The sequence below is a fragment of the Arachis hypogaea genome, chromosome 13 (genome assembly GCF_003086295.3).
Source record: "Arachis hypogaea cultivar Tifrunner chromosome 13, arahy.Tifrunner.gnm2.J5K5, whole genome shotgun sequence".
NCBI lineage: Eukaryota > Viridiplantae > Streptophyta > Magnoliopsida > Fabales > Fabaceae > Arachis > Arachis hypogaea.
This window is the reverse complement of record NC_092048.1, coordinates 35,193,387-35,265,475: the sequence shown is the minus strand read 5'-3', so window position 1 is coordinate 35,265,475 and position 72,089 is coordinate 35,193,387. Positions and strand designations below refer to the sequence as shown.

The 72,089-nt window shown below is 34.8% G+C and overlaps 6 protein-coding genes across 9 annotated transcripts; 2 read left to right on the top strand and 4 right to left on the bottom strand.

The window, feature by feature from the left end:
- Nucleotides 1-5,785: 5,785 nt before the first annotated feature.
- On the top strand, nt 5,786-12,674 carry LOC112738052 (probable protein phosphatase 2C 6). The gene is made up of 4 exons (XM_025788310.3): nt 5,786-7,185; nt 10,150-10,437; nt 10,767-10,872; nt 11,917-12,674. Exons 1-4 carry the CDS (start codon nt 6,724-6,726, stop codon nt 12,255-12,257), a joined length of 1,197 nt encoding a protein of 398 aa, XP_025644095.1. The 5' UTR covers nt 5,786-6,723; the 3' UTR covers nt 12,258-12,674.
- Nucleotides 12,675-26,783: 14,109 nt separating this feature from the next.
- LOC140177556 (secreted RxLR effector protein 161-like) lies at nt 26,784-27,518 on the top strand. Its single transcript, XM_072210678.1, has one exon. It carries the CDS (start codon nt 26,784-26,786, stop codon nt 27,516-27,518), a length of 735 nt encoding a protein of 244 aa, XP_072066779.1.
- A 690-nt stretch (nt 27,519-28,208) lies between these two features.
- LOC112738051 (uncharacterized protein C3F10.06c) lies at nt 28,209-30,991 on the bottom strand. Of its 3 annotated transcripts, none has more exons than XM_025788306.2 (6): nt 30,264-30,991; nt 29,395-30,184; nt 29,207-29,307; nt 29,014-29,122; nt 28,806-28,865; nt 28,209-28,729 (listed from the first exon to the last, which is right to left on the bottom strand). In XM_025788306.2, the coding sequence occupies exons 1-6, from the start codon at nt 30,552-30,554 to the stop codon at nt 28,548-28,550; spliced, it is 1,533 nt and encodes a 510-aa protein (XP_025644091.1). In that variant the 5' UTR covers nt 30,555-30,991; the 3' UTR covers nt 28,209-28,547. The 3 variants fall into 3 exon arrangements, with proteins under 3 accessions (XP_025644091.1, XP_025644092.1, XP_025644094.1); XM_025788307.3 differs by having other exon boundaries at nt 29,207-29,301; nt 30,264-30,636; XM_025788309.3 differs by having other exon boundaries at nt 29,395-30,189; nt 30,264-30,575.
- A 775-nt stretch (nt 30,992-31,766) lies between these two features.
- On the bottom strand, nt 31,767-33,870 carry LOC112738050 (senescence/dehydration-associated protein At4g35985, chloroplastic). 2 transcript variants are annotated; one of them, XM_072211611.1, is made up of 6 exons: nt 33,454-33,870; nt 33,203-33,276; nt 32,869-32,987; nt 32,437-32,603; nt 32,259-32,343; nt 31,767-32,116 (listed from the first exon to the last, which is right to left on the bottom strand). In XM_072211611.1, exons 1-6 carry the CDS (start codon nt 33,767-33,769, stop codon nt 31,954-31,956), a joined length of 924 nt encoding a protein of 307 aa, XP_072067712.1. In that variant the 5' UTR covers nt 33,770-33,870; the 3' UTR covers nt 31,767-31,953. The 2 variants fall into 2 exon arrangements, with proteins under 2 accessions (XP_072067712.1, XP_025644090.1); XM_025788305.3 differs by having other exon boundaries at nt 33,203-33,870.
- A 17,009-nt stretch (nt 33,871-50,879) lies between these two features.
- On the bottom strand, nt 50,880-52,339 carry LOC140173027 (vacuolar protein-sorting-associated protein 33 homolog; the record flags this gene model as incomplete). Its single annotated transcript, XM_072210677.1, has 3 exons — nt 50,880-51,435; nt 51,788-51,881; nt 52,272-52,339. Coding segments are annotated over 3 exons (252 nt in total), but the record flags the coding sequence as incomplete, so codon positions are not given.
- Nucleotides 52,340-53,461: 1,122 nt separating this feature from the next.
- Nucleotides 53,462-55,304, bottom strand: LOC112738049 (vacuolar protein-sorting-associated protein 33 homolog). The gene is made up of 6 exons (XM_072211609.1): nt 55,174-55,304; nt 54,790-54,852; nt 54,596-54,702; nt 54,299-54,421; nt 54,048-54,129; nt 53,462-53,925 (listed from the first exon to the last, which is right to left on the bottom strand). Exons 3-6 carry the CDS (start codon nt 54,631-54,633, stop codon nt 53,851-53,853), a joined length of 318 nt encoding a protein of 105 aa, XP_072067710.1. The 5' UTR covers nt 54,634-54,702; nt 54,790-54,852; nt 55,174-55,304; the 3' UTR covers nt 53,462-53,850.
- Nucleotides 55,305-72,089: the final 16,785 nt, after the last annotated feature.

Here is a 72,089-nt window from a genome sequence, read left to right as displayed (position 1 = left end):
TAAGGAACGGTCAGCCAACTGTCGTTGAAGCTCTAATTGGTAACGCTCCAATTCCTGCACCCTATGTCGCATTTCTTATATAGCATGGTGATAATCATCTCCAAGGCCAGCGAAATGATGGGTTTCTGGGTTGATGGGTTCATGATTTTCATAACCGGGAGGAACTTCTTCTTGACTTGATATGACATCAGTCTCGTGTCCGTCCTCTCGTTGTTGGCTTTTCAATGGAGTTTCTAGATTAACTGTAGAGTAAATTTACCGTTTGGCCATGATTCTTGCTAATCCAGGATTAACTCTAAGAGAGCAACTTGCAAAACACTCTGATGCTAGGGTAATAGGTAGTAAAATAAATTTCTCGTGTGTTTATCTATTGATAGCTTTTCTCTTTTAGCTTTTGCCTTGTAAGATTACCATTTTTTCGACATTTAATACTTACTGTAGTACATTATTGTTAAGATTCGGCAATTATAGGATTCGATGACATAACCGTTGTGGTATCGACAGTTGTCTCGTGAAGTTAGTTATGACCTTAATCGCTTCATCAGTTATCTCTTTTATCCGAACAGATATATATCCATCCCAATATATAACATATTAACATGTAATACTAGAGTTTTTGTATTGGATTCGTCCTTTTTAAAATGAAGGCTTCGTCCTTGTCATATACGTAGCAATGTTCTTACTTGAGCGACGAGCCGACGATAATATTTAATCGTGAAAGACTAAAAAAGGAGGTGCATGATACGTGTAGAAGAAGTCTAAAATTGAGGGATCTTAGAATCTTCACCGTCAATTGCTTAATGTGGCTTCTGATTAGATTAGCTTGTTGAATCGTCAATGGATGAATGCCCCATTAGAATTTTAAGAGTTGTCCTCGTATCCGAAAAGAAAAAGTTTGAGCTAGCTGTCCAAAGATGTGGCAAAAATCTGTGTTATAATAATAAGCAATATAATTGTACAAGGAACCTTTCGTCTTTTATGCTTAATGAATTGTTGATAACATTTATTTTTTGAATAATGTTTCTTTATTTAATTTTCATGAAATCATCGCATTCATCCCGATTCTATAGATTATAAAATTTGTTTACTAGCTTGGGCAATCCTAATAAGAAGTCATAAAAAAGAAATATGGAATTTCCACAAAAATGGTAATGCAATATTAATATAAAAAATATTTTCTTAATAAAGAAACTAATTTCTTTAAATTATAACGCACTCGAAAAGATACACAGACACTAATATGAACATGAGACACGATATGACACGACGTGGAAAAGTTCTAAAGAGAATATGACAAGAGGAAGAAAGTTCTCAAGAGTTAAGAGAAGATGAAGAAGAAGAAAAAGAGAATTCTACCAAGTGGGTTAGGGTGGAGTCTATATAAGTATATAACCATACAAATCGGTTGGGACGATTTGCAATTTAGCATTTAAATTTTTTTAATATTACAAATTTGACGGTCCAATTTGATCGTCGAAATAAAAAAATTTTAAACACTAAAATTAGACCTACTAATTTGAGTACTACAGAACTTGAAATTTTATTCTTCCAAATAAATCGGACGGTTCGATTTGTATCCATCTTCAATGACAAAAGAATCAGACGGTCCGATTTTTTTCTTTACAAATTAAAAAAAAAAAGAAGCTGCCACATTAATGTATAACACAACCGACATCCATATCACCGCATAACACACATATAATATTCTTATAAAAAAAATCAACCGAGCAATACTATGAAATCAATAAATGTTATTATTTTTTGCCAGTATTTCGCCATTAATAATTTGCACCCATATTTATTATAAACATTTTACATATAAGAAAAATATAATTTGCACCTATATTTATCAGAATTTTGTACATATAAATCAATATAGTTTGCACTCACATTTTTTAGAATTTACACATATAAATTAATAAAATTTAATTGTTAAAAATAATTTAGCATTTGTGCGGGTCAAACAATAATAAAAAATACTAAAAATTATTGACTCCCAAAATTTTTTTTATCATAAATTTTTTTTCATCTATAGCAATAAAATAATTAAATAAACAAAAGATTTTTGTAGACAAAAAAATAAAAAAATTTAAATACACAATAAAATTTCTTCTTCATATAATTAAAACAATAAAAGAATTAAAAAAACACAAAAGGAGTATTTATAAAGAACAAAATAATATTTTATTATAAGGTTGTTAAGGATTTTTGAATAAAAAACTTAAATTAAATAAAATAAAAAACATCACAATATTACAAAGTGTAACAAAATTTAGAAAAAAAAACGTATTTTCAAAGAAATTAAATATTTTACAATATTATTGATAGTGACTTTTTTTTACCACTATAATTGGAGAGTTATTCTTTACATTTATATTCAACAAAGCAATATTTTTAAATTATTAAAAAATTTATTATTATCTATTTTCTATTACAAATGTGAACAAATATTCCATATTTGTGTTCGAAATTTTTGAGAAGATGCAATAACACTTTAAATTTCACTACCTATTCTAAGAATATGTGACCACTGTAATACACGTCTATATCACCATGAAACATTCAAGATGTGCTGTAATAGGAGAACAGTTTCTTTTTCCCGAGTAAATGCTCCTAAGAATTACTTGAAATCTTCTTAGACTCCTCTGCAGAAAGAAACTATTTTCGAAAACATATTCGTGGTTACATTCATGTATTTTCTTTCACTTTATGTGGTGTGCACATAGACAAACAATTGGCTACAACAATTTGTGGTATATATACATTTTGTGCTCAATGATCAATATATCACAGTATACAAGAATTTTATCCAGACCAGGGCGCACGCGATCACGCATTTTATAATTGTACATATATGATACCAAGCACAAGTTACAGAATAAGGTGCTGGAGAACACGCAATTACATGAAATATTGGTTCTCAAGTTACAACAATTACTATACCGATATAATCCTTCTCTCTATGTGTTTTGCCAGCTTGCATAATGGCCAGATACACATGAGTGTAGTTTGGTCATTAGAGGGCAACCTGCTAATTAGCCACAATATAGTCTTTCAACTACTTTACAGGTAGCAGCTATAATTGTTGGTGATAACGTTGAAACAATGGTTTACAGACGATATATTAAGGTTGCAAACCCATGTTAGTAGCCTGAGAAGGATTTAGGAGTTTGTTGGCTATTATGATCCTCTTCAATATCCTCTTTTTTTTTTTATTTGGAATCCATGAGTGAAATATCAATACTCGATGTCAAAGTGAAAGCAAAATATCCTATCAAACATGTTATAACTATATGCTCCAAGTACAACCCCTTAGTTCCTATGTAGTATAGCTTTCTAGAAAATTTGCCAATGCATTAGTATTATATATCCAGCATTTTTCTAAAATTCTAAAAATTTGTAGATATGCCCAATGATCATTCTACTATATATTGCAAGTAGGGCGACTTTCACAACAATATGTATAGATAATTAATATTCCTAAAATACTTAACGATAATTATTTGTCTAGAATAATACTCACTGAATTCTTTTTCTTAAATCGAGAGGAAGCCAACAATCTAGGCATCTTTTGTGCAGAAAAAGCCTAGAATATTATACTTGGCACAACAAGAAAAAGGAATGGCATCGGCACAAGACACAGAAGAGATTCATTGGTCAAATTTATACTATATCACCTTTAGAAGGAGAAAAATTCTATTTGTATATTCTCTTATTTAATGCTAGAGGACTAACCAGTTGGGATGACTTGCTAACAGTGAATGGTGTTCAATATTCGTCCTTCAAGCAATTTGCTCAACATCAAGAATTGTTAGAGAGTGATAGTAGCATCCGTGCGCATTGGATTGATGCATCTATTTTACGATTGTCATGTGCTTTATGAAAGTTATTTGCAACCATGTTAGAATTTTGTGAGCCTACAAATGTAAGAAGTCTGTGGGATTAATTTTTTCAAAATATGGTGGATTATTATCCGTCAATCAACATTACAGTAGCCTTAGGGTTAACAAATCAGCTACTCAGGAATTTAAATGACATCCTCCTTTAATACGAAAAACAAATTGCACAATATGATTTGCCAGCTCTAACTTCTAAAAATGACAATGATAACTTGATACCAAAGTTATCCAAAAAAAAATTGTCCATTGGAGTACCTCGAGAAGTCCTGTATTTTATAAAAATATTGAACAATGACTAATCTAAAACTTCCAAGTGCATTACGAATACAATTGATCGAAGAAAAAATAGAGTGTTTTTTGTTGATGGACCGAGGAGAGCAAGCAAAACATTTATTTACAGAAACTATAATTATAGAATTGAAAAATAAAGGTCATATTTTCTTGGTACTGCATCATCAGGAATAGCTACAACATTATTGTCTAGAATTCAAACAGCTCATTCTAGGTTTAAGATCCTAATTAATGCAGAACCATCCTCCATTTGCAACATTAGCAAATAATTTGATCTTGCAAAGCTAATTAGACAAACAACAGTAATAATTTGGGATGAAGCACCAATAATAAATAAAGAATATTTAGAATCATTATACTGCATTTTGAGAGACATATTAACAAATGATATGCTATTTGAAAGTAAAGTGATGGTGATAGGAGGAGATTTATGCTAAGTACTGCCTGTCGTACCGAAAGGTAGTAAGTCACAGATGATTTCAGTTTCTATAGTTAAGTCTCATTTATGGACTTCCACTCAAATTCTCCGCTTGTGACGAAATATGCGATCTTCTAATGATCATGATTTTGCCAAGTATCTTATGCACATTGGTGATGGAATTGAGTCAACCATACATGAAGAATTGGTATGGATACAAGCAAATGGTAGAAACAACATTACACAAGTTAATAGAAGAAATGTTTTCAAACTTACAATCTTATAGGTGGAACACTTCTTACATGATAGAAAGGATAATATTAACACCTCAAAATCATGATGTGCAACAACTTAATGATATAATTATCAACTCATTTTTAAGAGAAGAACAAAATTTAGTATCATTTGATGAAGTAAAAGGAGATACTAATAATTTATATCAACGATAATATCTTAATTCAATTTTCATAGGCGGATTGCCATCTCATGTATTAAAAGTAAAAAAAAAAAGTACACCTTTGATGCTACCGAGAAATATAGACCCTAAAACGGGCTTATGCAATGGTAAAAAGTCACTATGTCATAAAACTTTTTAAAACATGTTGGATGTAAAAATTTTAACCAGTCTTCACTGTGAACAATGAGCTTTCTTGTCTCGAATAAAACACAAATCACAAAATCATCTTCGTCTTCCTCTTTGTCTTCTTCTTCTTCATCTTCTTCCTCCTTTGCATCCCCTTCCTCTTGTTATTCCTCCTCCTACTCTTTTTCTTTAGACCATTGTTATTAAAATCGGATCAGACCGATTAGTTTAACCGAAAAACCAATGCACTGGATCTTAAACCGGTCTGGTCTGATAATCTGACCGCATAAGGCAACGAACTAATGCAAATTGGTCAACTCTAGAGTGAATTGGTCAAATTCAATAAGATCGGTTCGACCGAACCACTTGAGTTTCAAAATGATACTCACAACCATTAGACAATTAAACTTGTTATTAATATATATGCAAATTAATATATATATATATATATATATATATATATATATATATTTCAGCAAATAATTTATTTTTATTTAATTTATTTTAATTTTAGTTATAAACTCATTCATTCTTAAATTAATTATATTTTATTTGACAATAATTATAAACTCACTTATTTTTTTATAATTATATAATATCTATTAATGTTATTTTTCAATAAATACTTGTAGCATATAATAGTATAATAGATATAAACTAATTAATAAATTATTGAAATTTAAAAATAATAATTATTTTAATATAAAACAAAATAAAAATATTTATAATAAAATAAAATTAACAAAATATTTATTATTTCTGTTTCATATTATTTTAGAATGATTAAATATTTTTAAAATGTTAATAAAAATATATTTTTTAAATTTTAATTTTAAATTTTTAATTATATTTTATTTTTTATTTACATAAAATCGAATTAATCAGTTGAATCAGTTGAATAAATGATCTAATAACCTTATCCGTTGAATTCTGACATCTTTGGTTTAGACTGACTTTTATTATATCTTAAATATCTTTTCGAAAAATAAATAAAAAGACGACGTACGGACGGCTGCTTACGTACATAGGTTCCTCAAACGTCACAGGCAGAGAGACCAAAATTCTCTACAAACCTTTACTACGTCACGGATTCTAGACGGTCCAATAAGAGGTAAAACAGTGAGCAGGGTGTGGGATCTGGCACACTATGGGTGGACGGTGCATACTTCAAAAGGTAGGAGTGCCCTAGAGAATAAAAACCGAGGGAATTATTATGGGAGGTACTAGCTAGAGCGTCGGAAAGTGAAACGTAAAGATGCGTGTCGAGTTGAGATCAGAATGGGGACAGGTGTAGGCGCAGCATAAGACAGGTGAGTACGACTACATAGAAGTCATTCCTCTCCATTTTTTTGGTTTAACCTCTCCTTTTCGTTTTCATTTTCCCACTCCAACCCCCGAAAGTCACAGCAGATGCGTGTGCCATCAACAAAACTTATATTTCTCTTACACGTGTCACTTTTTTACCTGTCCTTTCCTCTTCTTTTATCACCTCAATTATCTTCCGTTCCGCCCTCTCTCATTGTCGTTGCATCATGGACGAGGAAGAGCAGCTCCAGCGACACGACTCCGAGTTGTCCGCCACCAGTTCCAGCTCCGGCATTTCCTCAATCCTCAGCTTCGACGACTTCCGCGGCAGTAACACCAGCTCCGGCGACATTTCCTCCATCAGCAGTGGCTCCGGGGAGATTCCTCCCGCCGACGTCATACTCTTGCCTCCTCTGCTCAGGCGGACTGTGTCGAGTGACGTGGAGGTTGTGGTAGCGGCAGCGGTCAGGGATAAATGCGTGGGGAGGAAGAACAAGGGAGTGAGTTGGGGGCACACTTCGGTGATTGGGAGAAGGAAGGAGATGGAAGACACGATTGCCGTTATTCCTGGATTCATGTCCCGCGCGTGCCACCACGTCGGCGGTTGTACGGCCCCTGGCTCCCAATCCTCCGGCGAGATCTCTCCCCTTCATTTCTTCGGAGTGTACGACGGTCACGGTGGCTCTCAGGTATACCTTCTTCCGCATATATTTTAGTATTTCGCATTTAAATTTTGCAAGATTTTTTTTAAAGTTGGAAATATATATTTGAAAGTTTCATAATAAAAATAAACAAAGATCTGTCCTGGCTGTGGTGACCATGACCAGGCATGGAAATGTAGAGTGTGTGGCATTTTCCGTAATATAAAAATAGAAAAATGTTTATTTATTTATTTTGAAAAAATATAATACTATTCTATTCTATTATTAGTAATTTTGGATAAATAAATAGTGTGGTTGATCGTTTACTTAAAGGTCGGATGGGAATGTGGTTGGTGGCCGGGTTGCTCTCATGATGGGCACGTGTTATGGGGAGAGTGGTCCATAGAGAGAGAGAAAAAGAAAATTGGAGTGCGTCTCCTTGTCGTGTGACACGCGTAAGAGTGATTGGGGTATGCCTTTTTTGCCATTGAAGGGGAGGGCCAGATAAGCAGATACTACTACCAGTGATTTTATTTTATTTTCCATTTCAAGGTTATATGCCTAATCTCTCACACGTTATCAAATTTGCTTCATACACGTGGCTCTTAAAAATTAAATACGAATATTGATTGATGCTTAATAATAATAAGAGTAAATAATAATCACAGTAAAGTGTTGATGACGGCTCTTAATATTTTAATTTCGGATTAATTAATTTCTAAAAAAATATTAATTTGATTCTCTAAAATAGTAAAGAGTGAATATATTATATTCTTCTAATATTAATTTATCATATAAAACCTAACAACTGTATTTATATATACTGTTAATTATTATGACATTTATTTATAAAAAATTATTATGTAAATTATAATTTTTGGAGTAAAATTTTATCTGTTTTAATAAGATTTGTTATAAATAGAAAACAGTTAATAAAGATTATATAAAAATTCAAAAGATAATAAATATTTTATTGTCAAAAACTATATTATTTTTGTGTTTATGTATAACAACACGACACACATCAATAACAAAATATATGGATAATTTTGTATCGTTTTGACGTTTTGTAATATCTATTAATAAAATATATGGATAATTTTGTATTATTTTGACGTTTTGTAATATCTATTAATAGAAAGATATACATATCTATTATTTATTATCTTAAAAAATTTAATTGATATTTTTTTAAAGATTAATTCATTCTAAATCAAAATTTTTGAGTCTAATTGCCATTTCATTTTAATAATAATAATAATCGAAGCAACTACCATCATGCTAATTGTGCTAATTCTCGGGATTTGATACAAGCTAGTAATCATTGGATGTGCAAGTTTATTAGCGTTGCTGGTTCCTCGGGTCGTTTTGGTCACTCTCGCATTTGTGGATTGCCAAAAAGAGCACTTTGATTCTCTGCTTTTCGTATGGAGGGAGTAGAACCTGGAAAAGCAAGCAGATATGTATTCCTTTGTTAAAGCATATATTGACAAGTGTTAATAATTAGTGTATGACCGCGTGGATGGGAATTCGAACGGAAGGATGAGCCTTTTGTTGAAAGAGGAAAAAGGGATGAATGCTTCATTCCATTGATTTGTGAATGGGAAATTGGCTTTACCTTTGCCTTTGCATCCGTTTTGGAATATTATAAGGTGCTGCCGAGGGCTCACTGATGATGTGGCCCTGGCCCTTCTTAATCTGCTCCGTTTTGGAAAATAAGAAACACGTTTCACATGAGAGCACTACACCGGCATAACAATATAACATAATTACGCATGAGAAATTAAAAAAGAGAAAGTATAGGGAGCCAATGACCTAAGCATACAATGTGTACAATGAAGGTTTAGAAAGTATTAGAGATATTATTATTAGTGTTACATTGTCCTGGCAGGTTACGTTTTTGGGATGAGTGGTTTCAGGACATGGTATAAGAGTTCTAGATCCGGAAAGTCAAGAGTTCAAACCTTGGTGAACCCAAAATTAGATGTTTATTATTCCTGGTATCCAGATGGTTATCCCTGGTATCCGGATGGTTATTCTGCATAGTATAGGTGATGTTCATTTGATTCATAAACCAAAGATTTAGTCCATAGGTGATGTTCATTTGATTCATAAACCAAAGATTTAGTCCATTGTACACATTGTACACTTAGGCCATTGGCTCCCTAGCACTACTCATTAAAAAAATAAAAAATTTTATTAGTATTAGTCAAATAAAAATTTGGCCAAATATTGCATTTCATGATTAAATTAAATTTAAATATGATATTATTTTTTGAGACTTGTTTGAATGAGTTCCTTCCTTCTCCAGAAATATTTTCTGGCCAACTAAAAATTAATTTTATGTGTGAAATTAAATTTAAATTATGTTTAACCTAAATATAATATTAAAATAATATAGATAATTCGTACGAAAATTAATTGTGTGAATATTCTCGATGAAAAATATGAAAGATTGGCTCACAGATCAGACAGAAGCTTCTCAATATCAGATAAATTATCCTTCTAATAAGTTAGATGGACTGTGCTTAGTTGAATAATATAAATTAAAGTAATACTTTATATAAATAAAAGCATAGTATATGCAACAAAGTAAATAGTAATTTAAGTACGATCCAACTTAATGTTTCAGTATTCAATATGAATATGTGATAATTCCCGGCTAATATGATGATAGCTTTGGATTGAGCATTACTTTTACCCTTTATTTCAGAGTATTCATTTAACAGAACTATGTATGGATTAAGAAGGGCCACTGATACGTCCTCCTTAGCTTCCCCCAGTACAAGGGAAGAGTAATACAATAAACCTGTCCAAAATCCGAGGTGGTGGAGGTCAACCATATATAGATGGCTAACCTACATTATGCATGCTTTCTTGTGGTGGCCAATAACTTTTCTCTGAACTACTCTTTGATATATATATATATATAGTTTTACTCGAATGCATTTGTCCAGTACTACATGTCCTAAGAAAATTAAACCCTTCCTAACTGTTGTACTTCATTGGTAGGTGGCTAAATTTTGTGCAAATCGGATGCACGATGTGATAGCAGAGGAATGGGAGCGGCAAATAGAGAGTTATAGTGAATGGCAAAGAAGGTGGGAGGCCGTATTTTCTAACGGTTTTGAAAGGACTGACAATGAGATATCATCAGATGAAGTTGCACCTGAAATGGTAGGATCTACAGCCTCTGTGGTGGTTCTGTCTGGTTGCCAAATTATTACATCCAACTGCGGCGATTCAAGGGTCGTTCTTTGCCGCAGGGCTCAAACAATCCCACTCACTGTCGATCAGAAGGTCTTTATCACAACCCATTTTTACCACTTTTTTTGTTCATATGCGATTAATTCTTGTTATGTACTGTCATTTTATCAAATCAAAGCTATCTTTGTTTTTCATGCGGCATGGATACAAGGTAAATCTATTAACCTTTTAGGCCTGTCGAAAATGCTTGAGAAGGCGTGACTAAATGAAAAGGAAAAATATAAAATAAAAAATAAAATGAAGTCAATTTTGGTACCTAACTGGAGCCATATATATTCCAATCATTTTTATATTTCATAAGTTATATGAGTTATCTTTCGTTTCATTGACAAGTTAAGATACCATTGTCCTTGCTTGTACAGCCTGATAGACAAGATGAACTCTTGAGAATTGAAGGAGGAGGAGGAAAAGTCATAAACTGGAATGGAGCTAGGGTGTTTGGTGTTCTTGCCATGTCCAGGGCTATAGGTACCTTGATTTATCTACATATATATCGTCTTAGGCTAAGGATTCTTGAGATTTTCTTCTTTTGAACGATTAAGGCATTAAAGTTTCTTTCAATAAAACGTGACCCATTTTCTGTCATTGGCTAATAAACAAAAAGAAAAACAGCACAACCTTCAATTTCAATATTTTGTAGTTTCAAAATGGTTTTGATCCTATAAATTCTCTAGGATAAATCTACATACTTATATGTACTGGTAAACCCCATTTTGGTGTCAGCATAAAAAGTAATTGAAAGAAAAGAAATGTACGTATAGAAATTCCATTTTGAGAGCGGGACTATGACCATGGTCCATGGATTAATGGAAGTCACATAGGAGGATCAGATTATCAGAATAATGTATCGAATATTTTCTTAGTAGTACATTAACTTTAATGACTATGGTTCAGCGTGTTATGATTGATGAGAGAACAGGCCAACAGAACTAAGCACGTTATATATAGCAATTTGATTCGCAACTCAAGTTGTTTTTTATATTTGTCATTTTTTATTGTTAATTGATTTCCAGAAGTTCTTTTCATATGTTTGCAAGCTTCCTTCGTGCTGTAGTCGTTCAATAAATTTTTATACACACTGATTTTGATCATAACAGCCTGTCCACAATCACTCGGGAAATAATGAGCATAGGCAGTTATCAATAATCTATTGAGTTTTGCAAGGTTTTTGGTAAAGGTAGAAAGCTAATTTCTCCTCTGGTACTTAGCGTACTTTACTGTTGTACCTAATTATCTGATGCAAGAGAGTATTACTAGTTTGTTGTTGCTAGAACCATTTGCTGCCTAAAACTTAGATGGCATGCAAGTGACTTTTCCAGAGTTTTCATTTAACCATCATGTGTAGCATCTGCCATCTAGTTCAAACTAAGATGGCAAGTCGAATTATGGTTCAGAACAGGAAAAGAGATAGGAAAAAACGTAAGTTGAATTATTAGGAATTGGACTTCTTGGAACAAAAGGTCCATGGCTACTGGTCGTCTTGTATTTACCTAGTTAACAATTATGTTTCAGGTGATAGGTACTTGAGGCCATGGATCATTCCAGTGCCTGAGATAACCTTTACAGCAAGAAGTGAGGAGGATGAGTGCTTAATATTGGCAAGTGATGGACTCTGGGATGTCATGACGAATGAAGAGGTTGGTGAAGTTGCGCGGCATATTCTAAGAAGGCGACGAAGGTCCCTGTCTCTGGAGGAAATATCTCCGGCACAAGTTGTTGCCAATAGCCTGACTGAGATTGCTTATGCTAGAAATAGTAAGGATAACATTTCAATCATAGTAGTTGATCTGAAATCGAAGAGAAAACGTCAACCAAGGCCTCCTTTAGTTGCCCGAGAAGCCAACTACCTATAATCATTTTGAACCTTGAAGAGGGTCTAAGACATGAGGATCATGAAGTTCTTTACAGTTGATCTAAGAACAAAACAAATGATGACACCCATTGGTACTTATTGCTAGTTGGTAGCACTTGAGCTTTGTTTCTCCTAACCAAGCAGCACAGAATTAACTGGCAGAAAGAATCTGCTTTGTGACAGGTGATAACTATCTAAAGCAAGCTTGTTATAAGGAAAATATAGATCGATACTCAGTTTTTTTTTTTTTTCTATTTATTTATCGATTTGGTCCTTAAGAGAATATTGCAGTAGAAAATGTTCCATTTTACCCATGCCAAAAAATGTATTCGAGTTAATTTCGGTGCATAATGCTGTAAAAAGAGGAGAATGTATTATTTTAGGCGGATACACGAAAAAATATGTGCTTTACTTTAAATGTTGATATGTATTATGTTAAATAACTCAGTTAATCATATTGAATCATCTAATGATGCTTAACTATTATTTTCACATAAATAATCATCTTATTTTAAGATAAATTAACAACTTGCGTACTACACGCATTTGTATTGAAGGTTTATTCACTTAATCTCCATATGGTCTCTAAAATTTATAAAATTATCCAATTTGATATTTGATGTTCCAATTTTACCATGGTAGCTTTTTAGATTGAGCTCTAGACACTATAGGTTCTTAGGCATTTTTCCGATGATGATTCAAGTGTCGGTAATGACGTGGCTATCATATGTAACACTGGAGTATACCAAAATGACATCGTGTGGTATTAACTCATGCTCAAAAACTATGTGTTCAAACACAAACACTCGTCCATCTTCATCACTTTCACTCTTCGTCTTCTACTTTTCTTTATCAATTGAGCCGCTCTAAGGTTAGGATTTTGGAGTTTTTTACTTTGTGACCACCTCACTTACATCGACGGATTGTGTTAGATCATTTCATCCTCTCGTGGACGCTAGCAGTTTCGCCATTATCGTTCATAGTGAAGGTATGTATTTTTTTTTTTGAAAAAAAAATTGTACAATGAGGTGATGATTTTTCGTTATAATTATAGTGCGAATGTTGTTGGATATATTTATTTTTTTCGTTGCTGTAGTTGCTAGGGTTTTTTTTCTGAAATGTTGGGATATAGGCTCTATTTTTTAAATAGAACAGAAGTGAATTAATAGTGACATATAGTTGATAAAGATGGTATAAAAAAGGGATTAGAGTTCTCGTCTAGTAGCCACTAAATAGCAAGCAGTGAGGAAGAAGAATAAGGAGAACCAGAAGTTAATGTTCACATTGGGAGGAGATAAATATTGCTAGAGTTAAAAAGAGAAGGAAGAACCAAATCGAATACAAATTATAATTTTAAGCTAGCCGTTGCATGCTCTAGCATGGCAAACGATAGCCATGTCAGCACTAATATAGCCGAGTCATTATCGAAAAAGATGTTAAGAATTACTATAGTGATTGGAGTTCAATTTAAAAGACCATTAAAATAAAATTAAAATTTTGATGATTAAATTGGATAATCTCGTAAATCTTAAAGACCATGATAAAAATTTACTCTTTCTAAATTAGATAAACCGATTATATTATTAAAAAGTATTCAATTGTAATGCAAGCATCTTGAAAAAAACTATTTACCAAACTAGAATAAAATTGGAAACCACATTCAACTTTGTTTTACATATAGATTATTTAATACCAATTTAATTATTCCACATAAAACTTTTTATTTTTGTCCCACAAAATTGTAACTCTTAGTAATATAGTAATATGCATCACGATAACGTAATTTAGATTTGGTTTGGTAAAATTTTTACTTTTCGAAAATAGTTTATGAAAACTATCTTTTAAAAGTCAATTTTTTTAAAAATTACAATATCTACGTTTGCTAAAATCAAACTAAAAATAGTTTTTGATAAATACAAACACTATAATTGTGTTTAATAAAATAATTTTTAAAAATAAAAAAGATCATAATAGACATATATATAATAAAAAATAATTACTTTTTTTTATGCTAATAAATAATAAGGATAATTTTAAATATTTATTATTATAAAGAGTTATATTAAATTTTTTAATTTTAATAAGAACGAGACAACTTTAAAAAGTTTTTTCTTAAATATTTTCAAAAACATTTTTAACTTTTGAAAACTATAAGTATAAGCATATAAAATTTTAATTTACTAAATACAAAATAAGATATATTTATGCTTTTAAAAAGCACAAATTCTTTTCCAAACCATTTTACCAAACCTAACTTTAGTTACGCAAGTATGTAAACTCATCTATTGTTAGTTCACCTAGTGTTATTATATTGTTCACATTGTTAACCTTCTTATTTATCAAATAAACCCTAATATCTTCTAATATAAATTCTATTATTTTGCTTTAATTTTAAAATTATAATATTAAAATATTCACACATATTAAAAAAGAAAATTGCTTATTAATAACAATTTTATTATATACACATCAATAGTGCTAAGTATTTCACCCATATTTAATTATGGATAGCATAAAATTGAGTCTATTTAAAATGTTTTAGAATAAAAATATAAAATTTAAAAAATAAAAAACAAAATTTAAATTTGTCGTAAATATTAGATACTAAAATAATTCTTTATTCTCATATAAATTTCCATTTTTCTTGCGTGTATATATATATATATATATATAACTCCTCTAAAATAAAAAAAAATAATGTAACAAATGATATTAACTTTTTAAAGATGATTTTAATTTGACAAAATATACTAAATAGAGACATACTCAAAATAAAAAAATTCTTAGAAATTAAATTTTGACCAACCTACTTAAAAAATTAAGAACTTTCCATCTCCAAATTTGATCATTTTACATGTTTTTTATTGAATGACTTAAAATTCAAAAGAATTGAAAAAAAAAAGATATATTACAGATTGAATTTTTTACTTATTGTTTGATGTACCTACTAAATAATTTTCTAAATATTCTAATACAAAATTAGATCAAAGACATAAACTATTTTGTTAATTTAGAATTATCTTTAAAACATCATTTTTCTTTTGATGACAAATTTATTGGTGTCTTTGAATTTAGTATCAAATTTTCCAAACTTTCTTTTTAAAATAAATATTAAATATTTAAAATTTTATATTTTTTAAATATTAATTTTTTATTTTTTGTTTAATAAATTAGACAACTATATATACTATATATACACCATAATGAACCTTTTTTTTTTCTTAATGTTGAAAGAGTAGTGGTGTATCTCATCAAAATGATAGAAGGAATGTGTTTAACGCCATTATGGGACTCCTGAGTGAACCCACCAAATCTATCTTCCTTATTTCTTCTTCTTCCGATTCTGGTCCCCTATTCTCTCTTATTCTCTTCAAATCACTTTCAACTCTCAACCCACCAGCACAAACAAAATGGCAGCACTGCATCAGGGAGAAAAATTAGTGCACTACACTCAACCACTCCATTAAATACACAGGTGAGTATTTTAGTTATAGTTTATTGTTGTTATTTAATTTTTTTTAAGCTAAAAGTAGTATAAAAAAATAGTTTATAATTTTTTAAAATATTATAGTTGTGGATTAGTACTAATTAAATTAGTTGTTAGTTAAAACAGGCTAATTAAAAAATATGATTTTGTTGTTGTAGCTGTAATAGTCGTATTAGTGTTAGTGTAGTTAGTTTCTGTTAGTTAGTGTATATTATTAATTAGTTGTTTTAGTTTTATTTTAAATAATTTTTTTAAAAAACAGTATTGTTTAGTAATTTTAGTTTTATTTTAAATATTTTTTAGAAAAGAATTATTTAGCAATTTTAGTTTTATTTTAAATGACTTTTTTCAAAACAAGAATTTTTTGGTAATTTTAATTTTATTTTAAATATTTTTTTCAAAAATCAGAATTATTTAGTAATTTTAGTTTTATTTTAAATAATTTTTTTCAAAAACAGAATTATTTATTTAATAGTCATTAGTATATATTTTTTAGTGATTTAGGTTGTTGTGTTAAAATTTTACTAAAATATATTAGCATTGATTATTATTTAATGACTAGGGTTTATTTTTAGAATTTTTACATAAAATATTAGAAGTTTCAATTATTATTAGTTTATATTTTTAGTTAATTTATATTTGTAGTGAATTTATTTTTTAATAATAAAACTGAATTATTATTAATTATTTATATATACTGTTAGGTTTTTTATATCTTAATTATTTACTGAAAAAATAGAATTAATATGATTAATTTTTAGCATATATTTACTGATTTTAGGTTTTTTTTTTTGCAATATTTATTGGAAAAAAGGAAAACAAATTTAGAGTTGTTATTATTATTACTGTTTAGGATATGTTTTTAGTAAATTATCTTTTAGTTTAAATGCTTAATTAATTAAAAAAGTAACAGTATTAGTAATTAGTAACGTATGTTATTTACTAAGTTTAGTTTACTTTTACTTTAAGTATTTGTTAAAACATAGTGTTATCATTAATTGTTATTGTTTTTTTTTATAGAATTTAAAAAAAAACGAAGATAAAAAAATGTGGCATCACATGTATTTGAGGATCATATTATAATAGAATATTTTCGACATTCTCTATATATAAATAATTTTTGTGTTTATAGTAGTTAGTAATTAATAATTAATTTAGTAATTATCAGTTATTAGAATTTGTAGTAATTTATTAATTATTAATTATAATTTTTCCTAAACTAAATATTAATTTATTTTATTAGCAATAGTAGTTATCGACTGGTCATAGTTATTGACAGTTAATTATTATTTTTGTTTTCAGGGTTTAAGAAACTTGCACAACAGACACTTACACCAAATATATACTTATATGATGTCTGGGTGAAGAAACAACTGAAAGAGATGAAATTTTATCATATATCTCAAATTAGAAGAATCATGTCTCACAGTCTGACTATAGACACACTGGTTAAAAGGTGGTATCCTGAGATGCACAAATTTCATCTTCTGCACGACAAATGCACGATTACTTTGGAGGACGTTGCCATGATTTTCGAACTCAAAACTCTCGATTTTCCAGTGACTGGATCAACTGATCATAACACAAGTACATTAGAGAATGAGTGCATGAACCAATACAGTAGTGCTCTTGGGCCGAATGACCATAGAGGGAACGGAATTAAGCTGGCATGATTCTGCACTCTAAAGCAGTGCCAATATTTAACTGATCGACAAAGTAAGAAAATTTATGTGAAAAATCACATCATGTTACTATTTGGTACAACATTATTCGGTGACAAATCTGAAATCACTGTACACTAGAAGTATTTGCATGCCTTGTACACTAGAAGTATTTGCAAGAACATGGATGGTCTTTTGACATTTCTCCTTGTGTGGGTCTAAATACGAATGTTGTCAATAGAACCTTTATCGGTGGATACTAGTCTTCCACTCGCTTGCAGGTAAAATTTAAATAAGATTTGCATTTAATTATTTTTGTTGTAGTAAGTACTTTCTAATATGAACACAATATGTCAGATGGAATGATTATCAACCCACCACCGATCAATATAAAAATTAGATAACTGCTAACGTCAGGAGAAGGTTGGATGATCTTTCTCTTGACCGGGGGTACATGTTTTGTCATTTGTACTTTTACTTATATTGAATGATTTGATGATTGTGTATTTATACCAGTAAACTTTGATATATTTTTACAGTTTGTGTGGGACACATATAGTCTCAACCAGATTGTCCTTCATCTTACTCCATTTAAGATCAACGACGATTCAAATCTATGAAGTGCAACTGTGCTTCTAATATACTTTGAGACTGTGGAGTTGCATCCGAATGATAGGGTTAGAAGATAGTTTGGCTTTTATCAAGACCTCCAGTAAAAACTATGAACTTGGAGCGTCGCATAACATAGTTCTAACGGGTCTAAAAAACAAGAATTGGGAAGAATAACATGGCAAATAGATCTCACAATGGAATAACAGTTCTAGGTGTGTCTTGACAGCTCAACATATTGACAACTATCAACCATCCGACCGATACATGAACTGGTACATTAGTAAATTCAGTGATCACCTGTGACTTTTCGAGCTTGCTGAGCAAGAGCAACCATAACAGCAGAAGCAACTACCTCAGCAACAACAACCACCATATCCACAGCTATATGCATACCCACCATATCCATACACATACTCATCATCACAACAACAACCATACCTACCATTATATTCAGACCCACCACAATATCTATACCACTATACTCGTATGATTATGCACAACCTTCCAGTCAACCACACATATTATCATACTCACAACAATACCCACCATATACACAGGAATATGCAAAACATTTCACCTAACTTTTCATATAGTCATATGGTTAGTCCTCTACTATGTGCGAGGAATATATACCGACACAGGCATCACAGCATTTATTATTACAATTGCTAAGAACAGTGGCATAGGATGAGAAACAATATAGACACATTATTGATTGGGTTCAGGGTCTTGAGTCATCTTAGTAGGTGAATGATTTATTCTCTACCCAAGATTCTTACAAGTGCCTCTACAGGTGCCAATGCCTCAAGTTGTTCCCGGACAATTATCTTTGGATGTGAGACATCTACCACGGTCATATTCTGAGCATTCTAGGCCGAGAACTTCTGTTGATTTAATTAGAAGTGTCCATAGAGAAATTGGACGTCGCCAAAGCCCAATATGTATTCCTATGCATAAGGGTCACGAGGAGGAGAACGACAATGCGGTTGATGAGACTCATGTAAGTGAGGATGAGGTTGATTAACCTGGTTTAGGTAAGGATGTAGTTGATGAGTCTAGTACGGGTGATGATGTGGTTATGAGTCTGGTCCAGGTGATGAGGATGGTTCAGGTAATTTGATTGTTATTATTGTATTTATGATGAATTAAGATTGGTATTTATATTGATATGAATTAATCATGACTATATTATTTTTTGTTATCGCCTAGGTGCTCACGATAAGGGTTATGACCTTAAGGTTGACCCAACTCATAAGAATCGATCTAGATAGAGCCGTCATTGATCAAGAAGAGGGTCAAAAAAGGATGTTCTCAAGTGGCGCAAACCGTTAAGAAAAGTATCTTTAAATGAATTATTATAAAATTGAGTTAGTGAACATATGCAATGTAATTTTGTATGCATTGTTTTGTTTTATAGATTACGATGTACTAGTATAAACTTCATGCGCAATGTGAAAAACACAATTAATTTTAGCAAAGTAACCATAACATGCCTCAATCAAATCTAAAAGAGGCAAACTATAACTGAATATAACATTAAATAAAATGCTGGAAATAACTGGGGTCACAAACTCTCCTAATATGAGAACTACGAATTTGGAGCCGAGTCACTAGCACTAGCATCACCACAGTGTGGGAATCTGCTTTGGCTATGACCCTCACCTCCACAAAGTCTACAATGCCTAGGACCACATAGATCACGAATATCCATCTCATTCAAGAAGCGAGTTTTCTTAGAACGACCTTTGTCACTCGCTTGAAGTGCGGATTGGGTACTAGTCCTGGTCCTTGATAAAGATGCCATGTTGTTGGATTTCCTAGTGGCCTGAATCGAGTTCTGTATACCTTTCAGATCTCTCCCATTGTGTATACCTTGTGCACATACTGTTTTTAATATAGACACTGGTTTGCACAATAGGCAAAGTCATGGTGACAAGGAATTCGATCCACTTGAAACTCACCATAATCACAATGCCGAAGACGCAAGTTTACTGCAAACTGCAAATTTCAAATCATAAGGCATCTCGCGCACTTCAAAGATCTTGTTCTGTCTATCAAATAAGTTAACTTAGATGTTTTTCATTGCCTGCTGATTTAACATAATTTTTTCAGTTGCATATTCAGAGAATAATTGACCTGCACTTATATGAGCCTTAGCCTCAACTCTGTTCCTTGTGAACAACGCATTTAGCTTGTAGAAGATTGCTTTAACAAGGGCGGTGACAGAAAGATTACGTGCCCCTATCAATACTCTGTTAATTCACTCCACCAGGCTGGTGGTCATATGACTCCAGCAATGTCTACCATCATACGCCAAGCCATACTGTGATTGAGGGATATTGTCTAGCCACTGCTTGTATGCCTTTCCTTGCTCACATTATCTCTAGCAACGCATATTGAATTTACGCATTATTCTAGAATAGCCTATGTTAACAATCAGCTTCTGCATATGCGGCGCCTTGAGCCTCCTTAAGAAGTTGGATACTATGTGTCTGAAGCAAACATGTGAATAGCTCTCAAATATTACCATGTTGCATTACTATAACCTACAACTGAGATAATTGACTCATGTCTATTAGAGATAAAGGCAACACCATCTCGATTAACTACATGTGTTTGCAAATGGATAAGAAAAAAGTGTCAGACATCGACAATCTCACTCTCGACTAGGACAAATACAAGAGGCACAATATTCTCATTTCCATCTTGTGATACTGCAACTAAAAGAGCCGCTTTATACTTTCCATACAAATGTGTGTTGTCAACCTAGACCAGCGACTTGCAACTTTTAAATACTTTAATACAAAGGTAAAAATTTCAGAAGACTTGCGTCAGAATTCGAAGATCCTCAACTAATTCGAAGATCTTGCAGTTTCGTACTCAATAGCTACTAACAGTTCTTTTCCAATCATTACTTTAAACCATGTGGGCAAAGTTTCATAAGAAGCTTCCACCCACCTAATATTTTCTTAACTGCCTTTTGCTTGACTAACCACGCTTTGCGATAACGTATCGTGTAGTTGAGCTTTGACTGCACTTCAGCAATGGCAGATTTCACTTTTATAGATGGGTCGGCTTCAATCAATGGCTTTATCGCTTCTGTAATTGTATCAGAGTCCAGTTTAGCATGATCTTGAGAGATGATACTTTTGGTGGAGGTGTGACTACCATTGCATCTCTTTATCACCCAACAATACTCTCCTTTTATAAGACTAACTCCGATATGTCAATCACAGCTTGTTCCGTACTATATGCATTTAGCATAAAATATCGTTGGTTTTGATTCATAAACCTTGTAGTTGACTCTTCTCTGGATGGTATGCTCTTTAACTATTGCAATAACAACCTCTTTAGAGTTAAACTCCATTTCAATGATGAATTCACCGTGAACGACAACTACGGGGGGCTACAACAATAATAAAATAAAATAAATCTAAATACTATCCTATTAATAATAATAAATGACCTGTATTGATATATTTAGAAAACTCCGATATATGCATGGCATCAACATTCAAAGATGGCTCTCTAGAAGATGCTGGCTCACTAGTGCATTTACAACATCTATCACATCTCTCTTAACTATTATATCATCTTCTTCCACATTTTCAGCTGGACCAACAATATTATAGTTACCTTAAAACTCTTTATTGTTTTCAATATTATAACTCATCCAGTTTATGTTGGGTTCAGAAAAATCAACATGATCGATTTTTTCGAATTCAACATATAACTCAATAAGTGAGGCTTGTACTCTAGTTTGATAATAGGTCGAAAACATTCCTTGCATACTAATTTCATCATTCACATGCATTATTTGAAATTGATCGAAACCACCAAATACTAGTATAGGTTGTCTATACAAAATATTTGTCACTTTCTTCAACATTTGACGATCTACGCTTTGAGAAAAATCATTCTTAAATCCTTCATATGTTATTGAAAGAGAAACAATAATAATATATAAATTTTCACATAAAAAACTCAAATTCTCATATGTATGAGACAAAATCTAACAATATATTTTTAAACTAATATAATCTTCCATTTTATACCCTCATTAGTCATTACATATGGAGAACAAAGCTCTCCAAATAAAGAACAATCTCACTTTGCGTTTCAACACAACACTCTTTTTATAATTGATTTTATATTTTTTTTTATAAATGGCACAAAACTGTCACTGATGTTTTTAATTTTTTTTTAACACGTCAATGACATTTTGGCTAGATTAAATGTTGACATATCAAAATGTTAGTGAGGAGGCTTTCATTTTTTTAAAAAAAAAAAAAGCAATACGGCATTGCCGTGTTGTGTTGAAGAAGTTTTATTTATTTATTTTTTTAAACAAAACGTGATTGCCGTTTGTAATTTACGAAATAAAAACCAATTTTTTTAGGAAACTAACTAGAGACGTAGCCATTTAGCAATTATTCTTTTTTTTAAAAATTTTTTTAGAGGGAGCATGAATTTAAATTATCATAAAAAACATAATAAAATTTCAAAATCTAAGAAAAAACATGTAATTCCAATAATAGCAAACATATAAACTTATTGTAAAACTATTTTATCATGTAATTCCAATATGAATTCGAATTATGAATTCAATTTATGTTTAAATTAAATGCTCCATGTAATTCGATAAAGATTAATTTGATTTACTACTTGATTTACTACTAAAATGTATAAATCGAATGCTTTTAGTTGATATAAGTATTTTACCCTTATTTTTTAAAATAATTTGAATTAGAAAGGGGTTGGCTTATGACCTAATTAATTTTCTATCCTTATCTTTGCATTGCTATTTTTCGTTCCTCGGAGTTTTACATTACCATGAGATTGTTTTTACTTTTGAGAAAGTACAAAATGTCACCGACGTCTGGATATAAAAAATATTTTTTTATAAAAAAATATAAATAAATAACTTCTAACTAACCAATTTTAAACAATTGTAATTAAAAACTATTAATTTAGTATTTTTAAAAAAAATAAAATTGAAATAATTATTTAAATTATAAAGGATATAATTGGTATATAAAACATAAAATTGAATCTAACGTGAAAATTATGTCTTTCTAATAGCATATATAAAGGAAAAATGATTAACCACATTAGTTACTTTTGAAACTAGAGTTAGTAGCTTCTAGAGTTCATGTATAAATAAGACTCTTCAATTTACTGTAGAAGAGAGAGATGAATAGTTAACATTCATGGTATCAGATAGTGCCCAAGATCCATGGAGCCAGAAATTATCAACAATAATCCATCATCTGCTGCTGCTGCTGCTACTCAAGCATCACCGTCTGCGTCAATTCTAAAGCCCCTTTCTGTTCCTTTACCAGAAAAACTCAACGATGATAATTTTCTCACCTGGCGCCATTCAGCTATTCTTACAATTTCAGGTCAAGAACTTCAAGATCATCTGGACCAACAGAAGATTCCAACAAGATACGCATCAGCTGCTGATGAAAAGGCACAAAATGAAACAAAGACATATAAAGAATGGAGGCTTGATGACTACAATGTCTCTTCCTGGCTTTACTCATCCCTGGATCCCTCGTTCAAACATCGAGTTCTTGGTTGTATTTTTGCACATGACATTTGGAGCCGACTTCACACCCACTTTGCGTCACAAACAAAAGCTCGTATTAGGCAACTTCAACTGCAATTGAAATCGATCAAGAAGACTGGTCCAGCATCTGATTATCTTCTTCAAATAAAAAAAGTGGTGGATGCACTCGCCACTGTTGGAGCTCCTCTAACTGATGCAGAATACACTAATGTCATTTTAGATGGATTAAATGAAGATTATCAGTCATTCTTGACATATGTCACTGCCAAAGATCCACCCTATTCCATTCCAGACCTTGAAGCTCTCTTGATGGCTCAAGAAGACATTGTGGAGAGGTTTAAGAAACCAGAACCCTCAATGGTACAGGTCAATTTTACTCAATCACAACCTTCTACTCAGACTAATTTTGATTCTGCCTATGCAAGAAACACACCGCCTACACCTAATAGAGGCACTTATGGTCGAAGAGGGCGTGGAGGAAGAACAAATCGTGGAGGAAGAGGTTCTTGGAACTCAAATCGGCCACAATGTCAAATTTGTGGCAAGTTTGGGCATATTGCTAGTTACTGTTATTTTAGATTTGATCAACAATTTCAACATGCACAACAAAACTCACCCACCTCTTCGATGCACAATGCACTCCCTCCACCTCCCTCATTCCATAATCCCAAAGCAATGCTTGCTACACCTGCTACAATTGCGGATCCATCTTGGTATGCTGATTCTGGCGCTTCTCATCACTGTACTCCTGATCCGTCAAACCTACAACAAGCACAAGAATATCATGGACAAGATCAAGTTTATATTGGTAATGGTTCAGGTATTAAAATTCAGCATATTGGTAATTCATATTTGCATCATAAACCAACAGATAAAAGATATTATTTGTATGATTTACTGCATGTTCCCTCAATTGCACATAACCTTGTTAGTGTATCCAAATTTGCTAGAGATAACAATGTGTATTTTTCGTTTTGGCCTGATGTTTGTTTTGTGAAATCTCAGGCTACCAAAGAAGTGCTTCTCCAAGGCACAACAATTAATGGAATGTATCGTTTTGAAAAAGTGACTCTTCCTAAATCAGACTTTAGACAATTTAATACTCAAATTTTTGTTGCTCAAACCTTGACATTGGATGTTTACCACAAAAGATTTGGTCATCCAACCTTACCAATTGTAAAGTCTATTGTAACAAATTGTTCGTTACCTCTGAATAATAAAAATGCTTCTGATTCTAGTGTATGTGAACATTGCTGCTTAGCAAAATCTCATCGGTTACCTTACTCTCCATCTAATACTACTTATGATTGCCCTTTATCATTGATTGTTTCTGATATTTGGGGGCCATCCCCAATCACTGCTCATACAGGTGTTAGATATTATGCTTCATTCATTGATGTGTATTCAAGACACACTACAATATATTTTTTAACAAACAAGTCACAAGTCTTTAGTGTTTTTAAATTGTACAAAACCCAGATGGAAAAACAGTTAGGATACTCTATTAAAGCACTTCAAACTGATAATGCTAGAGAATATCTATCTCACACATTTATTGAATTTTTACAACAAGAAGGAATTATTCATAGACTCACTTGTCCCCATACCCCTCAACAGAATGGATTAGCAGAAAGAAAAAATAGGCATATAGTCGAAACTGCTTTAGCTTTATTATCTACTGCTACACTTCCTTTAACTCTATGGAATGAGGCTTTTGCAACCTCAGTATATTTGATAAATCGCATGCCTTCATCTGTTACAGGTTATAAATCACCTTTTGAACTATTATATCATCATAAACCTGATTATACTTTCTTGAAAATCTTTGGATGTTTATGTTTTCCTCACACGAGACCATACACTGCTCATAAATTGGAATACAGATCAGAACCCTGTTTATTTTTAGGTTATGCTTTGAATAAAAAAGGATATAGGTGTCTCACTAAAAGTGGAAAAATAATTGTCTCTAGGGATGTAGTGTTTCATGAACATCAATTTTCATCTCACTCTTTTTTTTCTACTACTATTAATGAAACTTGCACTAGCAATGCTACTGCTTTAGATTTTTTACCTCAGATTGCATCCATTCATCCCTCTTCTGTTGATCCTTCATCTTCAATGCCCAACATCAATTCTGGTGATACACATCATAGTGAGGAACATGAACAAATACATCCAATGCAGACAGCTTCACAGGCTAATGGGACAGCAACTTCTACCCAAGATCTCACATCGATTACTTCTACTCACATTGATTTGCCTTTTTCCTCAAACCCCCCATCTACAACCACTCTTTCAGAAAATATCCATCCAATGCAGACAAGGTCCAAGACAGGTAATAGAACTCCAAAAGCTCTTCAGGTAGCAAAATTCTCAGTCTCTTCTAATTTTGATTTATTGCCTAAAAGTATTCAAAGTGCTCTCCACAATCTCTTATGGAGAGATGCTATGCTCACAGAATATAAAGCACTATTATATCATGATACATGGTCCTTAGTTGAATTACCTGAAAATGAAAAAGTAGTTGGTTGTAAGTGGATATTTGCTGTTAAAAAGAATGCAAAAGGTGAGATCATAAGACATAAAGCTAGGTTGGTTGCAAAGGGTTTTCTTCAAACTGCTGGAATTGATTTTGATCAAATTTTTTCACCTGTTATAAAACCAGTTACAATTAGGATGATTTAAACCATTGCTTTATCAAAAGGTTGGAAAATTCAACAATATGATTTTCACAATGCATTTCTAAATGGAACTCTTCATGAAACTGTGTTTATGTCCCAACCTCCAGGTTTCTGTCACTCTAATCCTAAACTTGTATGCAAATTAAATAAAGCCATCTATGGCCTTAAACAAGCCCCAAGGGCTTGGTACTTAACAATTACTTCCACCCTTCAATCTTTTGGTTTTACAGTAACAAAATCTGATCCTTCCCTATTTATTAGATATACTTCTAATTCTACTATTTATGTTCTTATTTATGTTGATGATATGCTTGTCACTGGAGATAACGAATCTGAAATAAAAATTGTTCTTAGCAAACTTCATTCTACCTTTTTATTGAAAGATTTAGGTGAGCTCAACTTTTTCTTAGGTATAGAAGTTATAACACATTCCTCTTCCTTAATTTCTTTGAACCAAACTAAATATATACATAACCTTCTAACACGTGCTGGCATGAATGAATCCAAACCAAGTATGACTCCAATGATAAGCTCTCTTAGATTGATTGCCAATGCTGGAACTCCTTTTGAAAATCCAACTTTATATCGCTCCATAGTGGGCGGGTTGCAGTATGCAACAATTACACGACCTGATATCAGTTTTTCAGTGAACAAATTGAGTCAATTTATGTCCAACCCCTGCCAAGAACATTGGGTTGCAGTTAAACGAGTCCTGAGATACTTGGCAGGTACTGTTGAGCTCAAATTGCAATTTCATAGATGCACTGATTTACGTTTTTCTGCTTTTTCTGACTCAGATTGGGCAAGTGATCTTGATGATAGAAAATCTACAACTGGATTTTGTGTGTACTATAGTTCAAATCTGGTGTCTTGGAAAAGCAGCAAACAACCCACGGTCAGTCGAAGCTCAACTGAGGCTGAATATAGAGCCCTGGCAGCAGTGTTCATGGAACTCATTTGGATTCAAAATCTTCTGGCTGAATTGCATCAGCCTTGCCCAGCTTCCCCCACTGTATTTTGTGACAATATTTCAGCTGTGTTGCTTGCATATAATCCAATCCTACATAATCGGACTAAACACTTTGAGTTAGATCTCTACTTTATTCTGGACAAGGTGATCAAAGGCTCTATTGCTGTCACACATATTCCATCAACTGAACAAGTGGCAGATGTTTTAACAAAGCCTCTGTCATTAGCCAGCTTTAACAAGTTTAAAAGCAAACTCAGGTTGGCATTCAAACCACCATGAGTTTGTGGGGGGGGGGGGGATAATAGCATATATAAAGGAAAAATGATTAACCACATTAGTTACTTTTGAAACTAGAGTTAGTAGCTTCTAGAGTTCATGTATAAATAAGACTCTTGAATTTACTGTAGAAGAGAGAGAGAAATAGTTAACATTCATTTTCTTCTTCTTTCTTCATTGTTCTCTATTTTGGAAAGACTTTATTTCTCACACTTTCATATTTATATGTTTATTATTTTTTTTTATAATATTTTTTTCTAATACTCATTTATATATATTATTATTTTTTATAAAATTTCTGATTTTTTATGAGTTTTTTTACTCTTATTGTTATTTTTTTGTGGAATATTTTTTTTTTACTTTGTATTATGATTCTATTAATTTTATTAGAGTACTAAAATATACTGACAGTACTAAAAAAATATTAAAATTTATTTAAATATTTAAAATAAAATTATAAGATGACATAAAATAATTATTTAAATTCATGTCTTTTTCTGTAATTTTCCGTCTAAAAGTGATTTTAAATAATGTAATCCAAACAATATTTAATTTATAATAATCTATTTTAAATAAAAATTACCAAACATAAATCACGTTAATACCAACTCACTTTTCATCAAAATTAATTTTACAAAATCAATTTTATACAAATTTCCGTTTGCAAACTGTAATCCAAACATACACAATATCTTTTTAATACAATATCTTTGTTTATATCTTATCTGCCAAATACAATTTTATATTTATAAACAAATGCGGTCTAGGTTCTAGGACACGGCGCCTAAAATGGTCCTTCAGGTCTTGAGGAGGTACCGTTGTCCTGTGAGTATGACGTTTTTTTTATTTGACAATTACCTTATACGGATACTAACGAAGCCATAAATAGGTTATTCAGTGTCAAAATTTTGGTACAATCTACGATACATTTGGTACAAGTGGCTCAGGCGCAATGCAAAACCAATTAGGGCCATAATAAATAATAATATTAGATTTTTTTTTGGGTGGGGGGGGGGGGAAGGGGAAGGGGAATCACTCGTCTATGGGGGATTGTTGTACGCCATTTCCACCAATAAGAAAGTTAAAAACTTGTCTCAAATTTCCTCTAGATGGTCGAGCATTTGTTGCAAACTTACATACATATACGAGCCTACGCCGCATATCCCATTTAGTGACGCGTGTCACACTAAATGATTTCCCATCATCATAAGTACCTAAACAAAAATGTCAACGAGTATGGTATGAATTCATAAGCAAATTTGTTTGTAAATCGTTAACTAATGAGATTACCTTTTTCATCAAATAAGGACATCAAAATGGCTAGACAAACGCATACACTAATGTCTTCCCCTGAAAAATCAAGCAAGGTTAGTGCATTAGGCAGGTCATGTGAAATGATTTGCTATTAAATCAGGACACATAATTAACGGAACATCTTTATGATGTTATTAGGTTTTCACATAAATAGAAAGAGGATACTCGAGTCGAGAGGCTTTACCGTTATCACAACAAACAAGAAGTCTTTTTCCCTGGCTGAGATTCAACTGTGCAAAGTTCACCGCCGAATGTAGATTGTTGAACAAGGAAAAACGATCAAACTTTGAACTCTGGTATCAAAAGATATAAAATTAAATGAGTATAAAAATCAATTAGATAAAATCAAGGTTTGACTCCACTTCATATATACTCACTAGAGTTGGGAGATGCAAGTATGCTTCCGCACTGGGAAGAGAGACAGAGATGGACTCGCGATCACAATTCAGTATGCAATCAATGTCAGCGGAATCTGCAGCTGCACCAAACATAATAATGATCGGCCACAGAAAACAAACATTTTGAGAATAAGCATATCAACGGTGCTATGAAAGGGCATCAATACCAATTTGAGATGTTCCAAGTGCCATATTAGTTGATCCTAACCAAGATATTCTCAAATCGTGATGAGAAGAGTCGGTGTTAATTTGAATGTTTGAAATATCGGCAGTAGTGGTAGACAATGGTTCTTGATGGGAAAGACAAGGTGAGTTGGAAGATTTAACTGAGATTTGTGGCGCATTTTCTCCCTTATAAGCTCGGTTTACCCTATTCTTTTCAACTATATCCGCAACTTTGTGATTACATACATGAGGACCTGAGTTTATAATATCATAAACATGATTCCAAAAGAGAATAGGAGTTAAACCCCTAGCCCAGCTTTCTTCATCATCTCCTGCACCAGGTATGTAATTCCAGCTAAACTCAGAGGTAGTCCTGTGTTGGTTTACACCCGACGAAGATGCAGACGCAGAGACAAGTATAATGGGTGTGAAATCCCAAGAATCATGGTCAGGTACTTCATTTAACCAGATAACACTCTTTTGAGAAATCCAGAGAGGGCGGAGGGGTTTCCTCAAGCCTGCGGCAATGGAAGCAATATCAGCACCACTGGCTTTCAGTTGTTGTGTCCATTCATCTAAACGCTTCTCGATGGAAGCCTTTTCTGTTTCGGGAACCCAGAGAGGGAGATGCAAAGAGCAATCCCACTCAGAAGAAGACTCATCGTTTAATTGGTTCTTGAAATCCATAATGGCGCGATTTAAAATACATGTCCAGATGGGTATAGTTCTGGACATGCTGTCAGGGAAGCGCTTCCCTCTGCGAGTAGAATCAACAATCATGCACCCTCCCTTCTGTCCTAACCAATAATAATCAAATTAAATTAAAACAAAAAGAAAAGAGATTGAATCCCTAAAATAAATGAGGTCATACCGAGGCAGCGAGAAGAGCGAGATGGAGATTGAGGCGAGAGATATTGAAGGAACAATTGTTGGAATGGCCGTCGGTGGACTTGAAGTAACAGGTGGCATGGAAGCGAGGATGGTACCAAAGCCCGCAACGGAGGTTTGCAACAAGAGGCAGCTGAGGCCACAGCTCAGAGATCTCACCCACAAATATTGAATCATCGTATATCGATCTCAATGCGTTGTATAGGTTGTTCTCTCTCCGCTTTATGCTTCTCGCTGCTTTGTATATACTTAGCTTTCCGCTTTCTTCTTCCATCTTCTCTCTCTGTTCTTTATCACTCGGATGTCGTATCTCCACAGTTAAATACCTGATCTAAACTTAAAAGCATAGGGTTTCAATACTAAGAGCTACTCGACTAAATTATAATTCATATTTAAAATATATTTACAATAATGAAAATATAGTTTTTTTCGGGTGACTCAATGAAAATATAGTTTAAAACATTGCATCAGTAAACATAATATTTTAAATAAAAACATATTACATATTGACCAATCCGAGAAATTCCTTAAGAGCTCGTTTGGAAAGTAGCAGAAGTTTTTTTTTTTTTTACTTTTGGATTATGAAAAGTCATAATATGTGTGTTTGGCACTATTTTAGTAAAAAATTTTAACTTCTCGAAAAGTTAATTTGCAGTTTTTTAAAAAAATATATGACTTTTCCACTTCTCGATAAGTCATTCTACCACTTACTTAAAAAAATTTAATTTCAAAACAAAAAAAATATGCTTTCCTTCTTCACTTTGTGAAAAATACTGACCATTCACTACCATTTTCACGCAAGGTCTGCTAGAACCACTGGCTCTCCATCATAATTCTACCATCATTCTCACGCAATGTTCCAAACCTCACCATTTTCACGTAATGATTCATCTGATGATGGAAGTATTGATCTTGCACCACCATTTTCAGACAATATTGCATTTGAACAACCTACTACATATATTCCTTTTAAGTATTTTTTTTTTATCATTTTATCATTCTATTTTTTATTACTAAAGTTGTATTTAACTGTAGTATGAAATTTCAATTTTAATTTTATTTTTTTCATATGTGATTTTATAGCTTACTATTATTTTTATAGTTAATTATAGCAAGTTCTTGACTTCAATAAAAGAGAAGAGAGTTCTAATAGGAGTAAAAAAAATATAAAATAGCAACAAAATATACATTGACACACATTTTATATTTATTTTTTATTTTCACCTACCATATCATACACAATATTAGTGATTAGATTATGTAAAATCAAAATTTAATATTGAAAAGTATTTGTTATCATAGTTATTTTAATATTCATTCTCTTCTGTAAAAAAAATTATTTTTTGAGTTATTTATCCAAACGCTACAACTTTAAAATAAATACTTTTATAACTAAAAATCCAAATACAAAATAACTGCTTTTAATAAAAGTTTTTATGTTTTAAACTCTTTTTTCAAAAGAACTTATTTAAGTTATTTACCCAAATTGAGCCAAGTGAACCACTTGTGATTTGATATTCAAAGGTAGCTTCTGTTAGTGATATCTAAAGATAAATATTGACAAATCCGGCAAACTCCTTAAGATTTAAGAAAGTCATAAATGAAAAATACAGCAGTTACATCCATTACTTGAGTGGCTGCTTGGCAGGGTGTGGGAGTGGGATTTTAAACATTTAAAACTTTGTATTCTTGGCAACATTTTTCAATACTCCAGTGGTTGCTGAAGATGCTGGATTAATGGCCTTCCTTATCTTAAACACATTCCAAGCAGCGTTAGCAGCATGCCCCGCCGTTGCAAGCACATGCTCAGTAGCTTCCCCTGCATCTTCCCCAAACCTGTATTCTCATGGATCATCAAGTTACTCTCATACTTGTCACTGATACTAGATGAAGATATTGATAAACGAATTATCAAAGCACATCATAATGTAACATAAATATGCAATGCAATGCAATAACTATACTGAATTGCCTTTACCTCTTAGAAACCATTCCAGATGCAGCTTTGGAGGTAGCAGAAAAGGTTTGTTTTTCGGCCGCTTCAGCTGCATCAAGAACCTTGTCTACAACATTTGATTACAACAGAAACAGAGAAGTCAAAGGTGATGGTGATGCTTGGACAAGTATGATATATCATATTCTTGTAAGAACCTTACTGAGTGCATCAAGAGAAGCCAACAACACCTCTCCAGGAAGCATCTTTAGGAATTTCTTTCCTGTTTTGGATTTAAGAACAGGGGTAATCACACTTCCGCTAACTATGCCAACTCCATTCAGCAAGGATTTGCTCAACTTTTCTGTCATCTTTGATAGTTTCCTCACACTAGATTGCAAAACCAACACAATGCAAGAGATAACTAATAGTAGCAAGACATAACATGATATAACCATTTCACATGCTATTTTTATTTAGAGAAATGCTAGGGACCATCAGAATTTATTCTTTTTGGTCATCACTTAGTCATTAACTCAATTTCTTTAGTCTAATAATCCAACAACATACTTTATCCCAAATTTTTAAACATTGCATTAATGGCCAAGAATAATAAATTTTGATGACTCCATAGCATTCTTCTTTTTTTTAATACCGTTTGAGATTTTTATTTATCTTGCTCTTCTTTGAGGCAGCAGCTGTTTTTTCTCTGGCAACAACACCATTTCTCTCATCTGCATGACTGTTCAGGATTGTCTCACCTCCTTTTTGGACCTGATTTTTCCTCAACAAGACAAATTTACCTAATTAGTGATATGCTTTTTAAATTGCTTCTTTCTTACCATAAACCCTAAACTGTAACCCCTAAACTTTATACGTATTTCATGCATTTTCTAGCTTCAGTAAGTTACAAAGTTCATGGTTCATAAAACAAGAAAGAAAGCATTAAATTGCTCCACTAATTGGACATGAAAACAAAAATACTAAACCTTGTTTGTGTAAGCATTGCTGCATATGAAGATACCCTTCACAATCTGACCTGTCCCACCAGCAATTGCCTTGGCTAGAAAATGGTTGTAATCATCAACCCTAGGAGCAAATTCCCTCCAATCAAGATCATTGTTGTTCTTACTCAGTTTCAAGCCAGAAAAGCAACAATGCTCCTTTAGAAAAGAATCCAACAAAGTCATACTTGCAAAGCTGTTTTGTGAAAAAGTAACACCATAGCTAAGAGGCTCACCATCTTTCACAGGCAATGAGAACAGGTAATGGAGAGCATCAAGCTTCACCACTGGCTCATCTTTCGTCAAGGGCCATTGAAGATCATCTACCTTTATGATTGTAGCAAGAGACACATTCTCATCAAAGGTTTTGGTGATCATGAAGTGGCCTTGAGCCAATTCAAGGGCTTGTCCTTCATCCATAAGATGAACTTTGCATTCTGCTATTTGCAACAGAACTTCTTGTCTGAGATTCGACGAGTATTGTCCAGCAACTGAAGCTGTGGAGGTTTCCATGGGTGGAATGGTTGTGGAGCCATGGAAGCAGCACCCCATCTCAGCTTTGCTTAGTGTTAAGTTGCTTCCTCTTTGACCTCACTCTGGGACCGCACGGAATGTTGAAAGAGAAGTTAAAGGGGAAAGCTTTTGTTTGCTGTCGAATGTGGATACTTTTTCTTTTATTCGTTGCTTTCGGTGGAATTTGGTGAGGTAAATCTCAATTTGGTCTCTGAAATTTAGTCTGATGTTCAGAATGACCCCCACAATTTTGTTGGCCTCAATTAGAATTCTCAAATTTGTAGTTGTGACTCCAACTTGTCCCTACGATCATCTCTGTCACCAGAATACTGATCTGACATAATTGCATGACACGGTGGACACAATTTAAATGACGCCGTATTAGTTTCGTCCCCCAAACCCTTTGAAAACCACGTTTTTTGTGGGTTAAAACTTCCTTTCTTTCCACTACGACGATCATAAGTTGCAAAACATCAAGAAAACCCTTACACTATATGGTCTCCAAAGAGTTTGGGCGTGAAACCAATGCGCCGTCGTTTAAGTAGTGTCAACCATGTTATGCAATTGCGCTAAATCAGCATTTCGGTAATGGAGATGATCGCAGGAGCAAGTTGGAGCCACAATTACAAATTTAGGGATTCTAATTGAGACCAACAAAATTGTGGGGGTCATTCTGAGTATATGGCCAAATTTCAGGAGTCAAATTGAGATTTAACTCGAAATTTGGTATATGAAAAAACGGAGAGAGCTTATTGAAAAATGTGTATATAGCATTACAGCTTGGCCTCGCCCCTCATTGTGAAACCAAAGACTTTATTATAAATTTGAGCATTAATAATGAATAAAGATGGACTAAATAAGTACTTTTCGTTAGTAATTAAATCTATTGTTTATTATCTATCTATTTATTTATTATATATTATTAAAATTAAATTTTATCAATTAATAACATAGCTAATGTAACATCTTTTTAAAGATAAAATTTTTATTTATTTTATTTAATTTATTTAAATACATTAATTCATATTTATTTAATTCGATTGAGATAAATGTTAAATTATTTAATATTTTGTTGGACCATATTAACTATAACTAATTACATTAATTATTTAATTTGGGTGAAATAAATAAATAATTTTTCTACTTTGTATTAATCTTTTGTCTTATGTATTTTGATTAATAATTTTTAAAAGTATTATAATTAATTATTTATTTTATTTGATTGAGATAAATATTAAATTATTTAATATTTTGATTGACCACATTAACTATAATCAATTAATTATATTAATTATTTGATTTGATTAGAATAAATAAGTTAATTTTTTTAATTTGTATTAATTTTTTCATCTTATCTATTTTGATCAATAGTTTTAAAAATGGTTATAATTTTTAGATCACATATTTATAAGATATTTTTTTATTTTTTTAACTTACTTTATTGAGGTAAATAATTATAATTAATTTATTATATTAATTAATTAATTTAATTAATTTAAATATATGTTTTTTTTTTGTGTCTAAACAAGGAAAGAAACAAAGCAAAAACTATCTTAAATCCGAGCGGATGATTCGTTGGAGATCAACACCAGGCTCAGACCAAATAACATGATTAGAGTTACTCTTGGCACCATATTTAGCCATCCAATCCGCAGCTCTATTTGCTTCTCGGGACACCCATTCAACGTGAACAAGCCAAGGACGAGATAAAAGTTCCTGAATCTTGAGAACCAAATCTGTTACTTCAGATGAATACCCACTTGTAAGCTCATGCATGATGGGCAGAATGTCAAGGCAATCCGTTTCACATATAATATCCCTCAAACCGCAATCCCAAGCTAAAACCAGCCCCCTCCAAGCAGCAAATAATTCACATCTGATTATAGACCAAGGGGGAATGCTTCCAAAGCAGCCCGAGATCCAATCTCCCTTAGAATCTCTAATAATACACCCAAATCCCGCTAAATTTGAATCCATATACAAGCTTGCATCACAATTAACTTTAAAACCATTGCCTACCGGTGGTTCCCAACACAGGCAATTTCGGAGAGACCTAAAGGCATTGCTTCGATTCCTGTAAAGCTGTAAGTTCTTGGCGGTAATTCTGGCCAAGGCAACAACCTTATGGTCTGTCCAAGGGTTGTCAGTGTTGAATATGTCATTGCACCTATGTCTCCATACCCACCAAAGCCCTGCACCAAAGGACGCCTCATTGTTAGCCAAGGCCTTCCGAAACCACTCCTCAAGAGCAGTACCAGCCGTCGAGTCCAGGATACTAGGATCCAACATATACCAGATTGCCTTTGATCGTTCACAGTCTCTAAGGCAATGCTCCATAGTCTCCTGTGCCTTGTTACATCGCTTACACATATCTGAAAAAGCTAAATGCCGCTTGAATCGAAAGGTCTCAGTTGGTAGAGCATCATGTAAGCTAAGCCACATAGTAAATTTGAACTTCTCTGGAATGTTTGTGTTCCACAACCAGTTCTAATTACTGTTGGCATTCCAATTTAATGTTTTCTTTAATAACCATTTGTAACCCTCCCTTGCACTATACTTTTTTGTTGCTGCAGGCCACCACTCCCACTGTGGCTCCAACTCAGTCAAACTAGGATATCTCATACCACAAATAAACTGCTTAATCTCATGCGGAATAGGCGTGGTAAGACTATCAACCTCCCAAGACACCCCTTTCCACAAGTCAGCCACCATGAAATCTGATTCAGAAATATGTACATAAGGGACAAGGTTGCAAAGCTTACCAAAAGGAGTCCACTCATCATACCAAACTGATTTGTGGACATCCCCAATATTCCAATGAAGCCCTTCCTTGAGATGCTCATAGGCACTAACAATGTTCTTCCAGGTAGCTGATGAAGAATTTCTACTGTTTCCGTTCATACCAGATTGATTCCTGAGATATTTATGCTTCAGAACCTGCACCCATAACTTCTCACTATTATTTAGACAATCCCATACCAACTTTCCCATAAGCGCCATGTTAGCACAGGAAGTATCCCTAATACCCAATCCTCCTGCCTTTTTAGGAGTTATGGCGACCTCCTACCTGACTAGAGGCAGCCCTTTTCCAGTCTCTTGGCCTTTCCACAAGAATTGTCTCATCAAGGAATCAATTTTATTACATGCATACTTCGGGAGAAGAAAAATTTGCATTTCATAAACTGGGATAGAGGCCATAACCGATTTAACAAGACAAAGCCTCCCTGCCTTATTCAGTAGGCGTCCTTTCCAACTGGAGAGCTTCCTCGAAATTTTTTCAATAATCTCCTGAGCCGTCTTCCTGGAAGCTCTGGCATGACCGATGTTAATTCCCAGGTATTTACCCAAATCATTGCAGAACCGGATGTTAGAGACCCCTGAGAGAACCTCTTTTCTCCTCTCCGACACCCTCTTGGAACACTGAGCCTTTGACTTATGAAGATTTACCTTTAAACCTGACGCTCTAGAAAACAAGTCCAAACAATGCATGACCTCTATTACTTGAGCTTTTGATGCCTTACAGAAAAGTAAAAGATCATCTGCAAACATCAAATGAGAGAGTCGTGGTCCATTCCTAGAAACCGCAACTGGGTTCCACAAACCTTGGGAAACTCTATGAGAGATAAAGCAGGCAAGCATTTCCATACAGAGTACAAAAAGATAAGGAGACATAGGATCTCCTTGCCTCAACCCTCTCTTCGGATTGAAATTTTGGAGCCTGTTCCCATTCCACAAAACTGCCAACGAAGAGGAAGTCACACAATTCAATATAAGATTAATGGTAGCCTTTGGAAACCCAAACTGGATCAAAGTAGCTTCCAGAAAACGCCAGTCTACCCTGTCATAAGCTTTTTCCAAATCAATCTTGAATGCCATGGTCTCTTTTCGAGACTTGGTGTTCCTCATGAAGTGCATAATCTCTTGAGCAATGATAATATTCTCTGTGGTTCCTCTTCCTGGAATGAACCCTCCTTGCAAAGGACCAATGATCTCCGACAGGAAAGGTCTGAACCTGTTAACTAGAACCTTTGTGACAATTTTATAAATTACATTACATAAGCTAATAGGCCGAAACTCCCGTAAGGAAGAGGGAACTTCCACTTTAGGAATTAGAACAATGAGAGTATCGAAAATAGCCGCATTCAGTGGCTCACCCTCAAAGGCTCGCTTGACCAGTCCACACACATCGTTGCTAAGAGAGTCCCAGAACTCTTTGTAGAAAATTGCTTGAAATCCATCTGGCCCTGGGGCTTTAAATGAACTCATGGTCATCACAGCTCTTTTAACCTCTTCAGACGTCACCGGTTCCACTAACTTTTGACAAGCCTCAGTACTAAGAGACGGGCAAGGAAAAGGCCCCATGGCGTCCAGGTCAATATCCTCCCTTGTAGAAAAGAGCTTTTGAAAGAAAGAATTTGCCGCCATTTCTAGAGTCGTAGTCTCCGTGGCCCAAGACCCATCCTCCAAAAATAACCCATGAATTTTGTTCCTCTTTCTCCTGATAACTGTCTGTAGATGAAAAAATTTTGTATTTCTGTCTCCACATCTCACCCATTGTTCTCTAGGTTTTTGATACCACAACAACTCTTCTTGAAGAAGGACATCATTCAGTTCCTGATGCAAAACTTGCTCTTTGATCCTAAGCTGTTGATCCTCCCGACTTTCCAGAGTAATCTGAACGTCATTCAAAAGCCTCTCCAACTCCCTTTTCTTAACAAAAATATTGCCAAAAACCTTTTTATTGAAGCTAGTTGCATCTTTTTGAACCTCCAACAAACATTTGACTACATCCGGAGCTCCTCTAGTCCAAGCTGTATCAACAACATTCCTAAAAAGAGGATGAGTCATCCACGCAGCCTGGAATCTGAACGGACGATGGCCCTTGGTAGCCCTCTTTTCCATCTTACACCTAGTGAATAATGGGCAATGATCAGAGTGAAGGCGCGCCAGCACCTCAGTATAAGCCTCCGGAAACATTAGTCGCCAGTCCTGGTTGATGACTGCTCTATCAAGCTTCTTGGCCACCTGCACCCCACCTTTCACCTTCCTATACCAAGTGAATCTTCTCCCAATAGCCCCCATATCAAACAGCCCACAATCCTCCAATGTTTCCGCAAATTGTTCTGCTCTGGCAAGTCTAAATTGCCCCCCCTCTAACTTCACTCTGCAATAGAACATCATTAAAGTCCCCTAACACAATCCAAGGTCCGTGGATCATATTAGCAATCCTTGTCAAGTCACCCCACAGTTCTTTACGCTGATGTATATGCGGATTAGCATACACCGCACTGCAGTAACTAGATGTATTGCCCATAGTGATTTCAAAACTGATACATTGATCAACTACATCCAATACTCTCACAGAAATATTTGAATTAGAACATAGAACCCAGATACCCCCACTATGACCATTAGCCTCAACAATACCAACACCCTGGTAACCTAGATTACTCCAAAAAGATTTCATCCTCTCGAAAGCAATATGGGTTTCAAACAGAATGAAAAAAGTAGGATGAAATTTATTCGCTAACTCCTTACTATGAACCCGGGCCAATTTATTAGAGGCACCTCTAATATTCCAAAATAGAAAGCTTAAATCTAAATAATCCATAAAACAATTTGTATTGTAAAAGGACCAACCTCAGCTGAAGTCCCTAACGAGATGATGAAGATCCACCATCATATCCCCCTGAGCCTTGCTTGTCCTTGTCCGGTTGTTGCCCGGTTTGTATGTGCCCCTCCATTGACAACCCTTCCAATTTGCCAATTTGCTGCTTGCTGGTGTCGCCAAGGCAGTCCGGAGTCGACGGCAAATTCTGCAAAGAAGAAGGGCGCAACCTCTTGTGTCCATTTTTGATAATGGCAGTGAAAGTCGGCACCGCAACGGAGACAGCTTTGCCCTTCACCCCTTGCTGTTTGGAAGATGACATGCGTGCCTTAGATCCGCTAACCGACCCGGTCTTCACCCCTGATTCGGCTCCTCTCATACGTAGCCCAAAGTCACGGTTCTGGTCCAATTTCTGATTTAAGCGCACCGGCATTTTATCTTTAGATGTTTGTTGGGCTTTATTTGATTGACTCAATTTTCCTCTCCTTTTACCGCTGACTTTGGTCCAGCCAGCCTCATTTTCCAAATGTTGGGACCCCACTTCCTTCCCATGCAACGTATCATCTAATTCCTCCCCAATTTCTGCAACTATCACTGACTCTTTGGGATTGCATCCAAATTCAAAAATTTTCTCTTTTGAGGCTTCCTGTGGCTGCACCACCTGGGCCGCCGTCTCGGTCACTGATGTTTCCTTTCGATCCACCCTTTTCGAATCTATTGGGGTCATTCTGCATTCAGTTGCTGGATGCCCGAAACAATTGCACTTGTCACAAATAAGGTGTAAGCATTCATACTCCACCTTATATTCAAACTCATCGACAATCACACTCCGGACCACCGGCAAACCAAGATTAATTTGCACGCAAGCCCGAGCAAATTTTCCCCTTTCCGCCAACTTAGTAGCCAGATCCACCTTGACTGGTCTTCCCACAGCAGAAGTGATTCTCATCATGGCTTTATCCTGATAGTACCATATGCTCAAACCAGAGATTCGAATCCAAACCATAGTCTCCCCGAAAGTGTCCTCACAAGGTTTAAAATCCGGTGTCCATGGCTTGACCGCAATATAGTGACCGAAGATCATCCATGGCCCCCCTAGTAAAACCTTCTCTCGATCGTCCATGCGATCAAATTTAACTAGGAAGTACCCAAAACCCACATCCAAGATTTTATATCCACCGGTGATCCTCCATACCCCTTTCAATTTGTGAAACATGGCCGTGTAACTAAGGTTTTTTCCAAGAACCTTAATCACAATTGCTTCCTTGTATGGTTCAGAAAGGATGTTCCTAGCCTCTTTGGAGAAGCAAACTCTTGGAGGCATAGGATCTCCTTGTTTTCCAGTGACCACTGCCATGGAATCCCCATCTAGAGCTTCAGCCCGATTTATCCCTGTGGCTACCGTAGAACCAATAACCTTGTCACGGAATGAAATCTTGGAAGTCACCCTGGAACTAAGGTCGCCCTTACTTGATCCCTCCTTCACACCTGATGCAAACCCTCCCACACTCTCCCCCTTATCTCTTTCGATGGCATGGCCATCTTCTTCACCATGTTTCACCCTCAAACACTCTCTCCCGCTCTCTCCTTCTCTCATTCTCTCTGAGTATTTTTTCAAAAATTAATTTGTCAGAAGTATAAATCTTCAAAGTTTATTTGTCACTTTACTCAAATATTTAAGATTAAAAAAGAAATTAATTTTTTTTTTGTAAATAATGACTTTTCATTAACGTGGCAATAACTTGAATCAAATAACATATATTTTTATACCATGTCCTGAAAATATATGTTATTTGATTCAAGTTATTGCCACGTTAATGAAAAGTCATTATTTACAAAAAAAAATTAATTTCTTTTTTAATCTTAAATATTTGAGTAAAGTGACAAATAAACTTTGAAGATTTATACTTCTGACAAATTAATTTTTGAAAAAAAAAAATACCAACGAAGTCCTCCACAATAAAAAAAAATGTAGACAAATTAGTTCGAATTAAGGTCTTCTATCCTAATAATAGGGGTTAATTTATAGGTAATATGTCCACATCTGCTATCATGGAGGACTTTATTGATACTATTTGTCACTTTATTTTAAATATTTTGATTTTAAATTTTAAATTTTTATTTTTGTTTATATTTCTTTATTTGTTTGTTTTAATATCAAATCTAATATTTCTATTAATATTTTTTTCAATTTATTGTCTAATAGTTATATGTCCACTGTTAATTATATGATCGAAAAATATTTCTTCAATTTATTTATAAAAAAAAACAAAATTTCATTCTTTTCTTTTTTATTTTACTTATTTTTGTATTTCGCATAATTTATTCACTTTAAAAGTTATATATTCTAGAAAAAGATCTTATCTCTTTACTAGCTACTCTTCCATTCGGTCATACTTTTTTTCTTCTATGATACATCATTTTTACTCTTTAATTTTTTATGAACTATTAAACATCATTATTCGTTATTGTACTCTATCTTTTTTATTTGAGTAAACTACCATTTATACCCATGGAAGTTGAAAACACTGACAAATCTACCCACAAGAGACGGAAACTACCAAATGTATCCATCAATCATGAGTTTCGTGGGACAAAACTAACCAATCCATATTCCGGCGTTGACTCCGTCAGTAACACTCCATACGTGGCACTTCACGGCGTGACATGGCTTGGGAGCTACTCACGTGGATTGCTTACATGTCTGACCGTTATAATGTACCCTCAATTCCCAAATTTCCCAAATTCAAACATTATTTCATCCAAAGCACGAGCCCTAGATTCACAATAATCTTCGAAATTATACCAATGTCGAGGCGAAGACTCTTTACTCCACCTTCGAATGGCAGTGGTCGTGTGTCTGGAAGCTCAATTTCAAAACGGGCGCAGGACAGGAAGTTCAATGGCAGATGTTTCTGTGGGTTGGGGGTGACGCTGTTACAGTCCGGGACGGCGATGAATCCTGGGAGGTGGTTCGTCCATTGTCCCAATTGGAAGGTAACCCGTTGTACACCCTATTTTGTGGGAGTTGAATGTGCATCTGATTTTAGTTTTTTGCCATGGATAGAACTCGGACTGCAACTTCTTTGCATGGGTAGACGAAATCGAAGGGCAATGGGAGGGTGAGGGTTTGAGGAGAGAACTGTCGGAAAGAAGGATGCAGGAAGATGTTGATGAGGCTGAGGCTCAAGTGAAGATGCTCACCAGATTAGGGAGCTTCGAAGCTGAGTTTAGCAAAATTAGGTTTTGGCTTATGATGATATCAATGGCTGTTGCTTGTAATGCTGTGTGCACTGTGTATCTGATTCTTAGGAGGGTTTGATCCTTGTTAGTTGTTAGTGTAAGATCATGACAAATCTACCCATGATCGATTCTAAATATGTCATTTGTACACAATTGTTTTCCAAGTAATGTCAGAGGTAGCCTTATAAGTTATGTAAGATGCAAAAATTAGCTGGTACTAATTGCAATTGTTGTTTACTTTCTGGTCCAAAATAACATCAAAGACATGCATAATATCCTGATAAGTATGTAGTAACTGGCTTACACAAATGTGCAAGATACTGCTAAGAGTTATCAAAGCGTAAACAAAATAAGGCATAGTCTCTGACATGTCCAACAATTGTGCGATAAACTGCTACTAGGATTACACAAAAAACATAACTTATAAAACTATTGCTTCACGGAATTGGAGTGGAGTTGCTGCTTCCGCTTGACCCCTCCTTCAAGTGTGCAGTTGTTGACCCCTTTTTGGCTGGTGGACGGAAGGCTGGCTGTGGCCACCTCCTTGAGGTTGATACTCGAACTGTGGGAGTTGGCATGAACTCCATGAACCTTGATGTAGTTCCCTGGGAGGCAGCTTGCATAGTTTGAGGTGTTACGGTGGGTGGCACATCAGAGGCTGGAGGTGGTGGACTAGTAGTAGTTGGTCTTGTTGGGCTGACAATAAGTGGAGGAAGTCGTGGTTGCTGAGTAGTTGGTGGCGGTCTCCTCACATTCTTCCTCTTCTTTGGTGGCCTTTTTGCAATGGGTGGCCTAACTGGGGTGGTCTCCTGTTCAGATACAAACGTATGAGTGACATAATGACATATAAATTATAACTTGTATAATGGGATAGCAAAATAAATCAATAGACTTACAGGGGGCTGAGTTGCTACTGCTTCAGCTGCTTCAACAGCTTCAAGAGTTTCCTCCCAGAACATCTCCTCCAGTCTTGCCGCCTCCTCTTCGTCATCCTCAGCAGCTGGCTGTTCACTTGAAGTTTGTCCCCCAGCACTCCCAGCCATTGCCTCTTTTTTCTTGGAACAGCTACGACTGTTATGTCCAGTCTGCAGTAACATATGGCATGAATCAAAACATGGGGCATGAATTCATAAGTCATGTAACATATGAGGAAATATTTACCTTTAGGCAATACTTGCAGGTGATGGGGCCATACTTTCTGGGGGCCCTATGTGGATCTGGGGTGGGTGCCTTTGGGGCGTCATTCTTTTTGTCTCTCTTCGATTTTGGCCTCCCAATCTGCTTCTTGTATACTGGTGGCAGTACAGGGGGTAGATCAACATGCTCCCAGTATTATTGACTTGGAACAGGTTGGATGACGAACTGGTATGTGTTGTTATATGCCCCCATGGAAAGCCAGTTGTGTGCATGCTCCTCTGGTCGCCTATTCTGGTATGCAAGGGCAGCACATGCATGCCTGCATGGCAAGCCAGTCAGTTGCCAGAATCTGCAACTGCAAGTCCTCTTTCCTATGTCTACCATAACCTTATGTGGCAAGCACTGAACTTCATACACATTTCCAGGATCATCACCAGTGGGAAACGGCTGCCACTTATTGCTCTCCCTTTTTTCTTTTTCCAGCCTACTCTGTTGCACCGGAGCGAGGACTCCGTTATATCCCACCAATGCCTTCTTATTTCTAGCAATTATGCTCATCATGTAAACCCTTATCTCTTCCAGCATAGTTATAATAGGCTTCCCTCTCATCTTCTTGATCCTAGAATTGAAGGATTCACAGTTGTTGTTTGTATAATTGTCCGACTTTGGGTATTCGCTAAATCCAGACCTACTCCATTGACTTGGAGGGATCCTGTTCAGATACTCCCAAGCATGTGGATTAACCCGTCTGATCCGATCCAATACAGCTTTGAATTCTTGGGTGGTTGTGGCCTTGGCACACCTCCACATTGCCATCTTCAACTCTGTATCACCCCACTGTTTTCTGAAGTTCTGCCATATGTGCATAGCACAATATCTATGATGAGCTCCTGGGTTTACTTCACGCATAGCAGGGATGAGGCCCTAGTGGGGAAAAGTAAAGCAACAAAAATGTTATCCCCAATGAAATTCCATTCATGGTATGACAGCAGTAGCAGTTTAACAAATAATGTAAACCAGTAATTATTAACACATACAGGAATAATAAGAATTGATACCATTACCTTCTGCATGTCTGACATAAAGTTGATTCCATTGATTGCTGCGTCCCCTAAGTCTTCTTGGAGAAGTTCGAGAAACCACTTCCAACTATCCTTGCATTCGCACTCCACCACAGCATAGGCTATAGGGTATATATGGTTATTGGCATCGTGACCGATCGCAGTCAACAACTGCCCAGGGTAGTATCCCTTTAGAAAGGTACCATCTAACCCGATAAAAGGCCTGCAGCCATTGGTAAAGCCCTTCTTACAACCTTGCAAGCATATGTAAATCCGTTTGAATTTATACCCGGTCCCTTCGACATAATCAGTGCTAATCCTCACGGTTGAGCCAGGATTGGTCCTTATTATTTCATTAGCATAATCCCGAAGAAGTGCATACTGAGCTATCTCCGATCCTTCTATTAGTTCTTTCGCCTTCACCATTGCACGGTATATCTTCCTCTCATTCACAATCACATCAAACTCCTTCTTGAAAAAATCATGTGCCTGCCTTTGACTCATGTCTGGATGGTCACGGATCTTGTCCTCAAGCTCTTCTACAACCCATTTACCATCCGCAGATTTGTTCTTACTAACTCTGCTGCAGGTATGTTCGTTGACAAAGGTCTTCACCTGGAAGCTTAATGGAAATGGCCGTTTTGCACAATATATCTGCCATGGGCAATCCTCCTCATAACATATGGCTTTGCACCTAGTTGAATCAACTCTAGGAAAGAATATGCTGCGCCCTAGGTTGATGTTGAACTTCCTAACTGCCTTCTTGAAATGCTCTAGATTCTCAAATTTCATCCCAACCTCCAGCCTTACGTCCCTCACTGGAGCATCGGGATTAGCTTGAGGAAATGCTGCTTGCTGACTGTCTTCATCATCACTTGCAACAGAATCCAGCTCTTCAGACTCGTAACAATGCATCCCTGCACTTGACTCAGCCATATCATCACCCTCCACAGGTATAAAGATTGAAGGATGCTTGGTTGGATCCTGGTTAGGGATGAAGGTTTGCCCTGATGGAGGAGGCCTGACTGTTGATTGTCTCTTTCGCTTCTTTGAACTACCACCACCCACATCTGGGTTTGTAGACGGTTCAGGCTGTGAACTGCTAGGTTGAGAATCTTCGCAAGGTGTTTCATTCTCAGGTTGAAAGCTCTGCTCCTGAGACTCTGGTTCGTTGCAAGGTTGTGGAATATATTGTGTGAAAACCTCATTAGAATCCGCAGGCCCTTTATCAACTGTGGGTGCCACTGACTCCGCAGAAACTGGATTTGGGTGCCCTGTTTCTTCACTTCCAACTGACACACGTGGTTGTTGAGTCTCTGGAGAAGTCTTGTCTAATGGCTCATGTGGAGGCAAATTGGGTTCGGTGGGTGCATCTGGGGTCTGAATGATCCTTGGTGGCTCTTCAAAGGTTACCTTTGGTGAGTGTGTGGGGAGAGTTGGTTCCTCACTGCCTACTTTTGGTTGTTGTGTCTTTGTTGTGGTAGGATGAACATCTTTGTCCACCGCATCATCCTTTGTTTGGGTATCCGGTCCAGGCATTCCTTCGGTTTGATCCTTAATCTTCACCACTCTCTTGTGCTTCTTCTTTGGGGTTGGGGGTCTCCTAACACACACTTTGGTTCTGCGCTTGACTTGGGTTTTCGTAACATTTAAATTCTCAAGCTCCGGTTCAGGTTCATTGGTTTCTTCTGCAAACTCAGGGAGGTTAACTGGATGCTCAGTGAACACCTCAATTCTCCTCCCATTAGCAATCGCTGCTTCGTACATAGTCACCACATCCATGTCACGTCTAAGCAACCTCAACCCACCATCCAACTCCATCCCAGGTTGAAGCCAGTAAAGCTCGCGCACATCAGTGTACCCTATATCCTTTACTAAGTCATTCACGAAGAAGCTATTTAAGGTATCGACATTCACTCGTTCAATCTCTGTTTTCTCTCTTTGCTTCTCTTCTCTGATTTGGGGGTGGGTGTGTGTTGGTGATATAGGAAGTTAGGGTTAAGTTTGGTTTGAGAAAAAGATGAGTAAGGGTATTATAGGAATTTTACAATGGTATATCAACTTTCATTATTCTCAATTGCCATTTAAATAATAACCTTTAGAGGATGGTCATGCAACCAAATATATAGATTGTAAATATATATATATATAATAAATTACTGCAAATATATCTTATTAGAATATTATATTTATTCAAATACAAAAAACTGTTGACAAAAGAGAATCAAAATATATTAAAGGTTGGGTTAAATCATCCCTTCCAGCATAGGTAAACCTATGCTCATTCAATATTTGCTTATGCTATAAAAAAAAGATTTTCAATGAGACATTGTATATTGTGTTGACAGTGATATAAATTTAAAATAACAAGCAATATGCTACATTGGAGTCTGTGAAACCAAACACAGTTTGAAATAATAAATTTTAGATTTTATTGGGTATAATTTTTTTCTAGGATTTATATTTGAAGGTAAAAAAAAGGAGTTTAAAGTTTATGGAGAATAGGCAAAGGAGAATAGGCACATCATTTTATCTAAGGTTGACATTGAAACCTTCAATATTATTCCTTGGATAAAGTTTATGGAGAATAGGCAAAGAAAAATTCATTGCAACCCCAGTTTTATTATTGGTGAAGATCTAATCAGAGTTCACGAAAGGATTAATAGTTCAAAGAGGACAAATTTATCTCTTTCAATAGTGGTCTCAATATCCAAAGTCAATATGATTACTCACAAAAGGAATACCATTTACTATAGTTCATGGCCCTATGAGATGTGTCTCAAGTCTGCTACAATTGTATCCCAAAGGTTGCTTATTCCTTGAGGGTTCTGTGTTGTTAGTGAAAGTAGTATTATTAATATTTCTTTTATATTATTAGTTGGTTTATCAAGTGTTGTAGTTGTATCAGTTATTGATAAGTATATCAGGAAGTGTTTCTTAATGTGACTTTTGTTCATATTCATAAGTAGTTATATCAATTATTGATAAGTAATTGATGAAGTGTTATTACTATTTATAAAATCAATCAAAATATATATTTGATTTAATATGCTATAATGATTGATTTTAAAGAATTTTTATTTATTTAGAAAGCCAATGTATTCATGAAATTATCTTTTAGTGTTTGGGGTTTATGAATTTATAATTTAGGGTTTAATAATTAGGGTTTAGGATTAGGGTTAGGTTTAGATTTTAAGATATTGGATTTAGGATATATTATGGGATGTCTATATTATTTATTCTAAAGTATATACCTATTTTGAAAAAGCAAGATTATTGAATATCAAAGACTTTAGACAAAAAAAAATTATAGATAAAAAACGAAACATCACTCAATAGTTATTCCAATCCATTGTTCACTTCCACATAAAAAAAAAAAACCTCACTCAGAACACCAAAATACAATACAGCAATAGGTAGAATTAGCAATATCAGAAGCAACTACAAATCTAAATAGATTACCTGTGAAGTGAAGCCTACTGCCCTCGGTGCTCACTAACCCCAAACATACCTGATATCAATCAATATAAACCCTACTGCATATTCTGATAGAAGATCTTCACCTCTTTCATCATCAGATCAGAGAGAGAAGCTATTCATCGCCGCCATGCTCAGAACTGAGAGAACGCTCCAACAGGCAACAATAGAGTAGAAGTAGAAATCATAGGGCAAAATCATTTCCCGATATCCGCCTTCTTCATATGGACCTTAGCCTTTTCAGATCTATGAAAGAGTTGTTGAGAGACATGACATAGATATGAATAAATATGAATAGATATTTTAATAAAATTGAAGGGTAGAATAATTTTAAAACCAAATATATTCTCTTAAAAATATTTAAGAACATTATTTATCAACATATTGCTAAGTTGAATAAATTATTTCTAATTTAAATTAAAAAAATAAGCATATTAATCACATTTTTATAAAATATAGTTTAAACTCAATATTTAATGATTCAAACTAAATGATATAACTTTTTATTATTTTTCTATTACCGAAACTTTAATTTTAATTTACAAAATATCTAATTATAATAAAAATTGTACATAAATATTAACTTACTTAAACTTAAAGTATTTATAAAAATCAATTTAATCATTCCTAATAAGTTAATCTCTAAGAGCTCAAACTAATAAAATAAAACATAATTTATCCATAATAGAATTTCTTAAATTAAGTTATATATTGCTTCCATTACTAAATTCTAATTTCAAATTATATGAAATAACAATTATAAAATTACACAAGAGTATTAATTAACATAACTCCAAATATTAATAAAACTAATTTAATTACCCTTAATTAATTAATTTATAAGATAAGATATCAAATTAATAAAATAAATCATAACTTTTTCATGATAAAAGTTACTTAAATTAAATCATACAATCCTTCCTTATTTTTCAATTACTAAAATTATACAAAATATTCCAATATAATAAAATTACTTAAGAATATTAATTGATTCAAAATAAAGTTATCTCCGAATCTATTTAGTTATTTTTAATAAAATAATTTCTAAAATTATAAAGTTTTAAACTTAATAAAATAAAATCACAATTTATTTATAATTATGTTTTCAAAAATGCAGGATGTTACATTCTATCCAACTTACAAAAATTTTCGCCCTCGAAAATTGATATAAGTTGAAGAAAAGATTTATATTTACTTCCCTTTTTGAATATTTTAAAGGTTCCAAGAAAATCATATCACATAAACATAGAAGAAAATATATTAGATGATGCAAAAGTTGATAAAAGTAATTTGATGCAAACCAAATTTCAAAATCTAAAATTAAATAGGCACAATGTTCGTTTAGAACTCTTAATAAAGCATGATCACTTCTTCTTATTGCCTCAAAACTCCACAACTCCTTATAACTTCATAGATTGACCATATTCACTTTCCGTACGCACAAATCGTGTCCCTAAGAACTAGCGCATATAAGGAATACGAAACATGAGAGGAGAAAGACAAACGGCACGAAAGGTTTATGCGAGAAATTGGAAGAATACTCAAGTTCACAGTTGGACAAAGATGGTATTTCGCAAGGATTTGAAGGAATACATGAGAATACCAAACAACAATAACATATATATATATATATATATATATATATATATATATATATATACATATATATATATGCAACAAAATGTAGCATAAAGCGGGTTAATTCAAAGATTAGGAAGAAAGTTTGAATCAAACAGTTTCAATATGAACATCATTAGGAAAAATAGTACAACAATTTAGAACAACTTCAATTTGAAATAGAGGGAATTAGTTTATCTTTTTCAAAAGAAAATATTTAAATCCAACATTTTCCAAAAGTACTAAACTATTGTGTAGAAGCATATTAGAAGTCTTACAGCGGATTGAAGGGGATCAGAATGTGCAAAGTTCTTAGCTTAATGACAATGTAACTTCATTATTTAGCTTATAGATGTTTAGATGATATTGTATTGTAAGCCATGTCCACCTGGTATAATGGTGTATTATTCTCCATTGTTTTTCCTTCACTTTGATTTCTGTTACATTGCTGATAGAGTTGAGCATGCAAAATGTGCAGGAACTTTGTATTATGTTGTGGTTGTACTTTTCTAATTTTCTGTAAAGAGAAATGTTGTAAAATTAGCTATAAAAGATGTTATGTGACAATTGTACAAGATTTCTAAATTCAAAATCACGTTTATATCTATTAAATGATAATTCTTGAATATTTGCAAATTACTGTATTCGACTATTTGTTTAAAAATGACCAACGAGAAACATATAAGAAAAGTAATAAATAAATTTGATAATGATTAAAATTACATGAGTGGATCTAATTATTCGGAATAAATAGTTATTTTGAAATACCAATTTTTTATTTTCTGTATTTTTTGGTTCTTTAGACAAATATTTTGACAAGCGAGTACAAAATATATCATTACGAATGTTTAAACTAAGATGTTTACTATAAAGATATACCATGACACTTTCACGTTGTAGGTACCACAATAGCGTGGCAAATGATGGAACGAAAATGATTAAACATCACGAAGGGAGTGTTTTGGAAATGTTAAATGATAACATCCTAGAAAGCAGAAAGTGTAACTGCAAGTAAAGCCAGCCACCAAGGGTGGACTCCAATTCATTAACGAACTTCGGATTAAAATCTTGTAATCATTGCTAATGGTAGGGTCTCTTTTTTTAACTTTTTTGAATACAAATTAAGGTTCCTTCTCAAATGTAGTTAAATTAACAATTCATCACCCTTTATTATCTCTAGAAATCTTAAGCCATGGAAGAGGCACCAAGATTCTATTAAAGAACCAGATAAGAGTAGGCAAATATACGATAGTAGAACTAAATAAAAACAGCTCTCATATTCCAGGCCTCACTTATTTTACAACATCAATAAACATTGGTTAGGCATCACTCTAGAAGAACTCGATTAGGCTGCATATAGCTTTCATTTGGCATCATCAAACATAATCTCAGCCCCCTAAGTCGGGAAAGACAATTTAGTTTATAAAAAATAAAAGTTTAAAAAATGAAAAAAAAAGAACTGCAACGGTTGATCAACCTAGCTTCTCCATAAATGTCTCAACCAAGGTTTGTCCATTGACTATTTTTGTCGTTGCAATGATTAAATCATATGCCATGCCTTCCTGCAAAATCAACATTATAAATTTGATTTAGGAACCAAATAGAAGTGTTGGATGCGACGATTTATGTATCTCTACCTAATAGTTTAACCTTTTGAAACAAGCGATTTCATGACAAGAAGAGATTCACACCTAATGTGACACACTATACACCATTCTAGAAAGATAATGCCTCTAGTACACATCATCAAAAAGATAAGACATGATAAGCCACAAATTTACTAAGCAAATACGTCCATTCACCTGCTACATTATAGATCAATAGCCAAGTTTACAAAACCAGGATCTAAATAGTAGGAAGAATGTATTGGTTAGCATGTTAAAAGCAATTTGAAAAAAGAAACGATTGCCACACCTGAGAACAGAGAAACCGAAGAGCAGAAATCTCTGCAAAGGTAACACCTCCAACAAAGACAACAAGCACCAGGGCACGCCTCCCATCAGGTACTCTGAAATATGTAACGGGTCAGAAGGGAAAAAAACGTTATCAAAGAAGTTATAAAACTTCTTCCTTTAAGACTAAAATCTTTTGCAATTTCTGAAACTCCTATTTCAAATGTGAACCATCAAGTTCCAACTGCTATCTCTTTCAGTAAACTAAAAACAAAGGAAATGGCAGAAAAGCGATTGAATTCTTTCTTGCATTTAGGGTTTATTTTCCCAGGTAGTAAAGCTCACCTCTGCTGCTAAGTGATACCCTTAACAAATAATAAATTGTGGATGAATAAAAGATAGGATCCATCTGAACCTTATTAGTTATATTATTATTGCTAAATGTTTTAGCAGTGTCAAATCAATGCACAAGCATTGCATTTATGGAGATTGATGTAAACCCATACTTGGCTATGCCAGTTGAAACCCCTGATAAAGAGTCAAATGATGGGCTATTTGAGAATGCACCCCGTAATAGCAACCAAGCAAGCCAAACTTTAACTATAAATAGAAAGAGAGGTTAAGGTAAGTGGAGTATACAAGTGATGTGACTAATATGAACAGGATAAGTGAAATATTACTGGAACAGTTATAAGATTTTCAGCTGGCCAATTATAGCATGCACCGATATTATGATTTAGAAAAGTTAATAAGTACTAACCCTCTTTGTTTCCAGGTGAGGTCCAGGTAGCAGCTTCAAAATTTCTTCAACAGGACGCCTGAGAGACCAATTATCACATTTAATATTGCATGAGTTGCTTTAAAACTAAGCTCACAATCAAATTATCTTTTTGAATAAATGTATTGTGTTTAAATGAAAATTTGGAACTAAAGGCTAAGATAATTTGATTAGCATGGAAATTGCTATTTATAATAATACAATATAGTCTTCCAATTTGAAATAAGTTAAGAAATTGAACAATATTGGAACTCAACAGAGAGCACAACTATAAAGTAGTATGTACTAATAATAACAATAACATCATTGGAACCTTGCTTATAAATGAAACTTACAGCTCTATAAACTTTTGTCTTTAAATTTTATATATGATCATGTTAGATAAATAATTAATTTCCATGCTCAATAATAGCTATGAAGAGGGTCTTTAGTATTGAAATTTCAAACTTACCATCCAGATCGAATGGCATGCTGGATCAGACGAATGCTAAGTGGTGCATATCCAGAGAAGACATAAGAGATATCATTGAAGCTGTAATGGGAGGGAAATCACTTAAAAATTAGTAGGGATACAAGAGTGCAACATGTAGATAATTGCAAAACAGCATTTTATTAATAAAGTAATGATGATGTAAATGAATCCCATGAAGGATTTTGCAAGAAATACCATGTACTATATACACTAAGACAAATTGAAACATTAACACCATCAGTAATTGCTACTGAGAAGTGAATATAACAGAGGAATACTTGTGGTGCAGCCACAAAAGATGAGCAATTAAAAATAAGTAGTAATAAATAAATAAATAAATAATTAAATTAAAAAAAGAGCACGTACTCTGGAAACATCAATGTTGCAACAATTAACCTTTAATGAGGTGATAGTGAGATGCTTATTTCTGTATTTATTACCATTTCATAATGTCTAACAACCGCCCTACCCCAAATCCCACCGCGAAAAGAAATTATTTTAGTTGTGTTGTATACATACTCATTAACACATTTCTAAAGAAGAATCCATAACTTTCTAATCTGTGGCTGTATAACTTAAACAAAAGAGATTAATTTTGAAATACTATTGGTGTCAAATGTTTTGCATTGCCAATCAAAACCACATCTCATTATATGTATGACTTGAGGGGTAGTTATTGTAAAGTCAAAACAACTTGCAAGACAATTACTTCTGGGACAATTGTTGCAAGAGTCAAAATGCTTCTAGCACTTTTACACTAACATGCATCAACCTCCTAATCAAAATTGGAAAAACACAATAAAGGTGTCCAAGCATCACATTATCTAGAAGAAAATTACTTGGCTGTATCAGTGTCTTCAACCACAAGCTGCAGAGCACGTTTTATGGTAAACCGGTTGCTCCTTGACTCCTAAGAGGATCAAATGCAAAATGAGCATTAGTTAAAAATATGTCCACAAATATAATAAAAAAAAAATTAAAAAATCCCAAAGACCCATTTGAGCTTGCAAGTAAACAACTAGTTCATGATACCTGCTTTTTAAAGAGCCCAGCTTTCTCTAAATTATTTAGGGTTGTTATGTGCTCAAATCGATAGCTATGTAGTAGTTCTCTCCTAAAAATGGAAGTTACAAACATATGGGACAACAATGAGTACCACAAAATAAGATTTCTTGGTATAATGCAGACAAGCAAGAATGGAGAAATATTACAAGTAACCTAGTTTCTATAGAGTAAGAAAAGGAAAGTAAAAGAAGAAAAGATCCATGGTCATTCAAGCTTGCCTTAAGTAGTCAAAATGCTTCTTTGGCAACCCAGAATTAGTAACAAAAAATAGGATTAGAAGGCGCAGGACCGTCGTCAAAGGCTCCTGCTTGTGGATCAACTCTTCAATATAGTCAAAGCATCTGCATAAATTAGCAACTAAAGTTTCACATCTTAAAAACATAAGCTATGTACAAGCAGAAATCTCTAAAGCACAATGCATCACCAGTTAGCAAACTCCAAACATTGACCAGATTAATTGACAATAAAATGCCATCCAAATACTTTAAGGACGTCTGCATGCAACATCAACTCACATGTCATAACTCTGAGACTCAACAATTGTATGTTCCATATCAAGCTGCCCCAGAAATGAAGGCTTTGATGTGAATGTTGTCAGATGCTAAGCGAGATTTATGTGTCTCTGAAAAAATAATTTCAAGCATATTGTGTTTTGATAACTCTAAGAATCTAGTTAATGAAGTCAATGTCAAAATGAACAAGTTCTTACAGTGATTTCTGGCAATGAGTTCAGCTTTTTCACGAAGTCCTTCAACTCGAAAACTGATTGTGACTGGATATTATGGAAAGCAATATATTAGAATGCCTTTGGCGATCCATCTTAATATAAATAGTTAAAAAAACATGTTTAGGCTTCTCAAAGTTTAAATACTTGAACATATGCAGTTAACTATTTTATTATTCTTAGGTTGCAATAATGAGCATGCATACAACTGGGACAGCTTGAAGGATTTGATCTCCAAGGTAAAGTATGCAATAGGATTCCAGTCGATTCGATAAATAATTTCACATAAAAATTTGGTTTTGAAACAGTTTTTGTTTTCTTGCAAAATTAATTGGAAAAGCAGCATCCAAGTATAGGACATCAACTTACAGTAGTCGTCATCTCAGTGTAGTCTTGCTTCATGGATGTAGCTTTTTGACGCAAAATCTGCAATACTGCAGACAGCAACTAAGAAACTAGAACTACAAGGGAACCATAGATGGTCTATCTAAATAACCTTTTCACTCCTCCGTGTGTGTGTGTGTGTGTGTGTGTGTGTGTGTGTGAGAGAGAGAGAGAGAGAGAGAGAGAGAGAGAGAGAGAGATCACTCACTCTCTCTCTCTCTCTCTCTCTCTCTCTCTCTCACACACACACACACACACAGAGGAGTGAAAAGTTTATTTAGATAGACCATCTATGGTTCCCTTGTAGTTCTAGTTTCTTAGTTGCTGTCTGCAGTATTGCAGATTTTGCGTCAAAAAGCTACATCCATGAAGCAAGACTACACTAAGATGACGACTACTGTAAGTTGATGTCCTATACTTGGATGCTGCTTTTCCAATTAATTTTGCAAGAAAACAAAAACTATTTCAAAACCAAATTTTTATGTGAAATTATTTATCGAATCGACTAGAATCCTATTGCATACTTTACCTTGGAGATCAAATCCTTCAAGCTGTCCCAGTTGTATGCATGCTCATTAATGCAACCTAAGAATAATAAAATAGTTAACTGCATATGTTCAAGTATTTAAACTTTGAGAAGCCTAAAAATAGTTAACTGCATATGTTCAGTTCTTTTTTTTTTTCATTTTTTTAACTTTTATTTTTTATAAACTAAATTGTCTTTCCCGGCTTAGGGGGGTGAGATTATGTTTGATGATGCCAAATGAAAGCTATATACAGCCTAATCGAGTTCTTCTAGAGTGATGCTTAATCAATGTTTATTGATGTTATAAAATAAGTGAGGCCTGGAATATGAGAGTTGTTTTTATTTAGTTCTACTATCGTATATTTGCCTACTCTTATCTGGTTCTTTAATAGAATCTTGGTGCCTCTTCCATGGCTTAAGATTTCTAGAGATAGTAAAGTGTGATGAATTGTTAATTTAACTACATTTGAGAAGGAACCTTAATTTGTATTCAAAAAAGTTAAAAAAAGAGACCCTACCATTAGCAATGATTACAAGATTTTAATCCGAAGTTCGTTAATGAATTGGAGTCCACCCTTGGTGGCTGGCTTTACTTGCAGTTACACTTTCTGCTTTCTAGGATGTTATCATTTAACATTTCCAAAACACTCCCTTCGTGATGTTTAATCATTTTCGTTCCATCATTTGCCACGCTATTGTGGTACCTACAACGTGAAAGTGTCATGGTATATCTTTATAGTAAACATCTTAGTTTAAACATTCGTAATGATATATTTTGTACTCGCTTGTCAAAATATTTGTCTAAAGAACCAAAAAATATAGAAAATAAAAAACTGGTATTTCAAAATAACTATTTATTCCGAATAATTAGATCCACTCATGTAATTTTAATCATTATTAAATTTATTTATTACTTTTCTTATATGTTTCTAGTTGGTCATTTTTAAACAAATAGTCGAATACAGTAATTTGCAAATATTCAAGAATCATCATTTAATAAATATAAACGTGATTTTGAATTTAGAAATCTTGTACAATCGTCACATAACATCTTTTATAGCTAATTTTACAACATTTCTCTTTACAGAAAACTAGAAAAGTACAACCACAACATAATACAAAGTTCCTGCACATTTTGCATGCTCAACTCTATCAGCAATGCAACAGAAATCAAAGTGAAGGAAAAACAATGGAGAATAATACACCGTTATACCAGGTGGACATGGCTTACAATATAATATCATCTAAACATCTATAAGCTAAACAATGAAGTTACATTGTCATTAAGCTAAGAACTTTGCACATTCTGATCCCCTTCAATCCGCTGTAAAACTTCTAATATGCTTCTACACAATAGTTTAGTTGTAACACCCTAACTACCAAAGCTCACGCTTCCGGCTGCGCGCCTTTGATAGCTCGGACATTACGACGACTTTTACATTATTTAATACTAAAATATGAGCCTGTTTAAAACTTTAACCGCAATACCGCTCCCAAAAATTCTTTCGTTCAATAACGTACATCCATAAATACCATACAACTTACAAAACTCATAAAGAGTACATCCATATATACATATATATATATATATATTTACAAGCATTAACCAATACAATCCCTATCCCTCTCACAGAATATATCAAGATAAAGGCGAGGGTACAATAAATAATCTATATCAATACAGAACATATCAATAACTAAATAAACTCTTCGTGACTTCTGCGCCCATATCCTGAAAGGGGAAAAATGTAAGGGGGGTGAGAACATCATCCTCGAAAGGGTTCTCAGTAGAGGGTTTTTGGGAATTACTGTAATAGGATACGTGAAGATAACCGCATCAGTGATTAATAACCGTCTTTTGCCTCTTTTCAAAAACAACAGTTTCCAATAAAAGTAAAGTCGGAAATCCTTTCTAAAAGAGGAACCGTTCAATTCTCAAAAACTCAAAAGTCTTTCAAAACGGTTTATCTATGCTGAAACAAAATAGCCTTTCATATTTTATTCCAAACCAGAAACACAAAACTGAAATCAACCATCAGTTCATCTCATTCCAACCGCGGCCCTAGGCCCAAACAATCCAACCAACAACCAATCACCACAATCCAACAGAGTCCCAGATGCAAACACAGATAGGAAGTTCAAGCACAAACAAACAGTTATTACAAGTAGAACAGTTAGCAATTAATCACATAGGCAAACCAAGTATAATATGCACACCCAACCAATGTCACACAAATGCATATGATGCATGCCTGTCCCTAATGGCTGATGATATCATCTGTCGGTTATAGAGCCAACCCGACAAGTCCTGGTAGCTAACCATTGGACTGTCCCTCTGTCGTGCATCCCCAACTCGAGTTATACTCATCATAAACTTGATCATAATCATGATCCATATCCATCACCCTCACTGGTGAATATTTATCCATCACCATCACTGGTGACTATTTATGGGGGCGAGCTCATCCGGGCCTTTCACAGTGCCCGGCCACACTTACGACATTGGGTTAACAGAGCTTCGAGTCTCAACCTGGAGCACATGGTGGCTAGCCATTGCTACTACCTAGGGAAACCCTCATCTCCAATAGTGGAAGTGCAAAAATCACAATTATCAATAATTCAGCATATACATGCATTCATTCTCATCCATGGATCAACATCCATCTCAGCCATTCGGCTTACGGTTCAGTCCAGAACCAGCCAATATTGATAATCACACACAGCCATTCCGGCTCACGGTTCAATCCAGAACCAGTCAATATTCATAATCATACATAGCCATTCCGGCTCATAATAAAACAGCACTTCCACCATTCAAAATCATCAGATTTATGAAATCGGCATTTAAGCCATAAATCATTTTCTCAATTCATTTCACTTTGAAATCAAGTTTCAACTCTTTTCAGCCTTGGCTTTAAAGATCTCATTTCTCAAATCATCTCAGGCTCATAAGCCACTTTTACTCAAGGTAAATTCCCCTTTTAAAACAATGCCACTCTCGGCATCCTCTTTCCAAAACTTCCATAATCATAGCAAGTTAAAAGCCTCTTTGAGATATTTAAAATCACCCATCCAACAGTGGAATTTTTGTAACAAAAGTTTCTCGGCAGTGTCCCAAGTCCTTAGGGGAGAATAACATAACTCATTTTCGCCAAATTCATTTAAAATCATTAAAACATTGGCTTCCCGATTTGAGTAATAAAACAGGATCTAAGCCAAACCGAGTCAGGTAATCATTTACTCCTTTCAAAGCCGTTTCCTTTACTTAGGCAAAACCAGCTTCAACCCCCATGATAAATTCTAAAGCGTTTCAACTGTTCAAAATTGTTTTAGTCTTGCAAAAGTTCAGAGTTCAAAGAGGACTTAAAACCTTTCTCAAAACATTTCAAAATAAAACTTGTCAATAGACATTCAGGTTCTTTCAAAGTCATTGAAACTTCTTTAATTGAAACCCCCAAGTCAAATTCAAAGGGCATAAACGCTTTTCGCATTCAAACAGCTTTAAAACACAAGTTTCATCTAAATAACTTTCTCTTGAAAGAGATACAATGCCTTTCTTAAGAAGCAAGACTAAATCACAATTTCCTCTTTACTAACTCATTTCGAAAGCATGAATCATCCTTTTCTTGATAATTCAAATAAAATAGCAGAAGTCTTTAACTCATCATTTTCCAGACAACATTTCAATAAAGACTCAGATTTTGTAGAAATTTCGGCAGCACCTCCCCTAAAACTTGGACTTTTGCCACCCGGTTCGGGTCCCAACTAAACCGTTTCTCATTCCTTTTCAACAGCTCAAAACCATAAATCAATTCAAAAGCAAGCTAAATCCAACAGTCGCCTCAGTGGCATATCTCAAGGAAGCCATTTCAAAAATCAACTCAATATCAACCGATTTAACTCATTTCTAAAGCTTTAAAGAATCGGTTCAGCAATAAATCATTTATCAAAACCAAATCAATCAAAGCAACCCAGGCTGAATTTCAAGAGTATTCTATCTTTCACATCATCAAAATAATTAACTCAATTCAAACCAATCCTCAACGGATTAAACTCATTTCAAATCTTTAAAGAATCAACTTCAAACATTACATTTCACAAGCCACACAACAATTCGGCCAAACCAATATCCATAGTCATTCGAGTCAATCAAATAATACATAAGGCAGATACAATCACCAAATACACAATATCTCACATCAGTACCCATATGTAATAATTCCAATAATAAACTATAGTGTTTGGAAAGCGCCCCTACCTCAAAACGCAAATCCATAACCCAAATGCCTCACAGGGTCCTTTCCGCCTCAACCCAGACTGACGGCAACCAAAACCTCAGCTCCCAGCCACTTTCACAATAACCATCGCAACACTATTCGCAACATATAATAATCAGGACTCGACCCCACGTTACTAAAATTCACATTCATTAACCAAACACAACGAAATACTAACACGAGGCTTTCCGAAACATACTTACTGAAATGACAAAGGCAGCTGCGAACATCGAGCACGGAAGGTAAGCATGGATACATGACCCGATACTGAGGATTCAACGGCTATTTTCGGCGGCGGAGGCAAGGTGCGGCGACACCCAGCGGCTCTTCCTCCCTCCACGCGACTCAGATGACCACTGCAGCAACAAGCCGTGACTATGGTATTCTTGAAATTCAAAGGAAACAGAATCCATTAACAAGACCTTACCGGCAGTGTATTCCGGTGACGGTAAATGGCATTTTCCGGCGGCCAGGCACGGCGGCACTACTGATTTCTTCTCCAGGAATGGCTGTGACAGAACCAGAAACAGGGGAAAAGCTCACCGAATCAGTAATGGTTCTAATGGCGGCTTTTTCCGACGGAGGAAGCGTTAGCTTCGCGCAGCACGGCGGTTCCAACGGAGGCGGCGCCGGCGACGCAAGCACGGCCGGGTGCGGTGGCTGGACTCCCAGCTCAGCCCCAGATCTCTCGCATCTGCTCTGCTCCCGAGCTCTCCCTCTCTGCTCTACCGTAAATGACGGCGACTGTCTCGGTGGCAAAGGTGATGGTGGCACGGTGAGGACGACGGCGTTACCACACGGCGGCGCAACGGGTCGTGCTCCTCGCGTCACTGGCCCGTGCTCTCCTCCCTCAATGTCGCGCAGTTTCTCTCCTCTGGGCTCCCTCGACAGCGATGACTCCTCGGCGATGGCGCGGCTAGGAGTGATGGTGTGACGAACAGAGGCAGCGGCGAGCTAGTCGGCGGCGCGAGCGGCGACGAGGTGTGGGTCACAGCGCAGCCCTTCCCTCTCTGCCCGATCTCCCTTCTCAAGCTCACTCTCCCCGGTGTAACACGGCGGCGCGGCGGCAGTGACGCCCGCCGGCGCCGTCCTTCCCTTCTCTTCGTTCGGCAGTCCGCATCCCAGCTTCCCCCTCTCTCCATTTCTGTTTTCCTTCTTCTATGGAAAAGAAAAGGAAACCGTGTGTGCTGTCCGTGGGTGAAAGGGAAAACAGGGTAAGGGTTTGGCTGCTGGGATGAAGGGTTTAGGGTTTCATTTTTTTTTAAAACTAGGGTTAGGGGTATTTTAGTAATTTCAAATAAAAATAGGGATATTATAATAATTGGAAATAAATTCTAATCCATTAATAATAATGTATAAAAATACTATTTGCTCATCAATTTCATAAATTATTTTCAATAAAATGTCCAAATCAAATAATTAAGAGTAATATAATTAAATCCCTTATTTTCCAAGGTAGCAGTATTAATATTGAAAATATTACTTATTTAATTCAAATCATATAGAAATCCTTATTATTTCACAACTACCAACTTTATACTCTGAATATAGAAAATAATCCAATAATTATAAAATTGGATAATAATTACCTTAATTATCTTTAATAAAATAATTTCTGAAATTAAGGCTATAAATAACCATATGATTTGAGACTTGATCATAATAAGACTTTTCAAAGGTTCTGGGTCTTACATTCTACCCACCTTATAAAAATTTTCGCCCTCGAAAATTGATACAAAACAAAAGAATCTCTTAACAGTTCATCCTTGAACACTTTTAAGGAAGAAGCAAAAATATCTCAAAATATAATGATATATACGATTTTCAAATACTTTGATTGTCATAAGCATAAGGATGTAAAGATAGGAGTGTGATTGCAAAGTAAACGTTACAAGACAGGCTCAATGTAAAAGGTGACATAGTTCAACATGTGGTAGAAAAGAAAGGCATCGAAGGCTATAAAACAGGCTGGGGTTAAAACGACGTGCTTAACATCTGCAAACTAATATCATATCAACCTCAAAGTTTCAACTTTCCAATTCCATCAAGCACCTTACAAACCCCAAATTTGATCACAAGCCTGACAATCACAAACCCGTTCGCAAGGAACAAAATGCCCACAACTCATACGTTGCACACCTACCGCTTCAACTTCCGTATACACATCACATCTTAAAGAACTAACGTATCGCGTTACTACGTCTACAAGTCGCACGTGATACCAAAACAATTCTCGAGTCTACTCAGAAGAATATGAGATCTTAGAAAGGAGAGACGGATGTCAAAGACAATAGTCATAGATTTGAAAGAATATATCCAATCCCAGATAAACATGGATGTTCAAGCAATAAAGTTTGCTAGACATAATTCAATTGACAACTTCAAAGATAACCCTTAGATCAAAGAAGTTCAATAGGATCAACAAGAAGATAACCAGCGCATCAGCTTGAAACAAACTCAAACTGAGTCGATGAAGTATGAGGTTTACAAAAGAGAATATCTCAAACCCAAGGCAAAGCTCACTAAACTCAAGGGCATGATTAAAAATACTTCTGAATACATTGTTCTTAAAAGAATCGAAAACTTGCAGGAAAATCACCTCGCAGTCTAAAAGAAAAGTTAAGCAACAAATATCCTTCAAGAGAGTAACAAAAGCATAAATGTGGCTTTACTTCAATACAATTCCATGTTGAAGTAGATTTTGTAGAGTTCCAAAAACAAATGCACACAACTTTGGCTAAGAGCTAAAATATTCCTCAAATATTTTAGAAAGATAGTTAAATGCACAACTTAACCAAAAACAGTTCATAAAAACTCGGAAGTAATCAGATGCTTGTTCAAAATTCTCAAAATTTCATATTCAAACAAGCATGTATAACATTTATAGCAAGTACGAAAGAGGAAGTTAAACTCTTTTTAGAAAAGAAACTCCGAGATAAAAATTTGCTTACAATCTGGTAAGGAAATAAGTGGTGCGTTACAAACAAACCGGTTTCCACTAAACAAGGAAACTTTCCAAAACCTCATTTAAAATAGCGCATGCCGATTTTTAAATTAACTTCATCAATATTGAACAATGGTTTCAATCTAAATCAAGAAACAGAAAATAAATTCCGTTTAAAACTTCTTACAAGAGAATTCAAAACTTCTTTAAAAAGTTCAGAACAAGACTCCCAAAAGTGTCCTTAAAATCACCATCTCAGAAGAACATTCAAGAAGTTTAAGATGTACTAAAAAGGAGTCAAGCCTTGCAAGAAAGGATCTTAAACCAAGGTAGTCCAAACAAGATTCACTAGGCATGAGTCATCAAACAAACTTTCAATTGATCCAAAAGAATACAAAAGTCATAGGAGAAGACAACTCAATCATTAGTAATTTCTCAAAGGTAAATCTTTAACTAAAAACTCTTGTAGAGAAAATATGGGAATAAACAATGTACTAATTTGAAACGAATCAAACTGACTCACATACGGATGAGATTCACAAGAGAGGACAAACCAAGATCAATGGTAATTTCACAAGATGTAAAAGATTAGTTAAAAACATAATCAGGTATGACATTCATAGAGGTGAAAAGCTTAAGAAGGAACGATTCCATTCATAAGAAGAAAGCTATGAATCCAACATTTTCAAAAGAACAACAATGGCATAAACCATATAGCATGCTAAATCAAACTCAATTCAAAATAAGTTAAGTAAAGCTTATCAAACGAAACTCAACCGAGACAAAAGTAGTAAATCCCTTCTTTTCAAAATTTTGAAAAATATCCAAATACATAATCAAATGAAGATGTGCATTGGAACTATAGTGAAATTACTAGAAAATCAATTTACTTTTAAAGTAAGTGCAGTTCCGTAAACTAGTAAAAGTACAGGCGATGTGTTAAGATAAGTAGTTGTTAAACTGTGTAAGAAATCTTCAAAGTTTCACATATAGATAAGTGTATATCTAGCCAACCGCAATTTTTATAAAAATCTCAAAATTAGCTGTAATCACTGTCAAATAAGAGGAAAACTGAATCAACAAGTCCTCTAAGAATGAACTCGGAACCCGGAGTCAAAAGTCACGGCACATTAAGACAAGTTCAAGGCTACATCAAGGAACACGTGAATCAAGAAGAACTCAAACAGAGGAAGATAGATGCAACAAGGATTCCAAACAAGCATATGCAATTAAGATTAAACAAGAATGCATATGAATAGAGGAATAAAGTTGAAAAATCAAACTACTTTTCAAAAGGATTAACAACCAAGAACTTCAAGCTAGGATACGAAAGAACAGGTCGACTCGAACAGAATTCAAGACACACAATTGAATAGCCTCGAGAAATAGTTTCTAGCGTTCCCAAAACCTGCGATTCGCTTCACTCAAAACTCGTATATCATCTATGATAACCCATTAGTGCTTTTATATACAAAATTCACTAGTATTAAGCCGGCCAAACTTAATACCAAGAATCATGCAATGCAAGACTAATAGCGTTAATCAATAGACCGTCATGTGCATAAAGCTCTAATCCTCGTCATTCGACAAGACCTAATACATGACAAACACTCAGAGTATGCAATTGAAGTATAGTCAGTCCATTCCTCAGGCTCTACAGGAAGAACTGCTCTGATACCATAATGTAACACCCTAACTACCAAAGCTCACGCTTCCGGCTGCGCGCCTTTGATAGCTCGGACATTACGACGACTTTTACATTATTTAATACTAAAATATGAGCCTGTTTAAAACTTTAACCGCAATACCGCTCCCAAAAATTCTTTCGTTCAATAACGTACATCCATAAATACCATACAACTTACAAAACTCATAAAGAGTACATCCATATATACATACATATATATATATATATTTACAAGCATTAACCAATACAATCCCTATCCCTCTCACAGAATATATCAAGATAAAGGCGAGGGTACAATAAATAATCTATATCAATACAGAACATATCAATAACTAAATAAACTCTTCGTGACTTCTGCGCCCATATCCTGAAAGGGGAAAAATGTAAGGGGGGTGAGAACATCATCCTCGAAAGGGTTCTCAGTAGAGGGTTTTTGGGAATTACTGTAATAGGATACGTGAAGATAACCGCATCAGTGATTAATAACCGTCTTTTGCCTCTTTTCAAAAACAACAGTTTCCAATAAAAGTAAAGTCGGAAATCCTTTCTAAAAGAGGAACCGTTCAATTCTCAAAAACTCAAAAGTCTTTCAAAACGGTTTATCTATGCTGAAACAAAATAGCCTTTCATATTTTATTCCAAACCAGAAACACAAAACTGAAATCAACCATCAGTTCATCTCATTCCAACCGCGGCCCTAGGCCCAAACAATCCAACCAACAACCAATCACCACAATCCAACAGAGTCCCAGATGCAAACACAGATAGGAAGTTCAAGCACAAACAAACAGTTATTACAAGTAGAACAGTTAGCAATTAATCACATAGGCAAACCAAGTATAATATGCACACCCAACCAATGTCACACAAATGCATATGATGCATGCCTGTCCCTAATGGCTGATGATATCATCTGTCGGTTATAGAGCCAACCCGACAAGTCCTGGTAGCTAACCATTGGACTGTCCCTCTGTCGTGCATCCCCAACTCGAGTTATACTCATCATAAACTTGATCATAATCATGATCCATATCCATCACCCTCACTGGTGAATATTTATCCATCACCATCACTGGTGACTATTTATGGGGGCGAGCTCATCCGGGCCTTTCACAGTGCCCGGCCACACTTACGACATTGGGTTAACAGAGCTTCGAGTCTCAACCTGGAGCACATGGTGGCTAGCCATTGCTACTACCTAGGGAAACCCTCATCTCCAATAGTGGAAGTGCAAAAATCACAATTATCAATAATTCAGCATATACATGCATTCATTCTCATCCATGGATCAACATCCATCTCAGCCATTCGGCTTACGGTTCAGTCCAGAACCAGCCAATATTGATAATCACACACAGCCATTCCGGCTCACGGTTCAATCCAGAACCAGTCAATATTCATAATCATACATAGCCATTCCGGCTCATAATAAAACAGCACTTCCACCATTCAAAATCATCAGATTTATGAAATCGGCATTTAAGCCATAAATCATTTTCTCAATTCATTTCACTTTGAAATCAAGTTTCAACTCTTTTCAGCCTTGGCTTTAAAGATCTCATTTCTCAAATCATCTCAGGCTCATAAGCCACTTTTACTCAAGGTAAATTCCCCTTTTAAAACAATGCCACTCTCGGCATCCTCTTTCCAAAACTTCCATAATCATAGCAAGTTAAAAGCCTCTTTGAGATATTTAAAATCACCCATCCAACAGTGGAATTTTTGTAACAAAAGTTTCTCGGCAGTGTCCCAAGTCCTTAGGGGAGAATAACATAACTCATTTTCGCCAAATTCATTTAAAATCATTAAAACATTGGCTTCCCGATTTGAGTAATAAAACAGGATCTAAGCCAAACCGAGTCAGGTAATCATTTACTCCTTTCAAAGCCGTTTCCTTTACTTAGGCAAAACCAGCTTCAACCCCCATGATAAATTCTAAAGCGTTTCAACTGTTCAAAATTGTTTTAGTCTTGCAAAAGTTCAGAGTTCAAAGAGGACTTAAAACCTTTCTCAAAACATTTCAAAATAAAACTTGTCAATAGACATTCAGGTTCTTTCAAAGTCATTGAAACTTCTTTAATTGAAACCCCCAAGTCAAATTCAAAGGGCATAAACGCTTTTCGCATTCAAACAGCTTTAAAACACAAGTTTCATCTAAATAACTTTCTCTTGAAAGAGATACAATGCCTTTCTTAAGAAGCAAGACTAAATCACAATTTCCTCTTTACTAACTCATTTCGAAAGCATGAATCATCCTTTTCTTGATAATTCAAATAAAATAGCAGAAGTCTTTAACTCATCATTTTCCAGACAACATTTCAATAAAGACTCAGATTTTGTAGAAATTTCGGCAGCACCTCCCCTAAAACTTGGACTTTTGCCACCCGGTTCGGGTCCCAACTAAACCGTTTCTCATTCCTTTTCAACAGCTCAAAACCATAAATCAATTCAAAAGCAAGCTAAATCCAACAGTCGCCTCAGTGGCATATCTCAAGGAAGCCATTTCAAAAATCAACTCAATATCAACCAATTTAACTCATTTCTAAAGCTTTAAAGAATCGGTTCAGCAATAAATCATTTATCAAAACCAAATCAATCAAAGCAACCCAGGCTGAATTTCAAGAGTATTCTATCTTTCACATCATCAAAATAATTAACTCAATTCAAACCAATCCTCAACGGATTAAACTCATTTCAAATCTTTAAAGAATCAACTTCAAACATTACATTTCACAAGCCACACAACAATTCGGCCAAACCAATATCCATAGTCATTCGAGTCAATCAAATAATACATAAGGCAGATACAATCACCAAATACACAATATCTCACATCAGTACCCATATGTAATAATTCCAATAATAAACTATAGTGTTTGGAAAGCGCCCCTACCTCAAAACGCAAATCCATAACCCAAATGCCTCACAGGGTCCTTTCCGCCTCAACCCAGACTGACGGCAACCAAAACCTCAGCTCCCAGCCACTTTCACAATAACCATCGCAACACTATTCGCAACATATAATAATCAGGACTCGACCCCACGTTACTAAAATTCACATTCATTAACCAAACACAACGAAATACTAACACGAGGCTTTCCGAAACATACTTACTGAAATGACAAAGGCAGCTGCGAACATCGAGCACGGAAGGTAAGCATGGATACATGACCCGATACTGAGGATTCAACGGCTATTTTCGGCGGCGGAGGCAAGGTGCGGCGACACCCAGCGGCTCTTCCTCCCTCCACGCGACTCAGATGACCACTGCAGCAACAAGCCGTGACTATGGTATTCTTGAAATTCAAAGGAAACAGAATCCATTAACAAGACCTTACCGGCAGTGTATTCCGGTGACGGTAAATGGCATTTTCCGGCGGCCAGGCACGGCGGCACTACTGATTTCTTCTCCAGGAATGGCTGTGACAGAACCAGAAACAGGGGAAAAGCTCACCGAATCAGTAATGGTTCTAATGGCGGCTTTTTCCGACGGAGGAAGCGTTAGCTTCGCGCAGCACGGCGGTTCCAATGGAGGCGGCGCCGGCGACGCAAGCACGGCCGGGTGCGGTGGCTGGACTCCCAGCTCAGCCCCAGATCTCTCGCATCTGCTCTGCTCCCGAGCTCTCCCTCTCTGCTCTACCGTAAATGACGGCGACTGTCTCGGTGGCAAAGGTGATGGTGGCACGGTGAGGACGACGGCGTTACCACACGGCGGCGCAACGGGTCGTGCTCCTCGCGTCACTGGCCCGTGCTCTCCTCCCTCAATGTCGCGCAGTTTCTCTCCTCTGGGCTCCCTCGACAGCGATGACTCCTCGGCGATGGCGCGGCTAGGAGTGATGGTGTGACGAACAGAGGCAGCGGCGAGCTAGTCGGCGGCGCGAGCGGCGACGAGGTGTGGGTCACAGCGCAGCCCTTCCCTCTCTGCCCGATCTCCCTTCTCAAGCTCACTCTCCCCGGTGTAACACGGCGGCGCGGCGGCAGTGACGCCCGCCGGCGCCGTCCTTCCCTTCTCTTCGTTCGGCAGTCCGCATCCCAGCTTCCCCCTCTCTCCATTTCTGTTTTCCTTCTTCTATGGAAAAGAAAAGGAAACCGTGTGTGCTGTCCGTGGGTGAAAGGGAAAACAGGGTAAGGGTTTGGCTGCTAGGATGAAGGGTTTAGGGTTTCATTTTTTTTTTAAAACTAGGGTTAGGGGTATTTTAGTAATTTCAAATAAAAATAGGGATATTATAATAATTGGAAATAAATTCTAATCCATTAATAATAATGTATAAAAATACTATTTGCTCATCAATTTCATAAATTATTTTCAATAAAATGTCCAAATCAAATAATTAAGAGTAATATAATTAAATCCCTTATTTTCCAAGGTAGCAGTATTAATATTGAAAATATTACTTATTTAATTCAAATCATATAGAAATCCTTATTATTTCACAACTACCAACTTTATACTCTGAATATAGAAAATAATCCAATAATTATAAAATTGGATAATAATTACCTTAATTATCTTTAATAAAATAATTTCTGAAATTAAGGCTATAAATAACCATATGATTTGAGACTTGATCATAATAAGACTTTTCAAAGGTTCTGGGTCTTACATTAGTACTTTTGGAAAATGTTGGATTTAAATATTTTCTTTTGAAAAAGATAAACTAATTCCCTCTATTTCAAATTGAAGTTGTCTAAATTGTTGTACTATTTTTTCTAATGATGTTCATATTGAAACTGTTTGATTCAAAATTTCTTCCTAATCTTTGAATTAACCCGCTTTATGCTACATTTTGTTGCATATATATATATATATTCTTGTTGTTTGGTAATCTCACGTATTCCTTCAAATCCTTGCGAAATACCATCTTTGTCCAACTGTGAACTTGAGTATTCTTCCAATTTCTTGCATAAACCTTTCGTGCCGTTTGTCTTTCTCTTCTCATGTTTCGTATTCCTTATATGCGCTAGTTCTTAGGGACACGATTTGTGCGTACGGAAAGTGAATATGGTCAATCTATGAAGTTATAAGGAGTTGTGGAGTTTTGAGGGAATAAGAGGAAGTGATCATGTTTTATTAAGAGTTCTAAACGAACATTGTGCCTATTTAATTTTAGATTTTGAAATTTGGTTTGCATCAAATTACTTTTATCAACTTTTGCATCATCTAATATATTTTCTTTTATGTTTATGTGATATGATTTTCTTGGAACCTTTAAAATATTCAAAAATGGATGTGAATATAAATTTTTTCTTCAACTTATATCAATTTTCGAGGGCGAAAATTTTTGTAAGTTGGATAGAATGTAACATCCCGCATTTTTGAAAATATAATTATAAATAAATTGTGATTTTATTTTATTAAGTTTAAAACTTTATAATTTTAGAATTATTTTATTAGAAATAACTAAATAGATTCGGAGATAACTTTATTTTGAACCAATTAATATTCTTAAGTAATTTTATTATATTGGAATATTTTGTATAATTTTAGTAATTGAAAAATAAGGAAGGATTGTATGATTTAATTTAAGTAACTTTTATCATGAAAAAGTTACGATTTATTTTATTAATTTGATATCTTATCTTATAAATTAATTAATTAAGGGTAATTAAATTAGTTTTATTAATATTTGGAGTTATGTTAATTAATACTCTTGTGTAATTTTATAATTGTTATTTCATATAATTTGAAATTAAGATTTAGTAATGGAAGCAATATATAACTTAATTTAAAAAATTTCTATTATGGATAAACTATGGTTTATTTTATTAGTTTGAGCTCTTAGAGATTAACTTATTAACTAGGAATGATTAAATTGATTTTTATAAATACTTTAAGTTTAAGTAAGTTAATATTTACGTACAATTTTTATTATAATTAGATATTTTGTAAATTAAAATTAAAGTTTCGGTAATAAAAAAATAATAAAAAATTATATCATTTAATTTGAATCATTAAATATTGAGTTTAAACTACATTTTATAAAAATGTGATTAATATGCTTATTTTTTTAATTTAAATTAAAAATAATTATTTCAACTTAGCAATATGTTGATAAATAATGTTCTTAAATATTTTTAAGAGAGTATATTTAATTTTAAAATTATTCTACCCTTCAATTTTATCAAAATATCTATTCATATCTATCTATAATCTTTTATAAAATTTTAATTTCTAACCCTAATTCCTAAAATTAAGTCAGAATCCTAATTTCCCCAGTTCCTAACCCTAACAGCCGCAGCCTCAACCTCCTTCATAACAAATGCATACAAATTTAAGAAAGGGGGAAACAGGGAGAAAGAGGGAAGAGAAGGGAGACGGCGCTGGCTGGGGCCTCGCCGCCGTCACCGTCGCTGTCAAGCGTGAAGGGTGGAGAGGAGAGAGCTTGCATCCAAGAGAGAAGAGATGCTGTCTGCCGTCACCGTCGCCGCCCTGGAGCTCGCCGTCGAGCTGCTTCACGGCGCCGTCCCGTCCATGGACCCACAAGCTTGCGTTACTGCCGATCCGTTCACAAGCCGTCGTCGATGGGACAGAATCGCGAAGAGAGAGAGACACACGAAGAGAAGCCCACGACCAGCCTTGTCGCCGGCAGCGCCGCGGGTTGCCGTCGCCATCCTCGCGAGCTGCCACCGCATCGCCGTTACTGAGCTGCAGCACCGCCGTTGTCGCACTCTGCTGCTGCCGCGTCTCGCCAAGCCGCCGCTGGAGGAGGAAGGCCCGCCAGTTTTGTTTCTGCTTATGGGTTTTGGAATCTGAGAAAACGCCACTGCCGTTGTTGTTTGTTGGGTGATCATTGCTGCCACTGGAATCACGAACCGGAAAGGAGAGGAGGCCGTTTTCTGTTGTCGCTGGTGCTGCCATAGGACGGTTGAAGCCATTGCTGATTATGATTTTGTTATCTGGGTACTGGTCTGATCTTTTCCTTAGGATTGATCCATTTACTTGTTTTGTTTTGTTACTGCTATGGTAGCCATGTTCTGATTTTAATTCTATTTTAGTCCTTGCTTTGTCTTGAATCCTAGGGCTGAAAATTGCTTTTGATTCCTACTCAATTTAAATCCTCTATTTTACTGCAACCATGGTCAAAGTTGCGAAGGCTGGTATTGTTGCCGTTCTGGTTGTGTGAGAGTTACCGCTACTGCCCTGACACTAAAAGAGAAGGTATTTGTTACGTTAAAGTATGCGATTGCGACATCGAGGTAGGGGGTTTAAAACGATTTTAATTTAAGAATGCCTACAAGGTTTATTGAATAACTGCAAATAGATTTAATAGCTGTGATTAATTGGTTGATTATGTGAATATTGAATTGTGGCTGAAATTGTGATTGGAATGGTTGAGATTGTGATTTGGAATTGTTGATTGGTGATATTGATTGATTATGTAGATTGGGAATTGTTTGATGACTTATTGTTCAGAATTACTGAATTTTAATGGGTTATGTTGGATTTGTTGCTGTTGAGCTGATAT

Coding starts and splice junctions, on each gene's coding strand:
- LOC112738052 (XM_025788310.3), top strand. CDS start 6,724: ATGGACGAGGAAGAGCAGCTCCAGCGACACGACTCCGAGTTGTCCGCC. Junction 7,186..10,149: donor ACGGTCACGGTGGCTCTCAG/GTATACCTTCTT, acceptor CTTCATTGGTAG/GTGGCTAAATTTTGTGCAAA. Junction 10,873..11,916: donor TGCCATGTCCAGGGCTATAG/GTACCTTGATTT, acceptor ATTATGTTTCAG/GTGATAGGTACTTGAGGCCA.
- LOC140177556 (XM_072210678.1), top strand. CDS start 26,784: ATGACTCCAATGATAAGCTCTCTTAGATTGATTGCCAATGCTGGAACT.
- LOC112738051 (XM_025788306.2), bottom strand. CDS start 30,554: ATGGAAGAAGAAAGCGGAAAGCTAAGTATATACAAAGCAGCGAGAAGC. Junction 30,185..30,263: donor TCGCTCTTCTCGCTGCCTCG/GTATGACCTCAT, acceptor TGGTTAGGACAG/AAGGGAGGGTGCATGATTGT. Junction 28,730..28,805: donor GTCCTTATTTGATGAAAAAG/GTAATCTCATTA, acceptor ATTTTTGTTTAG/GTACTTATGATGATGGGAAA.
- LOC112738050 (XM_025788305.3), bottom strand. CDS start 33,769: ATGGGGTGCTGCTTCCATGGCTCCACAACCATTCCACCCATGGAAACC. Junction 32,604..32,868: donor ATAAATAAAAATCTCAAACG/GTATTAAAAAAA, acceptor TTTGCAATCTAG/TGTGAGGAAACTATCAAAGA. Junction 32,117..32,258: donor TCTGGAATGGTTTCTAAGAG/GTAAAGGCAATT, acceptor ATGAGAATACAG/GTTTGGGGAAGATGCAGGGG.
- LOC112738049 (XM_072211609.1), bottom strand. CDS start 54,633: ATGGAACATACAATTGTTGAGTCTCAGAGTTATGACAT. Junction 54,130..54,298: donor AAGCATTTTGACTACTTAAG/GCAAGCTTGAAT, acceptor TTCCATTTTTAG/GAGAGAACTACTACATAGCT. Junction 53,926..54,047: donor CTGGGCTCTTTAAAAAGCAG/GTATCATGAACT, acceptor TGATCCTCTTAG/GAGTCAAGGAGCAACCGGTT.